At 35.3% G+C, this 60948-nt stretch overlaps 3 protein-coding genes and 1 long non-coding RNA gene across 8 annotated transcripts; 1 reads left to right on the top strand and 3 right to left on the bottom strand.

Moving 5' to 3' along the window:
• Nucleotides 1-784: 784 nt before the first annotated feature.
• On the bottom strand, nucleotides 785-15723 carry LOC126713544 (laccase-15-like). The gene is made up of 7 exons (XM_050413301.1): nucleotides 15352-15723; nucleotides 15060-15211; nucleotides 12629-12873; nucleotides 4152-4277; nucleotides 3405-4005; nucleotides 2945-3303; nucleotides 785-1265 (listed from the first exon to the last, which is right to left on the bottom strand). Exons 1-7 carry the CDS (start codon nucleotides 15475-15477, stop codon nucleotides 1078-1080), a joined length of 1797 nt encoding a protein of 598 aa, XP_050269258.1. The 5' UTR covers nucleotides 15478-15723; the 3' UTR covers nucleotides 785-1077.
• Nucleotides 15724-24261: 8538 nt separating this feature from the next.
• Nucleotides 24262-39251, top strand: LOC126713543 (uncharacterized). Of its 3 annotated transcripts, XR_007651371.1 has the most exons (4): nucleotides 24262-24997; nucleotides 27438-27499; nucleotides 37260-38136; nucleotides 38434-39251. It is a non-coding gene; the product is annotated as an uncharacterized LOC126713543 (long non-coding RNA). The 3 variants fall into 3 exon arrangements; XR_007651370.1 differs by having other exon boundaries at nucleotides 24265-27499; nucleotides 37333-38136; nucleotides 38434-39250; XR_007651369.1 differs by having other exon boundaries at nucleotides 24265-27499; nucleotides 38434-39250.
• On the bottom strand, nucleotides 31505-44293 carry LOC126713541 (laccase-21-like). Of its 3 annotated transcripts, none has more exons than XM_050413298.1 (7): nucleotides 43916-44293; nucleotides 40983-41134; nucleotides 35605-35849; nucleotides 34135-34260; nucleotides 32801-33410; nucleotides 32278-32636; nucleotides 31505-31967 (listed from the first exon to the last, which is right to left on the bottom strand). In XM_050413298.1, the coding sequence occupies exons 1-7, from the start codon at nucleotides 44021-44023 to the stop codon at nucleotides 31780-31782; spliced, it is 1788 nt and encodes a 595-aa protein (XP_050269255.1). In that variant the 5' UTR covers nucleotides 44024-44293; the 3' UTR covers nucleotides 31505-31779. The 3 variants fall into 3 exon arrangements, with proteins under 3 accessions (XP_050269255.1, XP_050269256.1, XP_050269257.1); XM_050413299.1 differs by lacking the exon at nucleotides 43916-44293 and adding an exon at nucleotides 43265-43388; XM_050413300.1 differs by lacking the exon at nucleotides 43916-44293 and having other exon boundaries at nucleotides 34135-34267; nucleotides 40983-41131.
• Nucleotides 44294-45808: 1515 nt separating this feature from the next.
• Nucleotides 45809-46243, bottom strand: LOC126698431 (uncharacterized). The gene has a single exon (XM_050395650.1). It carries the CDS (start codon nucleotides 46241-46243, stop codon nucleotides 45809-45811), a length of 435 nt encoding a protein of 144 aa, XP_050251607.1.
• Nucleotides 46244-60948: the final 14705 nt, after the last annotated feature.

Genomic DNA, 60948 nt, shown 5'->3' with positions numbered 1-60948 from the left:
CAGCCTGCAATAGAACCAATTTCACGTTTGAACTGTTGGTTTTTTCAATTTTTACCGAACCAGTTCCATATCCGGTTTCTGGTTGAATCGGTTCAATTGGCCAATATGGTTAGGTTTTTAAAACCACGACCAAGAGACCACCATGCACCCTTGGCGTGATGGTCACTCCACGAGTATAAGTGCTTATGGGGTGTGGGAGGTAAGGGCCGGATTCAAATCTCTAAAAGAGAGCTTCACACATATATACACTTAGATTAAATTATTGTAGTATAATTTCTATCTTATATAAAAATAAAAAATAAAAAAATAAAAAAATAAAAAACCATGGCCAAAAGTCATATTTAACTGAAAGATTTTTGGAGTTTCCAATGGAGATGTCCAGAGTTCAAAACCTCCCTCCACCATTGTCTTAAATATTGAATTATAAAAAAAAAAATAAAAAATAAAAAAAATGTCTACTATAAAGTGATTTCAAACTAATTTATAAGACAGTAATTTGTAAAATTAATAATTAGATTTTATGTTCTCTAACTATCTACATAGATACAAAACATTTAACAAAATACCTCAGAAAATAATCCAAGTCACCAACGTAAATCAAGACTTCTGCCAAATTCAAGTAATGTAAAGTTAAACACCACGTTTATGGAAAAATAATGAAGCGGGATCTTTTGGATAATTGTATACTAGGAGTAATGTCTGATCAAGCCTTCAAATTTTGAACTTCAGTGAGAAGCCATAAAAAATGAAACTTATATCTGCTAATTATGATTTCATACATATGTAGTCAAAAAAGCATTTGATGAATATATAAAAATATTACACTTAGGAGCACTTGACTTAATTCTTTTCATCAAAGAATTATTGTTACCAATTAATTCAGAATAAATAATTTCGAACACAAGGCACAAAATTGGAACTCTAATTTAAGTTTCTTTCAGTTTCACCTATTATTTTATATATATATATATATATATATAGATAATGTGAGTTTTCACAACTCAACGATTCTTCATTAAATTCCTAATAAACCTAATAATTATCATTATTCATCACCCTATTTTAATCCATAAACCTTCAATTAACATCTCCCAGAGAATCGTCAAAGTCCTCAACCCAAGTGATGTAGGGTAGCGTACAAGAAGGCATATTAGTTGGAGGAGGGCGAATACTTGTCTCGGGTGTGCCACCGTTCTTCACTATCATTACAGTATTCATGCCCCAACTAAGATGTCGATCAAAATGGCAGTGCCAAAACCATACACCTAGTACATGTCATCCCTTGTTAGTATAAGTGTCATTATTTCTGATTTATATACATTACAACAAGTAATGAGATTCAAGACTATATATATAAAAAGTTAGTGTAAAAAAAAATCGTCATAAAATAATTTTAAAAAAAAAAATCAATAAGTACGTATTAATAAATAAAATGAAAAAAAAAAAAAAAAAAAAAAAAAAAAAGAAATCATAGTCCATACACAATTATATAAAAAAATCATATTTAGAATTTTAAGTGAAATATCCTTTTTTTTTTTTTAAGTAAAAGTGAAATATCTTAGATTTACAGTCTATAGATATTAAAACAGAATCATGCATAATATATGCATAATTAGAAAAAATAATAGCCTATCAACTATAGCTCTATATATCAAACTCATTATTCAAAATTCTCATAAGTTAAAAAGCAAACTTTATCATATATAAAACAAGGAAATCTATAATTATAAGTAGATGCTAGAATAAATTCTCATCTATAAATAAAACTATGCTTTCATTTACTAAAAAAAAAAAAAATATTATATATCTAGCATCTAATTCCAAACCTCAAACTACCGCTAACTCTCCACCACCCAAAAAAAAATAGTTAAAAAAATTCAAATTTGAGAACCAAAAAAAAAAAAAAAATGATGAATTGATGATGGCGACTAGAGAAAGATCTAAGTTTCAAAAAATGCTGAAACTAAAAATTTTGACACAAAATAGAACTTTCAATTTGACCATCGAAAATACCTTTTATTAGGTTCTACGCACAAAAACAAAACAAAATAAATGTTGATTTGAAGGGGTTACTTTGTTCAATGCCATCTTAGTTAAATCAACACCCATACTTTTTTTTTTTTTTGGAGTCATATAATAAATACAAAAAAACTTATGGTTGTATGTGGGGTGTATATATCTCATGTATCCGTCAATTTGTAAGGACGAGTGAAAGAAAAGAAATACAAGAAGTAAATAGTTGTCTTCCTCTCTTACTCCACTCTCGCTTCCTTGGAGCGCTTTGTGAGTGTGAATTGCTTCTTTCAAGTGGTGTGTGAGTATTTGAAAGTGTGACTGTGTGAAGGCCCATTAATTTCCAACAACTCATAGCAAATTATCCCTCCAAAAGTGAAATATGATACATGAGAGTACAACATGTTACAGTGTTATCACAACATGAACTTACATATACAAATATTCTTTTACAGGCATCTTGTGAAATGTGGAAGATCCTAAATTGCTACCCCAAAAATATAAGACAATAATTGTCTAACTTCGTTAATTTTTTGTGTATTTTTGCTATTTAATTATAAGTAAGGAATTTTTTTTTTTTTTTTGGTAAACTAAGGAAATTCGACCATTGGATCTAAACCCCATAGAATGAGACATATTGTGAACTTAAGCAAGGGAATTCAATCCAGTTCTAAATTTCACAAGAGAAATATTTCTCTCTTGATTTTAATATTGTGCGTTTAATTACTATGTTTCCTATATATACAGAGTAAATTTGTGGAATTGGGGTAAACTTTTTCGCAAAACAGGGACTAAGTGATAGCCTAACCCAAGATCAAAAGTAAGAGCCAGGTCAAGGAGTGGTACAAAACTAATTAAGAGCCAAAGATCACGTAAATCTTTATTCTTTTTCTAAATTAGTTTAATTTTAAAGCAAAGCTAAAGAGCTTACCAGGATTACTTGCTTTGAATCTGATGGTAGCCCATCCATTTTTTGGCACTCCTACGGTATTCACTTCAAGTGGATCAACCAGGTTATAGGTTTTGGGGTCAGTCTCATTATTGAAATTTCCATAACCTGATCCAACTACATAAAAGCTGTACCCATGCATGTGCAGTGGATGATTCTCTGATGCATTCAATACCTCAGTTCCTTGAAATGTTATCTCCACCTCTTCATTATAGTTTAGTACCTTAGCCTTGGTCCCCTGAATTGGTATCGTAGTATTCATTGGCAAATCCGCCTGAGTGAAGTTAAACATAGATGGCGGCCAGTTTGGAAAATCTGTGGTATAAATGCCACTCAAATTCCTGTTCCATATTTTGAAATAAGGTTATGATAAACTACAAGTACTTGCAAACTAAAAAAAAAAAAAAACATAATTTTGAAAGGATAAAAAAAGTGGGAGTACCTATAATAGGCAAGCAAAATATCAGTACTTGGGTTCTCAAAACTTATGTTGTTTAAGCTTGATACAAGCCTATTTCCATCGATCCCATCACACGATGCATTTGGACAGAGAAGCTGGTTCATAGAAACTGTGATGTACATTTTCACAGTTACATTTAGCGGGACATCTACCGGGTGTTCTTTGCTTGCTAAGCTCCGTAGGCGGTCCAAAAATCTATTTGCACTAAGAGAGTCCTCGTAGGAAGGAAGGAGATAAGGGATGAATGGAGAATCTGGGGCAGTATAGTTGCCACTATACATAAGAATGGCCGTAGCATTTGTCTGATCATAATCTGTTACATCTGGCCTAGCAGTGTCATATTGTCTAGTTTCAATGTAGTAGTGGCTCAAAGATTGGTTTGCTGTCAATAAGACATTCATTGTTTGTCCCGGGCTTATCATTACGTAATCTGCGATTATGGGTTTCACATAGTTCCCATCCATTCCAACTACGGTGAGGCTATGATTAGCAATTGCAAAGTAGAGCTCAGCATTCATGGCAGCATTGACTATCCGTACAAGATATGTCTTGCCATAATCTACCACCCAACGGTAAGTTGATTCTGTATCATACAAATAATAACAATCGAAGAAATTTATGGGTCTTTAGTCTTTTCCTTATGATTATATTATAAAGAAAAAACAAATGTGATGCTTTGAAAATTAATTTCTATGATTTGCTACAATACTTCATTTTTTTTTTACTTACCTCGAGAGCATGGTAACAAATCTCCCGGTTGCCCATTAATCACATAACAATTTGAACGGGGTGTGTCTGCACCAGTTCTGAGGTCCTCAGCTACCAACTTATTAACATCTTCAGTATACCACGATCCTGCATTTACAGTGTATGTGAAATAAAGTGATATTAACCAAAACAAGACAAAACAAAAGCTTCTTTCTTAATTTGGAGACTAGTGATAGGATGTATTGTGTTTCATAATAGAGATCTAGAGGATTATATTTTATCAATTAACCATTAGACACTCGAAGGTTATGAATACTTTCAGAAACAACCATAAAAAATAAAAATAAAATTAGAATTAGAATGAAGAAAAGTAAATTTTGTTTCCCTCAAAAAAAAAAAAAATTGTTTTGTTTTTGTTTTTGTTTCTCTCAAACTTTAATTCCCTAAAATTGTCAGATAATTTTTCCTGGAAAAGCTATATAATAAGCAAAAGTTTTCTAAACTAAAGGTCTTCATCTTTATGGCAATACTCCTCTTGCAGTTTGTGTGACACTAGCAAGGTCTTCTTTATCATAATGACCATGTCATCCTCTCCTCACATCTGTTCTTCAATGCATTGATCAAAAACAAGTTGTTCTTCCATTCTTGATCTTCAAATTCCTCAACTAACAAAGCTTTTCCTTTCGACAACATTGGTTACTTGCATGTTTCAGCCTTGAGACCAATCTCTTCACATTTAAAACACTTGAATACTACACCAGGTTGATTCTTGGCAGCTGCCTTGGTTGAACTGTTGTGGTTTGCTGCACTGGAGCCTTCTTCTACTTTCTTGAAGGGCTGGTTCCAAGTCATGGAAAAAGCAAGGGCCGCACCACTTGTTCTTGCATTTGCAACAGTGAATTGTGCCTTTCTTGACATTTGATTTTCAATAAGGCTCTAATGAATGTCTCACCTGCTGACCAACAAGTATGCAAGCAAAGAACATCTTGAATGTGGTTCTTGAGATCACAAATGATCTAGCTGTTAGTGTGGCTTGAATTTTGCCACAAGCCCATAAGGCCCAACCAAGCCCAATCCGGCCATAAAAGTGACCTAATACAAGTTGAAAAAGGAATCCCACTCAGCCGACTTTCATAAAGTAACATATATATATATATATATATATATATGCTTTATCATATGCGGCAATATTGTAGAGAATTGATTAAAGAAAAATTCCAATTAACCTAGTGAGCAAGCCGCATGAGAGAAAATAGAGAAAAGAGAGGCAGTCAGCTTCTATTCTTATTTTTTCTGTGAGAGAGTGCTAGGGTGTAATTGAGATTTGGGTTTCTTGAGAGTGTTCTTGTGCACTATTGTATTCTCCCTGATAATAGTGAAATCCCTGCAACTCCGTGGACGTAGGCAAATTGCCGAACCACGTAAATATTGTCTTGTGCGTGTAATTATTTTTCTTTGGCGTGTGTTTTCTCTATTTATTTTGTTTCTCACAGGTTGGGATTTTTGGTTAAATTCCCTACAACTGGTATCAGAGCCTAGGGTTAGGTTTGAGTGGGAGCAATGACAGAGGAAGCAGGAAAGGCGTCTGGAATAGAAAAGTTTGATGGCACAGACTTCGCGTATTGGAGGATGCAGATTGAGGATTACCTTTATGGGAGGAAATTGCATCAACCGCTTCTAGGGGAAAAACCTGAGGCTATGAAGGCTGAGGAATGGGCTCTTCTTGACAGACAGGTACTAGGAGTTATCAGGTTAACTCTGTCTAGGTCTGTTGCACACAATGTTGTAAAGGAGAAGACCACAGCAGATCTGATGAAAGCTTTGTCTGGTATGTATGAAAAGCCGTCAGCAAACAATAAGGTGCACTTGATGAAGAAACTGTTCAATCTGAAGATGGCAGAGAATGCATCAGTAGCACAACATCTGAATGAATTTAATACTATCACAAATCAATTGTTGTCTGTAGAAATTGATTTTGATGATGAGATTCGTGCTCTGATCGTCTTGGCTTCTTTGCCAAACAGTTGGGAGGCAATGAGGATGGCAGTAAGCAATTCTACAGGAAAGGAAAAACTCAAGTACAATGATATACGAGATTTAATTCTGGCTGAGGAGATTCGCAGAAGAGATGCAGGTGAATCCTCAGGATCTGGTTCTGCCCTAAACCTTGAGACAAGAGGCAGAGGTAATAACAGAAATTCAAATCGGGGCAGATCAAAATCCAGAAATTCTAATCGGAATAGAAGTAAATCTAGATCAGGCCAACAAGTACAATGCTGGAATTGTGGGAAAACAGGTCACTTTAGAAATCAATGCAAAAGTCCTAAGAAGAAGAATGAAGATAATTCTGCTAATGCTGTAACAGAAGAGGTACAGGATGCATTACTTCTTGCAGTAGACAGTCCACTTGATGATTGGGTTTTGGATTCAGGAGCTTCGTTTCATACCACTCCACACCGAGAAATCATACAGAATTATGTTGCAGGTGATTTTGGTAAGGTGTATTTGGCTGATGGTTCAGCCTTGGATGTTGTGGGTATGGGAGATGTTCGAATATTATTGCCCAATGGGTCTGTTTGGTTACTGGAGAAGGTGCGACATATTCCTGACCTAAGGAGGAATCTGATTTCTGTTGGACAACTTGATGATGAAGGGCATGCAATACTATTTGTTGGTGGTACTTGGAAAGTTACAAAGGGAGCTAGGGTATTGGCTCGTGGAAAGAAAACTGGTACTCTGTACATGACCTCAAGTCCAAGAGACACAATTGCAGTTGCTGATGCAAGTACTGATACAAGCCTATGGCACCGCAGACTTGGTCACATGAGTGAGAAAGGGATGAAGATGCTGCTGTCAAAAGGAAAACTATCAGAATTGAAGTCCATTGATTTTGACATATGTGAAAGCTGCATCTTAAGAAAGCAGAAAAAGGTGAGCTTCTTAAAAACTGGCAGGACACCGAAGGCTGAAAAATTGGAGTTAGTACACACTGATTTGTGGGGGCCTTCTCCAGTTGCATCCCTTGGAGGTTCAAGGTACTACATCACTTTCATTGATGACTCAAGTAGAAAGGTATGGGTTTATTTTCTGAAAAATAAATCTGATGTATTTGAAACCTTTAAGAAGTGGAAGGCCATGGTTGAGACAGAAACAGGTTTAAAAGTAAAATGTTTGAGGTCAGATAATGGAAGAGAGTACATAGATGGAGGGTTCAGTGAGTATTGTGCTGCACAAGGAATTAGGATGGAGAAGACCATTCCTGGGACACCACAGCAGAATGGTGTGGCTGAGCGCATGAACAGAACTCTCAATGAGCGTGCTAGGAGTATGAGGTTGCATGCTGGACTACCAAAAACTTTTTGGGCTGATGCTGTTAGCACTGCAGCTTACCTGATAAACTGAGGACCTTCAGTTCCCATGGAGTTCAGACTTCCTGAGGAGGTTTGGAGCGGTAAAGAGGTAAAGTTTTCACACTTAAAAGTTTTTGGTTGTGTTTCTTATGTTCATATTGATTCTGATGCTCGTAGTAAACTTGATGCAAAGTCTAAAATATGTTTTTTTATTGGCTATGGTGATGAGAAATTTGGCTATAGGTTTTGGGATGAACAAAACAGGAAAATCATCAGAAGTAGAAATGTGATATTTAATGAACAGGTTATGTACAAGGACAAGTCAACTGTAGTGTCAGATGTTACAGAGATAGATCAAAAGAAATCTGAGTTTGTCAACTTAGATGAATTGGCTGAAGGTGCTGTCCAGAAAAGGGGTGAAGAAGATAAAGAGAATGTAAATTCACAGGTAGATCTGAGTACACCTGTAGCTGAAGTCCGCAGATCTTCCAGGAACATTAGACCTCCACAGCGTTATTCACCCACTTTAAATTATCTCCTGTTGACTGATGGTGGTGAGCCAGAGTGTTATGATGAAGCCTTGCAAGATGAAAACTCAAGCAAGTGGGAGTTAGCCATGAAGGATGAGATGGATTCCTTGTTGGGGAATCAAACATGGGAACTGACTGAATTGCCAGTAGGAAAGAAGGCTTTGCACAACAAGTGGGTATACAGAATAAAAAATGAGCATGATGGTAGCAAACGTTACAAGGCCAGATTAGTTGTTAAAGGATTCCAGCAGAAGGAAGGCATTGACTACACAGAGATATTTTCTCTAGTTGTGAAGATGTCAACAATCAGACTAGTATTGGGAATGGTGGCTGCAGAAAATTTACATCTTGAGCAGTTAGATGTGAAGACAGCATTCCTTCATGGTGACTTGGAGGAAGACCTTTACATGATTCAGCCAGAAGGGTTCATTGCTCAAGGACAAGAGAATTTAGTTTGCAAACTAAGAAAGAGCTTGTATGGCCTAAAACAAGCTCCTAGACAGTGGTACAAGAAATTTGACAGTTTTATGCACAGAATTGGGTTCAAGAGATGTGAAGTTGATCACTGTTGCTATGTTAAGTTTTTTGACAATTCTTACATCATATTACTGTTGTATGTGGATGATATACTTATTGCAGGGTCTAGCATTGAAGAGATTAATAATCTGAAGAAGCAATTGTCCAAACAGTTTGCAATGAAGGATTTGGGAGCTACAAAGCAAATCCTTGGTATGAGAATCATTAGAGACAAGGCTAATGGTACATTGAAGCTTTCACAGTCAGAGTATGTGAAGAAAGTTCTCAGCAGGTTCAACATGAATGAAGCTAAACTAGTGAGCACACCCTTGGGTAGTCATTTCAAACTAAGCAAAGAACAATCACCGAAGACAGAAGAAGAAAGGGACCACATGAGCAAGGTGCCCTATGCCTCAGCTATTGGCAGCTTGATGTATGCTATGGTGTGTACAAGGCCAGACATTGCACATGCAGTGGGAGTTGTGAGCAGATTCATGAGTAGGCCTGGAAAGCAGCATTGGGAGGCAGTCAAGTGGGTTCTAAGATATCTGAAGGGTTCATCAGATACATGTCTTTGTTTCACAGGTGCAAGTTTGAAACTGCAGGGTTATGTAGATGCTGATTTTGCTGGTGATATTGATAGTAGAAAGAGTACTACTGGGTTTGTTTTTACTCTGGGTGGTACAGCTATATCATGGGCTTCAAATCTACAGAAGATTGTTACTTTGTCTAGTACAGAAGCTGAGTATGTTGCAGCAACTGAAGCTGGAAAGGAGATGATTTGGCTACATGGTTTCTTAGATGAATTGGGTAAGAAGCAGGAGATGGGCATTCTACACAGTGACAGTCAGAGTGTAATCTTTCTTGCCAAAAATTCAGCTTTTCATTCAAAGTCGAATCACATACAGACAAAATACCACTTTATCCGTTACCTTGTTGAAGATAAGTTGGTAATGCTTGAGAAGATTTGTGGATCTAAGAACCCGGCAGACATGTTGACTAAGGGTGTCACTATTGAGAAGTTGAAGCTGTGCGCAGCTTCAATTGGTCTTCTAGCTTGAGGACAGGAGGATGAGTTGCAGGGATGAGGGATTGTGTTATGGAGGATTGTGGTTGATGTTTGCAGCTTGTGAGCCCTTAAGGGCTAAGGTGGAGCTGATGGAGGAGTTTGCTAGTGTAGCTCGATCAATTCAAGCCAAGGTGGAGATTTGTTAGTGTGGCTTGAATTTTGCCACAAGCCCATAAGGCCCAACCAAGCCCAATCCGGCCATAAAAGTGACCTAATACAAGTTGAAAAAGGAATCCCACTCAGCCGACTTTCATAAAGTAACATATATATATATATATATATATATATGCTTTATCATATGCGGCAATATTGTAGAGAATTGATTAAAGAAAAATTCCAATTAACCTAGTGAGCAAGCCGCATGAGAGAAAATAGAGAAAAGAGAGGCAGTCAGCTTCTATTCTTATTTTTTCTGTGAGAGAGTGCTAGGGTGTAATTGAGATTTGGGTTTCTTGAGAGTGTTCTTGTGCACTATTGTATTCTCCCTGATAATAGTGAGATCCCTGCAACTCCGTGGACGTAGGCAAATTGCCGAACCACGTAAATATTGTCTTGTGCGTGTGATTATTTTTCTTTGGCGTGTGTTTTCTCTATTTATTTTGTTTCTCACAGGTTGGGATTTTTGGTTAAATTCCCTACACTAGCCACAATCTGCTTATCAGACTCAACCAGATCCACCCTAGGCGTTAATTGGTAGAATGCATCTGCATAATCCTCAATAGAACCTATTTGCCGTAGCCCTTAGGTTATGCAGATTGCTATATAGAGGGTTGACTGTAATAAAAGGGCTAGAACTGCTCCCTAAACTTCATTTTAAGGAGCTCTACCTCTCAATTTGACTGCTACCAACTTAACTTTCTTGTTATCAGGAACTTCATGGTAATTAAACCCCCTTTCCACATTGCAAATCCAATCCATGAACTAACATGGAAATTTGTAGCTCAACCTCAAAGTTCATCTCCCACTTAGATTCCTCCTTGGCAGCCACATATTGTTCTTAGACATGAATGTGTCTCCTCAATGGTCTCCCAAATGGATTTTCCTCATGGTTTTCACCATGTTCAGTTCCATCTTCTCCCTCGAGCTGAAGTTGAAACCTATTTGTGGCTTCAGTCAAGACATTAATTTGCCTCCTTAGAGCTTCAATTTTTGGATCTCTCATGGGATGCTAATCTGAGATTGTTTCTTGATCATCTTGAATCTCAGGTTCAGGCACAAAATTAGCTTTCTTGAAGCCTCCTCTTCTGGTTTTGTCACCTAGGACCATTATTGCACTCTCACAATAGTTTCAAATATCCAAAGGTAGCTATTTTGGTTAGTTTTTAGAGGGAAAGGCTCAAGTGTAACAAAACAGTTTCTGTAGAACGTGGTTGCTGATGAATAAGATGAAGGATAGGGAAAGAACTTTAGACTCTCATACCAAAATGATGCAAACAAGAAAATAGGCAAGTAGGAATTGAAATGAAACCAAAGACTAAGTTGTTTAGAAGCACAAGAATGCAAATTCAACTCTTCAAAAACATTTTCTTGGAAAATAGCAGTTGAGCTAAAATCTACGCTCATCCAAACTAAAAGTAAAGTAAATCCAAAAATTCTAAACCGTATAAAATACTACAACTTTTGCTATAACTGTCCACGTAGCAGATTATGAATAGTGGAGAAAAAGTGGTGAATCCATTTGAAAGTAATAGGCAGTCAGCAGTTGCCATATAAGATAGTTGAAGCAAAACTTGCCGTATAAAATACTACAACTTTTGCTATAATTGTCCACGTAGCAAATTGTGAGTGGTGTAGAAAAAGTGGTGAATCCATTTGAAAGTAATAGGCAATCAGCAGTTGCCATATAAGATTTTTTTTTTTTTTTTTTTTTAATAGTTGTCATGTAAGATAGTTGTAGCAAAACTTGTGTCTTTATATGTCCTACTAGAATTACTCTAGGTACATTAATGGGCTATGAGGAAAATTCTATGGACAAGAGAGTACCTTAAGAACCAACGGGCTATAAATGTATACCTTAAGGACCAATCCTTAGGGCACAAGAGAGGGGTCAAGGAAAATTCCGATGGACAAGTCTTATTAGGGACATATAACCAAGGGAAAATAATATGGGTATGGAGTTTTTTGACTACACACTATTTATGATGCATTTGGATTTGGGTTGTTCCATTGCATTCATTTGTTTTGTGAATTTTGAGTTTTATTCATTATTAGATTTTAGATTAATTCAAATAATGATATACTTTTGTGTTTTTTTTTCTTGATACTTAAGGTATATTTGGTAAACTGTAATAAGTACTGTAATATAATGGTTATTCCTATAGTTTAGCTATTCAGTAGTTTGGTTATATTTTTATTATAGGGAATAGTCATTCCTTATGAATAGACAATCTTTAAAATAGGGAATAACTATTCATTTCTAAAAGGGATGTAATAGCTACTCCTTAGTAGGTATAATAATTTCTACAATTAATATATTTCTAAATAAACAAACTTTCCATATGCACATTACAATTATGAAAATAAAAAATCATAAAAAATAACTAATCTCTCTTTCAAATTTTAAAAATATTATTTTTTAAGAAATATAATTATATGAGTAAGATATTTCCTAAAATATATCTTAAATTTGATTTAAAATGTTTTCATTCCCTTGTCTTTATAGTTCTATTATTGTGTTGTCACCAAACAAACAAATAGTAATAAGCATTACATTACAACATTTTGTATTCCTTGTAATATCTATTTCTATTCTTATGTAATTACCGTTACAGTCTACCAAACGTACCCTTAATGTATTTAACATTAAACAAAAATGAGACTTGCCCTAATAAAATATATTTTGCCCCTAGCCCTTAACAAAATATAACAAAATCGAAATCTCTGTAGGAATTTTAAAATGTGAATGGTGCCATTGGTCAAATGGTCAATTCAACGTTAGTTGCCTTCTAGTATTAACTCTTCACAAAAGGCTCCCTAAGATCTTAATTTGATTTTCAAACGTTCTAAATAGGGAATAACTTAAAATTGATGTACCTAGTATGATAATTTCTTCATCATCAGGCATCGGATATGGAGTAGTTGTTCCTTCACTAGGATAAATAACTATGGCACCATGGACACCTGATCGTGTCCAGTCACTGTGAGCATGCCACCAGAGGGTTCCTTCTTCATTAGAAAAATTGACTTCATATGTAAAGTTTGAACCTGGTTCTATAGGACATTGTGTGATGTACTCCGGGCCATCAGACCATGGATTTCTTGGTTGTTTTACTCCATGCCTGCATATAGCAATAATTTATTATTATTTAATCTTGATGTCGTTGAGCCTCTTCCTTTTTTAATTAGGTTAAAGAAAAAAGGAATTAAGAAAAATAAATGTAAGGTGAATTTGATACCTTGTGGGTGCTTTAAAATTCAAATCATGGCCCTTCAAATTGTGCATGTGATGTGTTTGTGGATGTGATATTTATTATTAAAGGATATTAATAAAAGGACAAAGCTTGACTCCAAATATGTTTGAAATTTTAGGTTCCCACTACCAATAGGAAGACCACATTTGTCATTATTATGTGCACTGCACATGACTCACTTAACCTAACCAAGTAAGTCATGTGCATTACACATAATAGGCTACATGTCATATTTCTATTAGTTGTTGGAGCCAACCTAAATTCCCTATAAAATTTTAAAATGACTAAAACAACCTCAACACAACCAAATTGGCTAAAATACTTTCATAATACTCTAACCATGTCCAAATGACCAAAATACCTCCAAAACCTCCAAAAATACCCATAAAACCTCCAAAATGAAATCCACATGAAACCACCAAACTAATGAAAATACCCATGAAACCATAAAATTGGCCAAAATACCCCTAATCTTAACCTTCAAAATGGCCAAACCACCTAACCAAATACGTATCAAGGCTTCCAAATACAAAAAATTTTTTTTTTTTTTTTGAAGCGCGTTTCATCGCTGAAATATACTTTCAGTGGGTCTCATGCACTGTTCAAGGGACCTATAAATCTCTTTTTTCAGCAATTTTTTCATTAAAAATAGGTCTCACAACACTGTTCACACATTTAAAAATTATTTTACTACAGTATTTTTAGTTTTCAGCAAAATAAGCGCAATTCAAACGAACCCTAAATCAAAAAAAAAAAAAAAAAAAAAAAACCGGGTACTCTCTCTCTCTCTCTCTCTCTCTCTCTCATCAACGACCAGGTCCATGTCAATCTCCACACCTCTTGAGTCTTCCAAGCCCAACAAAGATCTCCGCCGTTGAAGCAAGCCAATCTCTTTTCAGTTGATGGGTTCCACAACCATTTCTTCTTGAAATTCAATAGTGGGTTGAGTTCTATGGCAATTTGAAGCGATTCAAACTCCACCATGTAAAATATCATTTTTTGAGAATAAGGCTAAGATTGGTTTTGGTGGCTAGGGAGTGGCTAAGATGGACCTTGAAAAGAAACTTTTAAAATAATAATAATAATAACTCCCTTTTTTGTTCTTCATCCAAGTCTTAATTGTTATTGCTGATCTAGGATTTTTTTTTTTTTTTTAATTTTGGAAACTATAAATGGGATAAAGACTGGATTTTTTTTTTTAGTTACCCATTTAAATTTAAGAAATTGATGGACGATTCATTATTAGTTTGTTAGCTCGAAATGTAATTTTAATGTCCTTCGTCCTAACAGAAGAAACTGCCTGCATTTCTGATATTATTCTTAAGAGTCTTTGTAAAGTTTTCTTATTCTTTTGATTAATGAAATTCAGTTACCGCTTCTCAAAAAAAGAAAAATGAAAAAAAAAAAAAGGGAATTTGTGTGTTAGATTTTGATCATCACGTGCTGAGTAATATTGTTCGTTTGTTTGTTTTTTTAGTTTTAATGTAATATGACATGGCAGTATAGGTGGTAGTTGATGTGGCAAAAAAATAATATTTTATTTGAGCTGTTAATCATATCAATATTTTCTATACAAAATTTAACAGCAGATACCAAATTGACACAACACTGAAAATGTTAGGAACCAAATTGATACAATCAAAATGTTAAGAATCAAATTGACTTATGATATAAAGGATAGGGACCAATTTTGTAGTTTACCCATAAATAAATTAGGTGACCTATTTTTTGTTTATTTGAGAGAGGGCTAACTTAAAGTTAACCCCAACAAGTAAAATTAAATACATTCAAATTAGTCTGTTAATTATGATTTCATCATGTGATTATGACGTGGAAATTTCTCCCACATTTTAAATAATGAAAATTTTATAATCTACTAGTCCGAAGACAGGCTTTGATTAGTTTATGACTCATTGATTCAAAAGAGAAGAAAAAAAAAAAAACAGACTAGCGAATTTCTTGTTGGCTATTGCTAGAAATAAAGCAAAATGCTGTTCTTAACAAAATTAAATTATACTTGAAAATTAGGAGAGAGAGAGAGAAAGAAAGCGAACCAATGAATTGTGACACCATAATATCCTTGATTGTGAACATTGACAAATACAGTATCCCCTTTGTGAACACGAATCACAGGTCCTGGAAAGCTTTCATTTACAACCAACATGCTTTTTGTGCTACATAGTCTTGTAAAATTTTTCTCACGCAGCTTCAAGAGGAAAAAAAATATAGGAAGAAGAAAAACCAGAATAAGAACAACAGTTTATATATACCAGAAATTCAATGGAAAAAATGTGGTAAGCATAATGAAACAATGTTTAACACTAAAACAGTGGGTTTGGGACTTACAACAAAGTCGTAATAATGTACATCAGCTTCAGCCCAACGAAAGAGAAACCAATTCAGGCTAGCAAGCAATAAGAACTTTGAGAACAGAGATATCCTGTTCAACCCAATTCCTGTGTTGTTTTCCATTCTTGCCTTTCTGGTATTGGAAAATCTTGGGCCTTGGTCCTCCTTTTTGAAACAAATTACACTGACCTCACAATTGGCAGATTTTTATCGGCATCCATTCCAATGTTTAGATGGTATGACTTCTTGTTACAAAGGTTAGTTGGGGGACTTTCAGATCTAGAGCACAAGGAAAAGTGGTTTTGTTAGAATCTAATTGTCCAAACTCCCAATTCCATTTCTAGGTACAGTGAATGTGATTTAAAATTGTGAATATGCCCTGTGCAAAACTCTACATTGAATTTCGAGGCTGAGGGTCAGCAAGATGTTTGAGTTTGACAGTTCCCAGGCCCATTTTGTACCAGAAAAGAGCAGTGTCAACTGTCAAGTGAGTACTGCACACTGACACTCGTGCACATATATAAAAAATTAACTAAAATCATAATTTTATGTATGAAGTCACAATAGATTTTTAAGTCACGATTTTATTTCATTTCTTTTTATACGGGTGCAAGATTTTGCGTATCAGCGTGTGTGACAAAATTTTTCCTTTAAATAAAAGAAAATCATTATTTCAAACCTGTTCACACTTGTGTAAAATGTAACATCGATGTCTACTACATTTTACACATAATAATGCATATGGAGTGTCAAATTTTTTTACGTGAAATAATCATGGTACTTAAAATAAAATATGTGTGTGCGAATGTATGTGAGAGAAATCATAGTCAAATTTGATCTCTTAGGCAAAACTTAGATAAATCATCTTAGATACAATACATTAGATTTTTCAATTAAATTTAAATATATAATTATACTGATCAATGAAATATAAATAATTTTTACTTTTCCAAAAACAACTAAATTCAATTCAGATATATGAAAAATCATATACAATCAAATATAGCCAACAAATTTTTGGTTAGTTGGAGTAATTTTTTCCACTAGGGCTGAATGTTCGCTAGCAGCCTGAGACAGTTAGCTGTTTGCTAGCATGATCCGTGGTGGAACTGATTCATATCGTAAGGCGGGACCCGCTCAGTTTACAAAATTCCAATTTTTTATTTTGCTAGAGCTCTCTCTACATTGTTCTGTCATGCTTGCCTATCTCATGATGGAAGGATTTTAAACACGGACAATCATCTTCCTCCACATTCCAATGAATTTTTTATTTAACTTATCCTAATTGCGATTGCAAATTATACATGCATTCTAACCTAATACTACTTAATTAATTTGATTAGCACTCACATCTTGAATGTAAGAAAATTGTAACCATTAACTACTTTTACATATTTTTTTCATAATATATATATATATATATAATATTTAAATTTCTAAAATTGTAGTTGTGACAAGTAGCTATACTCTTCTTAAGAAATTGGTATACTTATTGTTTAAAATTTGAGTAAATTACATAATTCATCAACTGTTTAAGGTTATTTTCAATTAAATCCTATATTTTAAAATTTTTCAATTGAAGCCAATAATTTTTTAAATCCTTTCAATTTGCGCTCTTACTAAGTCACTATTATTACTAAAAAATCACTATTTAGTATTTACTAAATTGGTGATTTCTCAATTAATGTTGGAACTTTCAAGCATTGCTTGTCACAAGTAGATATAGCAAAAGGATTGGGTCACTTGGGTTCGAGTTCGAACCAATTGAGTTCAAGTAAAAAATGGATTGTTCTAAAGGGGTTTACAAAACTTATAACCCTAACTCAATCTTTCAAGGTTGGGCAAACCCAGTATAACCTATAGTTTTTTCAAATGAAAAAAAAAAATCTTTTGTTAGGGTCATATTTTATGTAGTTGGCATATCTTATGACAAAATGTACTTGTATTTGGGTAGTTCTGAGTGGATTCAAGAATATCATGAATTATTTTTATAGGATTTTACAAGTGGTAGCATTGAAGACATGAAGACTCCACAAAGAAACAAGTGGTAAAAGCTAAATTTGCAGGTCCTGATACCTAGCTCGACACCTTCAATCTATCGAGATTTAATGAAAACCTCGATACCTGTCTCAATCTATCGAGCTGACGAATTTTAGAATATAGCTTGCAATGTTTTTATTTTAATTGGCTATTTGTTTATGAGTTTGTGTAAATCTAATAGGAATAGGAGAGCCCATATAAAAGGCTCATTAAGCTCCTATTTAAATAAGGTGGCAGAGAAAGAAACTTAATCTTAGAATCGTTCATAAGGTTTTCTTATTGAAACACTAGCCTACATCTTTTGAACTTGTGATTTCAGAATACAGAAGCAAGAGATCTTGTTGTGACTCTTGTGCGCCTTTGGATTCTGTACCAAGCAAAGTCTCTGGCACCAACAATTGAAAATCTTATTGGTGTTTTTATGTGAAGTTACTGCAAATCAACTACAATAATCAAAAGGGTTATTGTGAAATTAGTCACATATTGGGATTTATGCAAAACAATTAGTCACAAATTGGAGATTTGTGCATTGAAGAAGTCTTCTACAAAATCAAGTTCAATTGGGGATTGGAGCAAATATTCAACTGTAGGTTGGTATTTTGGGATAGACTTGGTAATGATAAGATTTCTCATACTTGTAATTATTTTATTCTTGAATAGTGGATTATTGGGAGTGATGACCTGAAAATCATTTGGTGAGGTTTTTGCTTTGATGGTTTTTCTCATTAGTTAACAAATCACTATGTCGAATTTAATTTCCATTGCACTTCAGATTATTTGATGATTTGTTTGTGCCTCCACGCTATTTGCATGTAATTTGACTAAATTAATCAACTTGAGTAATTGAATTAATTAACTGGAGTTAATCTATATAACCCAATATCTTTGTCTTTCTTCCAATATAAATAAGAGAACAAATAAACCAAAACACTCAAAAATAAATATTAAATAATACATAAAATCTTAAATTTATGTAGTCCACGTTAACAATACATAAATACTTAAAGGTTATATAGTCCAAAGTTGTTCATTAAGCTTATCATCACCACAAAAGAATTGCAAAACAAAAACTAGATGCGAAACATATCATGTTACCAACCTTTAAAGGTACATCTATTGCATGTAAAGTATAAATAAAGTTAGTTTACCTACAAAGATAACGTAAAGGTTAAAAAAAAAAGTATATAGTTTATATAATTTGCATCTCATACTACTCAATGTTAGTTGTAGATTGAGCCGTGAAAATATTCATGCTTTAGAATTGCATCTCAAGTATCAAGTAATTTTGTCAATAATTTTATCTATAGTAAAAAATTTTAATATAAATTTAGTATACAATGAAAATAAGTCCAAAAAAAACAAATTGAAAACTGATTGATATCTTAACCTGATGATAAAGAGCAATCATCGTAAAACCAATACCATAAGTTAAAATTTATCATATCTATAAAGTTGAATGGTTTTTGGCCAATACCAATACTTTTTTTTGGAAGCAAAAACCAAAGTCAACTCCAACATATGTAACATAAGGGAACCTTAATAGATTAAAAAAGCCATAGCAAATACTACTTCTTAAAACCAAACCACGAAGAGAAAGAGACAGAGCAGAGCTTTGTTTTAGGGTTTTTTTTTTTTGGGAAAATCATTTGTAGTAGATTTTTGAAGATGGTGAGCAAGACAGAGGAGACCCAAGTGGACAGTGGAGGAGGAGGGGCTTGGGAGTACCTCTACATTTTCTTATAATTGATACGTTTGTGGTGTTATGGTATAAATTTGTCAGATTACTACTGTTTTCAATGCCATTGATGTCTGAGTTTTAGTGCTCTCTTCTTTCGTTTTGTTGAAAGTGGAAAGCACATGGAGATAAAAGTTTTATATATTTATTTATTAATATATATATATATATATATATTCCCAGTTAGCATTAGCACAATTGAAAGTTTGTATTGTTGATATAGAGAAATACAAGTGCTACGATAAAGTAGTTTTAAAAAAAAAAAAAATTAAAGCTTATGTTGACGTGGGGTCTGATAACAGTCTATATGTCAAGAAAGTTATATTTTATTTTAACTATTAGTCATGTCAATATTTTCCATCAATTACTTAATGGCCGGGATTATTTTAACACAATACCAAAATGTTAGAGAATAATTTGAATATTACTAAAAAAAAAATTTATATTTATGACCATTTTATAATCGGATTAAATATTACCTTCAAATATATGGAACCAACTTCTAGTACAAATTAAAGATTTCACATTGTCTCACAAAAGACAAGAACAATATTGATTATTGAGTTAGATTTCTACTTTCAAAACTAAAAGTGAGAACACGAATTGACTAAGGGTCTGTTTGGATACCATTTATTACTGAAAACTAAAAATGAAAAATGAAACCACTGTAGTAAAATATTTTTTAAATGTATGAATAGTGCCGTGAGATTCATTTTTAATGAAAGTTTTGTTGAAAAAAGAGGTTTGTGGGTTTCGTGAACAGTGCACGAGACCCATTGACAGACGCTAGACGTAGCTAAAAGCACGTCACTCATTAATTCGACCGCAAATTGTTTTAAGAATAAAATCTTAAACTTCTTTGTTTCAACCCAAAAAAAAAAAAAAAAAAAAAACATAATATTTGCTTTAACAATAAAATCCTAACCTTATAATTAAATTGAGGAAAAAAAAATCTTAAAAGGTTAAGGCTTACGAATCACTCATTAGTTTATTCTATTGGTCTGTTTGGGAACAGTTTATTTAATTGAAATTGAAATTTTTTTTGCTGAAAGTATATAAAATAAAAAATAAAAATAAAAAAGTTAAAAGCTAGATAAATTGTATAATGGGACCCCTGAATAGTACCAAAATATGCAATAAGACTCATAAATAGTACCAAAAAAAAAAGTTAAAAACTTAAATAAGCTAATAAGCTCATGCCAAATGGGCTCGTAACATCTTAGTTGTGAGAAAAGTAATAGTTTTCTATGGAAAACGCATTAATCCGTAAATAGTCATTTTGAGTTGTTTTCAAGACACATAAATGTAATTTATTTGAAAATCAAGTTAATTTATTTTAATTAATAGGCATGTCAATATTTTATTGTAAGTTATTAATTGTTGATTTAAAGTCCATGTCGTGGTTCCTTAAGTATAGTCCAAGTTTTAATCCATTGCATAGGTAAAATAAGGGAATCTATTGATATGACATATGTCCCAATTGCTAGAATATTCCAACCCAAGACATCATATAGTGATATCGCTCATGTGGTGTCACTAATTCTTATCGAAATCACATTGGGGCTTGTTTGCCACCCTAACTAAAGGGTTAAGATCCTATTATTTAAACCCCATTTTTCTCCTATTCCAACGGCAATGATCGGTAGCTCTTTTGGAGGCACAAAAACCCTTAAGAATCCTCTCCATCTCCACTGCCTTGTAGAGAGAAAATCATCCTTGCCTTCCCTCATTCCACTCATGTTTCATTTGTTTTGAAGTAAAATATTTTACATATAAAAAATTTTACATGTAAAACATTTTTAGGTGTTTAATATGACATGTAAAATTTTTTAAGCAAACCATAAAACTAGTGACTCCACCATCAGAGCCGTTGGTACCAGAGGTCTGGTGACCTGACCATAGAAATTGACAGTCAAAACGATGGCTCCGGTGACTGACCTGCCAACGACTACCATTGCAACAGTGTCTCTGATGACCAAACTGCTAGCACTGATGACCGAAACAACATCTCTAGCCATTAGAAAGGTGGCTTTGGTTATCAAACCTCTGACAACTGTTGTTGAAACAGTGTCTCCAGTGATCAGACCACTAACACCCTTCGTTGAAGTGACGGCTCCAAGTTCAACCACTGGACCGTTGGAACTGCAGCTCCAACTACCGAGACTACTGCTACAGCTACAAGATTGCTGGTACAGATTACCCAACCCACCAACCTGTTGACCTAATCACCAAATGTGATAAGGGAAGCCATTGTATGTTTTTATAAAATAGTTTACCAAAATTTTAGAGGTAAAATGTTTTATAATTTTTTATAAAAAACTTTCTGGTTAATGAAAAATATTTTATGAATTTAATCACATTTTACCAGTAACCGGTAAACAAACAACTGAAAATGAAAAAACATTGTGCGTCAAATAAAGGAGCGTCCTTTGACATAAAAACACCACACTAAAAAAAAAAAAAAAAAAAAAAAAAACACACACACACACACACACCACACTCACTGCCTCTACAGCTACCCGAGAGTCTAGGGATGGCCATATCCATTGGGTAATGGATATCCAACCCTACCCGATCCAATTATTTTGGGTAATACCCAGTTCTTAATGGATAGAAGGTAATTGGGTAGGGTTTGGATATTATCCAAATATTTTAGGTAGGGTTTGGATATTACCCATTTACCCATTATTACCTAAAACCTAAAAAATGACTGAAATACCCCTGAAACCTAAAAATTACCAAAATATCCCCAAAACATAAAAAAATGACCGAAATACTCCTGAAACCTAAAAAATGACCAAAATACCCTTGAAAACTAAAAATTACCAAAATACCCCATAAATCTAAAAAATGACCGAAAGACCACTGAAACCTAAAAAATGACTGAAATACCCTCAAAACATAAAAAATTACTGAAATACCCCCTGAAACCTAAAAATGACTGAAATACCCCAAAACCTAAAAATTTCAAAAATATCCCTGAAACATAAAAAATGATCGAAACACCCCCCGAAACTTATAAAATGACCAAAATACCCCTCAAACCTAAAAAATGACCAAAAGACCATCGAAACCTAAAAAATGACCAAAATACCTCTGAAATCTATAAAATAACCAAAATACCCTCAAAATCTAAAAAATGACCAAAATATCCTCGAAACATAAAAAATTATCGAAATACCCCCTGAAACCTAAAAATGACCAAAATACCCCCATAAACTTAAAATTACCAAAATACCCTCTAAACCTAAAAAATGATTGAAATACCCTTGAAATCTTAAAATTACCAAAATACCCCATAATGACAAGAATACCCCTAAAATCTATAAAATAACTGAAATACCCCCCTAAATATAAAAAATGATCGAAATACTTCTGAAACCTATAAAATTACCAAAACACCCCGAAACCTTTAAAATGACAAAAATGCCCCTAAAACCTATAAAATGATAAAAATACACCCAACCCTAAAAAATGATTGAAATAACCTTGAAACCTAAAAAAAGACCAAAAGATCCAAAAACCTAGAAAATGACCCAAATACCCCCAAAGCTTAAAAAATAACTGAAATACCTCCGAAACCTATAAAATTACTGAATAGCCCCAAAATATAAATATTACCGAAATACCCTTAAAACCTAAAAAATGACAAAGATGCCCCCTGTAATCTAAAGAATGACTGAAATATCATTAGAATAAAAAAAATGACCAAAATAACCCTAAAACTTAAAAAATTTCCAAAATTCCCTCAAAACATACAAAATGACTAAAATATTCTTAGAACCTTTAATCTTGACAAAAATACCCTCGAAACATCCAAAATACCCCAAACCTCTATTTTGGTAATTTAAGAGGTTACAAATGTATTTTGGTTATCTTACAGGTTTAGGGGTATTTTGGTCACTTTAAAGGTTTCAAGGGTGTTTTGGTCATTTTAGATATTTTCTAGGGGTATTTGGTTGTTTTAGAGGTTTAGGGCTATTTTGGTTGATTTATAGGTTTCAGGGTATTTTTGGTAATTTTAAAGGTTTGGGGTTATTTTTGGTCGTTTTAGAGGTTTTGGGCGTATTTGGTCATTTTGCAGGTTTAGGGCGTATTTTGGTAATTTTATAGGTTTGAGGGTATTTCGGATATTTTTTAGGTTTAGAGTGTATTTTTACCATCATATAAGTTTTAGGGGCATTTTTGTCATTTTATAGACTTCGGGGTATTTTGGTCATTTTATAGGTTTTAGGAGATATTTTGGTCATTTTTAAGGTTTACGGACGGGGTATTTCAGTCAATTTTTAGGTTTCAAAGGTATTTTGGTAATTTTTAAGTTTTGAGGGTGTTTCAATAAGTTTTTGAGTTTCAAGGATATTTCTGTCATTTTTTAGGTTTAGGGGTTATTTCGGTCAGTTTTTAGGTTTCAGAAGTATTTTGGTAATTTTTAAGTTTTAGGGGTATTTCAGTCATTTTTTAAGTTTTGGGGGTATTTTTGTCATTTTTTTGGTTTAGGGGGGTATTTTGGTAATTTTATGTTTCGGGAGGTATTTTAGTCAAATTTTAAGTTTCGGAGGTATTTCGGTCATTTTTTAGGGGGTATTTTGGTAATTTTTGAGTTTCGAGGGGTATTTTAGACATTTTTTAGATTTCGTGGGTATTTAGTCATTTTTTAGGTTTCGAGGGTATTTTGGTCATTTTCTAGGTTTATGGGGTATTTTGATCATTTTAAGTGGTTTTTGAGCATATTTGGTGATTTTGGGGGTATTTTGGTTATTTGAGAGATTTCATGGGTATTTTGCTAATTTTAGAGATTTTGATTATTTTAGTGGTTTTTGAGCATAATTGGTGATTTTAGATATATCAGGGGCATTTTGGCCATTTTAGAGGTTTCATGGGTATTTTGCTCATTTTAGAGATTTTGAGGATATTTTGGTCTTTTTAGTGGTTTTTGAACATATTTGGTGATTTTATAAAAATCGGGTTTGGGTAAGGTATGAATATTCATGGGTAAATAAATTGGATAACAATTGGGAATGAAAATTAATAAAGGGACATGGTTTTCTTCCAAACAAGTTTGTAGCAACTGCTGCAAACAGGGATGTGTGTCAATTACACAAGAAGACACCAAAGCAATCACTTAAGCAAGCACATAAACCCATTTTAATTTAAGTGGATTGCTGTTAACCCTACCCATCATGGATTTTGTATATCCTGTACCCTCACAAAGAGGTGGGCCACACAGTGTGTGGGTCCCGTCTCCTTGTGAGGTACCAGGCATGGCCATCCCTACCCGAGACTAAAGCACGGTCCTTTCCTTTCAGCCATCAACTACCTTCTTCCTCCTGAAACACCACAACAGCAATCATTCTGCATTTCTACCCCCAAAACAGAACCAAAATCACCTAGAAAAATCCTTCATCTTTTCCATTTACACCAGCACAGACAGCCCAAAACCTCACCACCTGTAAACTTTCAAAAACGAAGCCCAAGAACCCCAAAAGGAAAACCAGAAATCCCAGCAGCTATACAGCCATTAAAACCCAAAAACAGAGCCCCAGAACCCAGAAAAATTCCTCCTTTTACCCATTAAGCGAAGAAAACTAGCAAAGGTCACTCCTTTTTCCACTTAACTAAAATCCCAACAAGCAACTATCACCAAGGAACAGCAACTACACTGAGTCCAGAAACATCGCTCACAACGAATCAGAGACATAGAAAAGGAAAAACATGAAGTAGCATCAACAAGGAAGGTGAAGGAGAAAATCAAACTCCACCAGATGAATTTAAGAAATGGGGCAACCCAAATGAAGATGGAGAAACAAAGAGCAAACAGATTCAAAGCAGAACATACGCAAAGAAAAATAAAGTATAACATCAAAAAAGGTAATAACTGTTCTTTATCATTGATAAAGTGTTTGCTAAGTTCTGCCTACATTCCTATGCTACATACATTGTGCTATTCGTTATATGTTCACCAACACACAGCTTGACTCTGGCATAAAGAGTCTGTACACATAATTTTTGTTCATCCAAGCATGTACTACTAAACACAAATTCCACACACAAACACTACACAACAAACACATACAGATTCACACCCACACCTAAACCCGTTTTGAAATAACCCCAAAACCCAAATCAAAACACACATCAACACACATATCAAAACCCCAAAATCCTAATCAGAAAATCCCTCTCAAACCAAATCTAAATCCCAACCCACATAGAATCCGAAACAAAGAGATCAGAAAATAAAAGAGAAATAGATAAGACAAAGCGAGAGAGAGAGAGAGAGAGAGAGAGAGACGCGGCCACCAGTTGTGGTGGCGCCTTTGAGCTGTGCTGTCGTGAATGGTGGTGGTGCTCATCTGGTTCAGTCCTAGGCTGACCTCGCGAGATGAGAGAGTGGGTTTTGGAAGGGAGAAACCCGAGGGTGAGTGCCATTTCGCTGTGGCTCGTGGTGGCTGTTGGTGGCGCCATGGAGGTGTGGCTGTGGAGATTTAGCTGGTGAACGGTGGCAGGGCTTAAGGGTTTCGGCCATATGGGTTTAGGTCTGTGCGAAGAGAAAGAGAGAGTGCGAGAAAGCTCGAGTTCTGGCCATGGAGGTCTGAATGTGAGAGAACTGCACTCGGTCTGTTTTGAGCACAGATTTGATCCACAATTAAGCCTAAACAAGCCCACACCTTCACAACCCACATTCATTTGAAACAAGCCCAACCCGTGTATGTAGATTAAGCCCAATCCGAAGATCTATCTACATGGTGCCATTAAAATAATGCTAACACAGGTGTAGATTATTTGCAGGTAATAATATCTCGGTGTAAACTAATCTACAAGCTTTTATTATTAAGCACAAAATAAAATAGTTGTTTGTTTTGTTTTTCCACTCAATAATGAAGCAAGATAATATTGAAACTGCAATTGAAAATAACAAATTAAATTTGAGAAAAATTAGTGAAGAAAAACACTATGGATTCAAAAATCCACCTAATATTTTATCATATAAACTTGGATTATTTTTAACTCAATTAGGGTAGAAAGCCAACTCTCCAAATCGGAAGAGAAGATAAAACAATAAAGCACTCAAGTAAGGTGAAGCATAGATTGAATATGAGTGATTGAGCAAATAATTCAATTGGCATGCTACAAGTGAGATTAAGCATTCAATATATTCTCAAATCATAATAAATTAAGGAGTTCAAGTATTCGATATACATAAAAATCATATTAAATCTTAAGTACTACACATGCAATGATTCAAAATGGTAAAATTAATCTTAAAAATCAATCATCAATCTATAAAAAGGACATAGATAATCCCCAATAATACATGATAAAAATATTAGGCTTCACTTCTAAACCTTCAATGGGACATCTATGCAAAAGGTTATGACAAAAATATCAAGACAGTGCAACATATTTCTATAGCATGATTATTTTGACCTTTGGAATCTTGTGGTTACATGATTAGTTGATTAGTTTTAATTTCCTACAAAAAAAAAAAATTAATAAGTATATTTAAAATAAAATAGATGTGATATATTGCCTACCAAAACTAAGATAATAGTGTAATTTCAAATAATTATCACTACCAGTCCACACTCACATTCCTAGCCCAACCCTAAGCCCATGATAAAATTCTCCAAGCCCCAACTCCTCCTTCACACTTTTTTATTTTTATTTTTATGAGATCCTTCTTCGTACTTTATTTCAAGCCAAGACCACGCTTAAATAAAATAAAACAAAGTCCCTCCAGCCCAAAAATTCATTCCTAACTCAGACTCATCCATTTTTAAACACTCAAGCCCAAAGGCCCCAAACTAAACATCTAGCCCCCACACTTTCAAAAAATTACACATAGAAGAGTGGGAGGCTGGGAGCAGCCTCACAAGACAGAGAAGATAGCTTCCCAAAAAATTACACATAGCTTCCTGAAATTACATTAGACCTGTAAATTTCCCAAAATTACACTTCAACCCCAAACTTTCACAAAATGAAGATTTTGATCCAAAACTTTGCTGAATTACATTTTCATCCCCAAAGCCTTTTCTAGATTACATATTCATACCCAAAACTTTTTCAAATTGCATTTTCAACCGCAAATCTTGTCCAAGTTGCATTTTGACGCCAACACTTTAAAATTACAAAAATTGCAAAAAGGCCCTTTAGGTCATAATAATGCCACTGCAGTCCCAAATTTTGCCAAAAAAAAAAAAAAATTTCCTTAAAAAAATAATGAAATTTTCAAATAACATTGTTTTCACATCTTCTAGAAATTAAATCATTTGTGTCCCTCATTATTTCTTCATGTCTTTTGCATGAGATAAACTACTTTGGGAGAAGGAATTGCAAGATTACACTTGGTATACTATGCTATGCAATGAGGTAAGCCTCATTAAATTTACCGTGCAGTTTACCTTTCTAGTCAATGCCATGCAATCACATGCTTAGCTATACTCTATTGATCTTGTTTTCTAAAATAAATTACTCACATGTCACCTTCTGGTAGATTTACATGGCATGCCTTCAATGTCATACTATGATAGTTCTATTCATATCAGGCATTCACATCTCATCCTAAGATAGATTCACAAGTAATACATTCACATGTCATTTTATTATAAACCTATATATCATACATTCAAATCTTCATTGTCACGTGCTTGTTTAGATTAGACATGCTCACACAAGCAATAAAAATTTTCCAAAACCAAATGCCAAATTCTTAATTTATTATTTAAATAGTGAAATTTAGGGTTAAATTCAAGATGATGTAATATCCTTTAGGATAGGCATTGCGGGGTGCTTAATACCTTTCTCACTCGTAACCGAGCTTTTGGATCCATGTCTTTTGGTTTGAGACATTCCATTATTTTATATTTTTGCTTAGGAGCCCTTATGGTTTTCTTAGTTAATTTAGGAAATAAAATCAATTAGGCTTAGGTGAGTAATCATACCTTAGAATTCCCATGATTGGTAGCAACTCCTAAAAGTGAACATAGGTAAAGAAGTTCACACCTCACCCCTAGTGTTGTACACATATCACGCACTTATTATTACATAACATGTGTCGCGAAGTAAAAACCTCAAAAGGTGGGGTAATGTTGAGTGCGATGTAAAAATCCGAGTAAAACAATTATGCTTCCTAATTATAATCTAAAAATTAAATTATGGGAAAAATCTATTGAGATCTCAAAATCTAGATTTGAGTCTAGATTTGGGGGCTAAGTTGCTAGTTATAAATGTGTTGGGTGTTCTAGCTACTTCATTTTGCCATTTTGAAACCTGAAACCGAGAAAGCACGAAAACTGAGAAAACCTTGATTCCACTCTAAACATCGATCTAGACTCGGTACCAACTCAAAACATATCCACTTAATCTAATTTGATCAAATCTAGTGGTCATGGAACTAAATTTGAAGTTTGACTAAGGTTTGATTGAGTTTCACAAACTTTGATTGCTCCGTTCTCTTAATCAAACTGTTCATTGAGCTTAAACTTCACTAATACCAATATTTCACCCCACTCTTCCAATACAACAATAGGATTTCAAACTTGACACCATCCTAAAATTGCAAAGTCATGGACCCACACCCTTGTACCCATCCTCAGTAAAACTTTAGCCACTATGCTCTCTCAATTGGACCGTCAAATTTCCATAATTTTTTTCCCCACAAGAACATCTCCCAACCACCTTCAAATCATGCGGTTGGTTTCCTAATTAGACACAACGATCAAAAAATCACAAATCTGAGCCAAAATTAGGATTTGATTTTCAGAATTCACACCCTATTAAAGAGTTTGAAGGGTTTGATTTTTACCCACAAGAACATCTCCCAAACATGGCTATATATTTAAAAAATTTAACTATTGGATAACATCTTTTTATGTTCTTAACATGCATGTTAAATGTTGTTCAAATTAGATGTTAATTACTATTTGATCCATAAATGTATTTTTATGCATAATTTAAAAGTACAAAAACTTGAAATTTAAACATTTGATTAATGATATAGCTATCAATCTTTGATCTTTTTGAAAATTTTCAGGCATGGAAGATATAATAAGAAAATGCAATTTGACGATAGATTTTTCAAAATTCACATCTAATAAAAAGATATTAGGGAAGTTTGAAGGGTTTATCTCCAAACTAATTTGGAGAGAAACTTTGTTATTTATTTTATTATCTAGGTATATATTAGTGTTATTATATTTACAAATTTTATTATTATTATTATTATTAAATAGATATTTGGGTTTGAGATTGATATATTAGTTGAAATATAGACTATTAATTTTAAAATTCTTAAGAAATTATATGGGTTTGACCAAAAATATATAAAGAAATATATGTATATAACTAATAAAATAAAATAGTAGTAACCTTGAAACAGTACATCAAAATAAGCTGTTTGTTCCAATGGATAGACTGGAATAGACACCGAAACCGTATTGACAACATTGGTATAAAAAAATTATGATGGATGGAAGAAAACTAAACACTAGAGAATTCTACTCCATGCAGGGCCTCCTGTCGGTGTCCCATCCTAAATTGTAGTGTTGATGAGTCCAATACGACCCACTTTCTGAGTTTTTTATTTGACTTCAATTTTCAGCGTTTTTAAGATAGGCAATTCAGCATTCTTAGCACATTTAGACTCTACTTTTGGTAGTGTTCTTTATGGTTTAAACCTTTTGTTTTTGAGAAACAAACACACATAAAAGAGAGGGAACACAAAAGCATACCACAAATAATGGTTCGAGATTCTAATTAGTAAAATAAAATAAATGCATTGTCCAACTATAGAAAAATACAATTATTTTGAATTTAATAAATTAAAAGTTAACATTATCTATATAGAATTAGAGATGAGTTCAAGTTACACCTGATGTAAGTTAATAAGAATTATACCTTTTTCTGACCATTGATTTTTATTAGATCTTATGGTAAATAACACACTAATTACCATGTTATCAACTTTCTAAAAATAAGTGATGTCAAAGCATTAAAAGTCATTAATGCCTTTATATATATATATATATATATATATATATTTTAAGTCATTAAGCTCCACTTTCTCTCCCCATTGTCTTCTTCTTCTCTTCTCTTCTCTCTCTCATCTGCCTAGGCCTCTTTGCTCACCTACTCCTCCGCTAACCCACTCAACTCACCGGAGCTACACGTTAAATTTAGCTAGTTAAATTCAGAAGTATAATTTAGTTTTAGATATAAGTCTAACACCGATCTGTTAAATTTTTTTACTGGTTAGAGTCCTCTGTCACTTAACAATGAAATAGGGGTGTTCTAGTAGTCTGAATGAAAATTTGATAAAAAATCAGAGAATTGAAGCTCAGTAAGAATTGGGTCAAAGTTAATTGTTATGATGATTTTAGAGTAGCATTGTTTTAAAAATAAGAGCCACACATGGGACATGGCACAACAGACTCATTATTTAGGATATATGAAAGGCCATGGTGATCAAAGAAAATAGTGTGAAAGATATAAAAGGACAAATTTATCTATCAAAATACTCCTCCACGAAAAATGCATTTTCTATGGTTTTAATTGTAGCAGTCAGTAAATAAAGTGCGAGAGTATGAGTAATTTTGGAAAGTTAAAATGAGGAAAATCATAGCCATGCCTAAATCAAAGAAGTCTTTGATCTCTTTAAACGAATCTTAGAGAAAATGAATAAAAGTTTCTTTTAAGGCCACTGCGATTGGGTCTGCCTCCTCAAGCTCCTTCTCATTCATGCCACAATATCGCAACTAGCTCCGTATTCACCATCGAAGAGGGTGGCATCGAATTTGCAGTTTTTTTTTTTTTCCATCTTCCTCTCAACGTTTAGATGATTGTAAATGTAATAAATAGGGAGAGAGAGAGAGAAAAAAAAAAACTACTATTAATTATGCAAGATGAGGTGGATATAATAGATTTCTGATCTAATAGAAATCAATGGTCATAAAAATGTGTAAGTTTTGTGGAGTTACACTAAGTGTAACTTGAACCTATCTCATAGAATTATTAGTATTTGCATTTCTAACATAATTAAAATTAACAACAAATTGGATTAAATATATATTTATATTTATACAAAATAGAAATTCTACTCTAGTCTAATTTAAGTATATATGTGTGTAAAGTTCTCTTCTGGAGACTTAAACCCTAACCCTTGCAGCTCCTCCACACCCACAAGTGCTTATACTTGTAGAGTAACCATTGCGCCAATGGTGTGCAGTGGTAATTAAATATTTTAATTAATCTTTTACAGAACAATTAAAATCAATCTACAATAATCTTATGCATTCATGTATAAGTTAACACTATGGATCAACGAATCCAATTTAAGTATTAATAAAATGAAGATCTCAACATTTTTTGGAACGCATGAAAAGACAAGTTTTCATAAAATTGTACTTTTGACACTCAAGATCTGAAATTTATGATCAAGGTCATTATTGGAGTTTTCACACATAAAATGACCATTTGGCCCTTAATGCTAAAAAATAAAAATGATAAAAATAAAGGGTTGCAAAATGGGTGTCTACACTCTTAGAATATTGAATAATTTCTCTTTATGAACTATAGTTAATTAATGCAATAAAACATTTAACATTATTATTACATAAGTAGATAAAGCTGAATGCATTAAGAGAAAAATCGGATTAATTTTCTTCTTCATTTGATACGTCATTGTTTTGGAGCCACGATCGTAATGGAACTTTGCATGGAGGCAAGTAAGGAGGGGGTTCACGGATGCTTGTCTCAGCAGTGTCTCCATTCTTTATAATAAAAACAGCTGACATACCCCAGGTCATATGTCTATCTAAATGACAATGCCAAAACCATACACCTGCCAAATATGTGATTGATGTTAACATCCATGATACATAATATAGATTATAGACCAACCAAAACAACATGCTTATAGATCAATGGGCTAGCTCACAAAAACATAGCACCTTTTTCCACAAGTTTGATCCCACCTTCCTTAATTTTATTATTATTATTAATTTTTTTTTAATAAAAAAAATTATCCATATTTATTTTTATTATTTGCAATTACAAGATCTTGTGCCAATGAATGTGCTGTCTCTAAGGCATGCAATTTGTTTTATAATAATAGTAACTAAACATATAAAATAGTGATATATATAACTTGCCTGGATTGTTTGCAATAAATCTGATGGCAAGCCATCCATTCTTAGGGACAGCGATGGTATTCACTTCGACTGGATCAACCAAATTAAAATCTTTTGGGTCAGTTTCATTTTTATAATTTCCAAAACCTGTTCCAACCACGTAAAAGCTATACCCATGCAAATGGATTGGATGAGTCCCAGCGCCTTCCCTCAAATTGGTACCTTGAAAAACAACCTCAACTACGTCATTATAATTCAACACCTTCACCTTGGTCCCAAGGTCTGTTATTGCAATATCATCTGGAAGATCGTCAGCTGTGAAGTTAAAATAATAGAGGGGTTCGTCTGGGAAATCTGTAGTGTAAACCCCACTAATATTTCTGCATATATGAAAGGTTTTAATTTAATCAAATATCAAAATGTATTGTCATAATATATGGTAGCAGGATACTCATGTTACATTTTGATGAAATATTTATATTTATTTTATTCTTCACAAAACCAAAGCAATGAATATTAAAAATAAATTATGGGGGAGACAAACCTGTAGTAAGCAAGCAGTATATTAGTAGCAATTGGACTACTCCAACTTATGTTATTCGCGCTTGTAGTCAGTATATCAGTACCATTACCTTTTGATGTACATGTGCTATTTCGGCAAGCAATGTCACTTATAGAAAGTGTAATATACATTTTGGTGGTTACGTTTAGGGGAACATTTACTGGATGTTCTTTGCTTGCTAAGCTCCTAAAATTCTTTGAGAATTCTATGGCAGCCTTTAAGTCTTTGTAAATGGGAAGTGTACTTGGAAAGGAAGGAGATGATGGGACAGTATAGTTTCCCTTGTATTCGATGATTGCAGTGGTATTGACATGGTCAAAATCTGTAACCTTTACATTTTGGCTCCAAAATTGTCGAGCAGCCATATAATATTGGCCAAGACTTTGATTTGCTGTGAGTAGGATATCCATGGTTTGTCCTGGGCTTATCATTATGTAACTAGTAGTTATAGGTTTGATATAATGTGCATCCATTCCAACAATTGTGAGATTGTGTTGAGCAACTGCAAAGAACATATCTGCAGCGACAATTGCGTTGACTAGACGAAGAAGATAGGTCTTGCCTTGATCAACCTTTAGATGGTATGTTGTTTCTACAAGATTAAGATTATGACTCAATTTATGATTCCAATATGCGATATATTTATAGATATATCGATAGTGCTAAATATACTACAAATTTAAAATGATCAAGAAACTAATATAACAATGAATATGATCAGCGGATTTCTTAATCCTAATAAATGAATGTGTAATCACTCTTTTGTGATTGGTGAGACATTAACTTGTAATGATTATGTAGTAGAGTGATGTTAGGGATGGTACAAAGACTAATGATAGGAAAACTATAAATTTTAGAAAATGCTACAAATACTACAAACTTTACTATATAACATTACAAATTAATGTGATAATGAATGTAGAAATAAAATAAATGAATTGTAAAAGTAATGTAGTAAAAATTGTAGTATTCCTAGTATCACTCATATGTTAAGAAATGAGAGTTCAAATTACTTTTTGCATTTGGTGGCAAATCAATTTGTAAGGCTATGTTGTAAAATTTATGGAAAATGCTAAAAGTATTGCAAATTTTACTACATAAAGCTTACACACGAATGTAACAATGAATATGATTGGTGGGTTTCAACTGCCTAAGAAATGAATGTTTGAATTAATTTTTTCTAATTGGTGACACATCAATCTATTAACTTTATGTAGTAAAATTTGTAATATTCTGAGCATTACTCTGTTAAAAACTTTAGAAGATCTTGATTTAGGGTATTACTAAAATGTAAAATGTAAAATCTGCTATCAAACCTTTGGAGCATGGACACAAGTCTCCTGGTTCACCGTTTATGGTGAAAGCAACAGAGTGTGGCAAGTCACTTCCATAATATAGGCTATCATCCACTAAGGCCTTTAAGTTTCCACTATACCATGAACCTGCATCCTTAGCCAAACAAAACTGAATTAGAAATACAATAGCGTAATATTATTCACTGACATATACTAGCTGTTAACCTGTGCAAATGCACGGGATGAGGCCGAAAATGATTTTTCACTATCAAATTAATTATAATTTAGTAAATATGCAGTTAATACTCAATAAAAGTTGTCTATGTTTAATTATCACTTCATTACTATAGATGCCGTACATCAAACATGAAACTTAACATTTAGAAATAATTAAGTACTTTTTTTCCAACAAATTTTGGAATTTGTATTATTAACAAACTTTCTTTCGTTACATACAAAACTATTGGGCCGTCTCTCAAAAAAAAAAAAAAAACTATTGGGCCGCACATAAAGTGCATTTTTTTTTGTTCCCCATATTTTTTTGTGCTTAAGTTTTCTTTTTTCCCATCTATAGGACCCCACCATATTATCGTGAGGATTATGAAACATGATATGTGTTTCAAATAAATAGTCTCTACTCCTTTTCTATAGAAGGCCCTCACATTTGGTTGGGCGTAACTATTAAAATGTTTCATAAAACCGTTCACAAGGCTTGAAACCTCTTTCAACCTTTTCGAACAGTCACCAGAAATTTTTTGCAGAAAATTCAGTTTTCAAGTTTCGATCAGTTGAGAGGTCCTTTCGATTGATCGAATGCTCTTTTCGATCAATCGAACATGAATTGAATAGTGATCGAACTAGGCATAAGCTCCAGGATTTTTTCTTTACCATTTCGATCGATCGAAAATGCTTAATTCAGAATTTTCAATTAGAAAATTCCAGAACCTGAATTTTCACTTTATGAAACAATATTCTCTAAACTCAAACAATATTATTACAACCTATCCTTATATATACCTATATATACAACAGCTACTAGCTTCCCTAGCCCACTTGATAGCATGCACAAGCTGGGATAATAATGCAAATGGTTCAAGAGAAACTGACTCATACACTCCAAATCACACTTTGTCAATTTTGCCAATGGGTGACATAAGCTTAGGCCATGCAAAAAGAAATAAAAAAAAAAAGAAAAAAAGAAAATATATGGATTGAGCCTACAAGGAAGTTGGGCTCGCCCGAAACAGGCTTGTAGAAAATTTGTCATGAAAATGACCATCAACAATAGGTAGCATTAGTCATATTTATTTTTTCAATACTCAGTAACTCCCATGCATTGAGTTGATGTTGTGGGTGATACTAAATGATGTTGAATGTTTATTCAATGCAGAATAGATGTGGAATCCTTTTTTTTTTTTTTTTTTTTTTTTTTTTTAATTTTTAATTTTTTACATCTAGTGGGATTGAGATATTTAAAAAATATTAGCATACCAAGAACAATGATATCTTCATCATCTGGTTTGGGAAATGGATAAGTTGTTCCAATAGCAGGCAAGATGACAATGGCACCATGAACATAGGCTCGTGTCCAATCGCTATGTGCATGCCACCAGAGAGTTCCCTCCTCAGTAGAAAATATGACTTCATAGGTGAAGTTTGATCCTGGTTCAATAGGACACTGCGTGATGTATTCTGGGCCATCTGACCAAGGATTTCTTGGTTGCTTTACACCATGCCTATAAGAACCATAAAATTATCCAAGGATGTGAATCTTGTTGAGGAATACTTATGTAACAAATGGAGTGATGAAAATGTGTTCGCTAGATTTATTTCATCTTTATTTTTTGAATATGAATTCATAGAACTCGTGTCAATTAAGTTTTTTGAGATATATATTAGATTTATTGATGTTTGGTTTAGAGTCATCTTGTAACTTTTCTTAACATTTTGAGAGCTATGATATATTCATTGGTGTTTGGTTTGGAGTTAGCATTACTAAGCATCTTATGGGATTAATTAATGAGGATGTAAATAATTTTAAAATATATATATTTATATATATATATATATATTTTTTTTTGAGAAAGTTTCAACTTAGGGAGTCCGTTTCTGATGATAGTTCTTTATCATCAGACCAAGATACTAGTCGATTTTTAGTGTAGGTGGTGGATTGAACCCTAAATCTCTTTATCAACCATTAGATATTTTACTAGTTGAGTTAACCGAATCCAGATTATCCCAAAACCTCACATTTTGTGGAATATAGAATGCTACCAAAATATGTGTATCAATATTCCCAAGTTTAGAAAAAATTTATTTCTTACGAATGATTATCCTAATTTAGTTAAGGAACCTACCCTTAAATTAGATACCAAAATGAGTAAGAAACTATTCAAATTGTTTAGTAGTATGTTGAAAAGTATTAAACTTACCTCCCTTGCATAACTCAATCAAACCACATACCTAATCAATCTACACTTAGACCAACAAAGCACTAGAATGTAAATGATTTTATGTTATGTCAGTACAAAGTGTTAATGCATTGGACTTGTAATTAATAATAGTTCATGCTATGCCTTTGTTTTGTTTTGTTTTTCTGTTTGTTTTTTAATTTTTTTTTATATATTTTTATATATTTTTATATTTTATATTTTATATATTTTTTTAATTTTTTATGGTATACAAAACTAATCAATACACATTTATAAATATAATCAATACATGGTTTTTATTTTTCAGCTCTCATTTTTAATTTCTTTTAGATAAAGTTATTAGTGTTTTTTAATAAAATTAAAATGTGTAAAATATTTTAATATTATAAAAAAATGAGCATCATTACATTCCTAGGTCTACATTTTTGTTTTTTTTGTTTTTAATTGAATAATACAATAGGTTGTCACTCAGTCAAAACGCTCGACTTAAATTTACGTATTTTCTAGCATTATATTTATAGAAATATGAACACCAAAGAGTGCATTAAATTTCTCAAACTAAATACCACGTTAAAATATGCATCTCGGGTCACTCAGTGCCTCAATCCCAAAAGGTTGTAACCATTGTAAAAAATGGAAGATAATGTCATTACATGTGCGTTTGACAAACACTATATATATATATCATGACATGGTTTTCTCATGGATCATCAGTTCTCTTTCCAAAGACATAGCTGGTAGTGAGATCCATTCAGATTGAGCTCATGATGTTTGGATGGATTTGAAGGTACGGTATATTCAAAGAAATGGTCCAAGATTTCTTGAATTGAAGAAAGTTTTAGCTTGTCACACTCAAGGTTCACTTATTGTTGGAGAGTATTTCACCAAGCTGAAGTGTTTGTGGGAAGAATTGGTCAGTTATAGAATTTTGTCAGCTTGTTCATGTGGTGCTATGTTGAAGGTGCATGATATATTTCAGGAAGAGTATGTTCTTGAATTCCTCATGGGTTTGAATGAGAGATATTCCAATCTTGAGCGAAATTCTTTTGCTTGAACCTATGTCATCAATTATCAAGGTTTTCTTACTAGTTTAGCAAGAGAAAAGGCAGAAATCTGTAGGCTTAAGAACAATTATGTGGTTGAATCTGCTGTGTTAGCTACCAGAACTGAAAGCTCTTTTGTTCATTGTTCTAATTCCAATAATAAAGATCGACCAATCTGTTCTCATTGTGGTTTGAAGGGTCACACTATTGACTAGTGCTATAGGGTTCATGGATTTCCTCCTTGATATAGGAATGGAGGAAGGGAAGGTCAAATGCATCAAGCTGCAGTTTTTATGGTTCCTAGGCCAACACTTGCATCTGAAGCTCCTAAGCTCACCCTTTCACAGGCACAATCATAGTATCAAGAGCTAAATAACATGTAGCTATTTTAAGTTCTCAATTTACCGAAATGGGTACTGCAAGCACAAACCCTCAAGAATCACAATCAATGGTTAAATTTCCAGGACCACAAGCTGCTTATGTGATGACACAGACTTCAGGTTCATACTCACAGCCTTCAACTTTTGCAGCCTTTGAGGACATGGCAGGTAAATTTCTTAAATCCTTTCTTGAACATTCAGTCTTCTCAGCTAATTTCACTGCTTCTTCCTTAATATCTTTCTAAGACTGGATTCTAGATATAGGAGCCACATAGCACATGGTTCAATCCAAATGGTCACAAGGCAGTTGTTACACATGTAGGAACAATGAAGTTAACATCCACTCTCACCTTGCATAATGTTCTTTTTGTACTAACTTTCTCTTTCAACTTGATTTTGTAAGACAGTTAACCAAAAAATCATTCTTGCTGTTTAATTTTCTTGGATACCCTTTTCTTTATTCAGGGCCTACAACAATGACAGACGATTGGATTAGGTAGAGCAAAGGGGAATCCATACCTTTTGGACACTACTCTTACTACATAACCTTAATTTTCTTTTCCATCCATTGTTTCCAATGTTTCTTGTATGAATAATTTTTCAGCAGCTATGCTTGCAAGTTTTAGTTCCCTACTTTTGTAAAAAATAAAAGCCAAAGTGTACATCTATGGCATGCCAGGTTGGGGTGTCCCTCCATGTCTAGGCAATTGCTCTTTTCTCATTGTAATCCTCAAATTGTTGTTAATAATAATGAGCAATTTACTTAGACAATCTGTACTTTGGCAAAGCATAAAAGGATACCCTTTCGAAGTGCTAACCACATGTCTCAGCATCCTTTTGATCATGTTCATTGTGACACATGGGCCCTTTTTCAATTCCTACATTAGAAGGCTTTAGATATTTCCTAACCTTGGTGGATGACTACATGGCTTTATCTATGAGTTTAAAGTTTGAATCTTCTATACATATTCCAACTTTCTTTTCTATGATTGACACTCAATTTCATGCCAAGATAAATTGACTCAAATCAGACAATGCTCCTGATCTCAAATTACTGGAGTTTTTCAAAAATAAGGGTCATAAATTTTCATTGTTGCTACACCTCAACAAAACTCAGTTGTTGAAAGAAAACATCAACATATTTTAGAAATGGTTAGAGCATTAAAATTTCAATCTATTATACCTATTCATTTCTGGGGTGAATATGTGTTAATTGTTGTGTACTTAATAAGGGTCATAAACATCTTAGAGAAACTCCTTGAGTAGTTAATATAACATATAGAGACATACTTAATCCAAAACGACTGAGCCCAATGGTATGAGCTTAACTATGTTATATTCACCACTCGTTCTTCTCATCATTATTCAATGTGAGACTTCACTCACACCCAGCAACATTCTCACTTGTAGCCAAATTTGTTAATGTGAAGACTCTCTTAGCTGTAGCTACAATTCAAGATTGGCATATTATTAGACTTGATATTAACAATGCATTTCTTCATGGGGATTTCATGAAGAATCGTATATGCATTTGCCTCTGGATTATGTACTTGATGTTGCTAGCAAGTGGTAGGTTAAAGTTTGCAGATTAAACAAATCTTTGTATGGATTGAAGCAGGTTTAGCAGAGAATGGTTTGATAAATTGACCAATGCTATTCTTGAACAAGTTTTGAGCAACCCAAAATCAGATTACTCACTATTTACAGGAGTGATAGAAGGCACAGTTCTCATTGTTCTTGTATATGTAGATGACATATTGGTTAGTATCAACGAGCTTGAAGATGCTAATAGTTTTAAGACATATTTGCATGATCAATTAAAGCTTCTAGGATTTGGGACCTTTGAAATTCTTTCTAGGCCTTGAGATAGCTGAGTGTACTAGATGCATGCACCTATGTCAGAGGAAGTATACTTGGAATTGTTGGAAGAAGCTGGGATCTTGGCCTCTAAACTAGCTAAATTTCCTATGGATCAGAATTGCAGACTGTCAAAATACAGTGGTGAATTATTACAAGATGTTTCAAAGTATAGAAGGTTGGTTGGGAAGCCTCTATTCTTGGCCCTCACTAGACCAGACATCACCATCAATTGAGTCAGTTTATGGATAAACCCAGAATGCCTCATTTTCAAGATGCACTGAAAGTACTGCAATATCTCAAAGGTACACTGGGTAAAGGTTTATTCTTTGGGGCTAATTCTCAGCTGCATTTGAAGGCATACACAAATTCAGATTGGGCTTCTTGTCCAAATATTAGAAAATATGACCTAGGTTATTGTGTGTTCTTGGGAGACTTATTAATCTCTTGGAGAACTAATAATTAGTCAACAATTTCCAGGTCTTCAGTCAAAGCTGAGTATAGAGCAATGACTGTTACCACTTGTGAAATTATGTGGCTGCTGACATTACTCAAAGACTTAACTATAAGTCATCCTAGAGTTGTCTCACTTTACTATGATAGTCAAGCAGCTTTGCATATAGCTGCGAACCCTGTGTTTTATGAGAGAACAAAACAAATAGAAATAGATTGGCATCTTGTGAGAGAAAAGATACAAGCCAAGCTAATCAAAACATTTCATGTTCCTACCAAACATCAGCTAGCTTACTTATTCACCATGCCTCAGTTCATATCAGTTTACTTCCTTACTTAACAAGATAGGCACTTGCTAAAGTCATCATTTGTCTAAGCTACAAGTAGTTTTTCTTTTATAGGGTAAACGACGTGTTGTATGCATATAGGCTTAAGCTTATAAGGTGGAATTTAGTTTGTTATCCACATGTATAGGTTGTTAGCTGTTAGTTTTCTTTCCCACATCTCTGATTCTGTATATAAATAACAGAGCTATGTATTTTGTACTAAGCTAATCATAATTACAATTAGTTACACTTTTCTCTTTCTTTCTACTTTTTCTTCCCTCCAAACACACTGATTCTTGATATAAAGCAACCAACAAAACTCATTCAAAAGCAATTTGAATACACATGCATATTTATGAAGAAAGTGAATAAGCTTACCAGTGAATGGTCACCCCATAATGACCGTGATTGTGAACATTGACATACACTGTGTTCCCTTTGTGAACCCGTATTACTGGCCCTGGAATACTGCCATTTACAACAAACATTCTCGATGTGTTACACAGCTTTGTGAAATTTTTCTCTGTAAGCTGCATAATAAGAAGCATATATATTGATAAATTAATCTAAGGACAAAAAAACCATGCTACTATTCTCCAATCCAGGTGACAAACTCATCTATTCAAAAATTCAAATCTACGATACTAGAAAGGAAAATGTTAAAAGTATGATAAATTTTTGGGAAAATTTCAATTTAAACCCTATAGTTTTGAGATAGTCCAAATTAAGATATATATAGTTTCAAAAGTACAAAATTAAACTCTAAACTTTTGCAAGGTAATAAATTAAACCCCGTAGTCAAAATTAGGTAACTACGTTAGAAGCAACAAAACACCTGATTTTTTCATGTGTACTCATATATTGCAATCCCGGATGAAAAACATGGCATCCCATATGAATATCGACATTGATGATGCCGAAACGATCACCAATAGATCACGCTGCACTCGCACGCTCAAAGTAGACCTGTACAACAAAATAATAATAGAAGACCTTACAGAGAGCACCGATGTGGTGCCGGTCAAATACCCTCTGAAGGTTAAGTTAGAATTATTCTCACACTTTAGAGTGCTAGAGAGGGTAAGAGTTGTGAGAATAATTCTAACTTAACCTTCGGAGGGTATTTGGCCGGCACTATACCGGTGCTCTCTGTAAGGTCTTCTATTATTATTTTGTTGTGCAGGTCTACTTTGAGCGTGCGAGTGCTGCGTGATCTATTGGTGATCGTTTCGGCATCATCAGACATGCTTCAAAAACTCAGTTCCTATTAACTTCTAATCTAAAACTTGGAATTCTAAACTACGTTGTCAGTGTGGAGTCGGGAAGCCGAAATATGAGTGTTCATGGACAATGGAAGCTATCTGAAAAACGCTCAATGTCAGCCTTGCAAGTTATGTTATAATCAACAAGAACCTCTCTTCAGACCTTCTACATCCCCTTCATCCCAATCAGTTTTGTGCAATTTAACAACCTGTCAATCTCTTCAATTTGCTACTGAGATTTAGGAGTATGTTGGAGCAACCAACTAACTTGAAACTTGTAACATGTCAATATATTCAATTTGCTTTCCGGCCTCTGTGTGTGTGTGTGTTAATGGTGTTTCCAAATTTTGACTTCAGAGTTTAATTTGTTAGCTTTCAAATATTCAAGGTTTAATTTGATACGTTTTTAACTATAAGATTTAACTCAAACTATTCCTAAACTATAGAGTTTAAATTGAAATTTTCCCTATATTTTATAATAAATTACAAACTGATATGACAGTGCATATAATTGGTGGATTTCAACAACACATAAGTAAAAGCCATTTATTTTTCTTAGTAGTGTTGAATCAATTTGTAAAGTTTATATAATATCCCTAGAATCAGTGGCGGAGGCAGGATATTTTCCTAGTGGGGGGCCAAGTTAGTTATGCCTACATTGTGTTAATGGGTTAAGCCTACGTTAGTTCAGCCTACATTAGCTCAAAATGCAAAATACTCAAGTTAATTTGGCCCAAATTGTGACCAAAAATAAAATACTTAATTTCATAAACTAACTTTAAGTAATTAAACTTGTGCCTACATTTTTTTTCACTGTACTAAATTATTTGTGCTTAGGTTCGAACTAACCTTTTTACATTTTAGAGCTTTTCTAAGGAGTTACATCTAATGTTTCAGCATTTAGGATAAAAGGTTGATTAGTAGGTTCTGAGTTTTGAAGATTTATATAATAATTTTTGTCAAAAAAAAAAAAAAAAGTGTGAACAATTAAGTGCAAATTACTATTTAAATGCAATTAGATCAAATCAAACAATTAAACAATTATTTGTCCTCCTACTATTATCAGATAATAAATAGATAATCTAGTATTCTAATATAAACCACACTATTATTATTATTATTATTATTAATGTACTGTGTAAAGAGCGTTAAATCAACAGAACAAAACTAATATATCTTCTTATTAAAAAAATAAAAATAAAGGAGGAGAAAAGTATTATATCTGTAATGCTGTACAGCTCTACAGCTCTTCATTACTAAGTCTTGAAGTTTACTAGTCGGCTTCTCAAAAAAAAAAAAAAAAAAAAAAAACAAAAAGTTTACTAGTCGGTCAAAGAGAATTGCTTCACAGCAGTGTTGAGCAAACAGATGAGAGAGGCAAAAGAGAAATAGGTGTACTAGTGGTGCCGACGAGGAATGGCGTTACAGACTCCCAGCAAGAACACTGGCGGCATGGTTAATTGGCCATGGCAAGCGGCGCAATTGGGACAGTACACAGTAATCAAATTTGTTTGATTTCCTTTTTTTTATTTTTTTTTATTATTATTTTTTTTTGAGTTTATATACGTTGCAAATTTTGAATTTATTAAAGGTGAATGAGAGGTTTTGGAGGAACATGGGCTTATTATTGGGCCAGATGGTGGATTTTGTTTGTTTGTTTATTTTTGCCAAATTTAATTTTTTGAGTTTTTTCCTTTTTGCCAAATTAATTTTTTGGGTTAAATTTTTACTGGATTAGCTTAATAATTTGGGTAGCCTATTCTAAATTTTGAGAGAGCAAAATTTCAGGGCTCATAAATACATTTTTATGTAATTTTTAGATTTATTATCAAATGTAAAAAAAGATTAATGGAAAAATTCAAAAGTTAGAGGGACATGGCCCCCCTTGGCCCCAGCTTCGCCTCTGCCTAGAATCAAACACATTTACTACTATATATAGACATTATTGCACCGGTGATTTTCAAGTTTTTTTTTGGCTGAATAAAGAGACCGGTGATTTTGAAGTAAAAAAAAAAAATGTCAAGACTATAATATAGTAAGAGCACTTACAACAAACTCATAGAAATGGACCTTGCCTTCGACCATGCAAAGACACTGCGCAACGAGAAACACAAAGCCAATAAGGTGTATCAACGATTCTTTGTTCTTGAAACTCATATCTCACTCTCTTCAATGTGATATTCACGCTGTGCTTTGAGAGCTAGCTATCCACGTATGAAGCCTGACTTTATTTCAAATGTAGCAGTCCTTAGGAAAGGAACTTATATATATGAAGGGTGGTGTTTTAGCTACCAACACAACGCTAGCTACCAACACAACGCTAAAGACGTATGCGTAGACGTCTTTGGATATGTACTTTTCCCTTAAAATCTTGAACCGTCTTCGTATATTTATACACAGACTTCGGTCTATAAAGCTTCTAAAGCTTCTAAGTGGAATTTTTTTTCTAAATAACAATAAATATTAAAAAATTTAGTTAATTGTCACATTTCAAAACAATATTGAAAACTAGCATTTCGAGTGTCTAAAACTCGAGTTCCAAGATAAAAATCGAGTTTTTAAGTCTCGATTTGTATGTGGATTAGTTTAAAGTGGAAAAAAATTAAGCTGAAAACCGAGTTTTAAAGACTTGATTTCCAAAAATTGAATAAAAACGCCGCTATAGGTCTATAAAACGTCACTATAGGGCTTAAAAACGCCACTATAGGACTCCATATGTACTTAAGAAAAAAATTTTCCAGTAAAACGCCGCTATAGGGATTTAAAACGTCACTGAAAGGCTTAAAAACGTTACTATAGGTGAAATTTTTTTCACATGAAACTCGAGTCTTAAAGACTCGAGATCTATGGGGCCTTTTTGTAATATGGATCTCGAGTTTCTAAAACTCGAGTTGCTACTTTCCTTTATTGTTTCAAACGTTGCCTAACTAACTATATACAATTCTTTTGCATTGCTGTTTTGCACATTACCTCCTTCTAAGTGGCTGGTAAGGTGCAACTGGACTTTGAACCCAAACTTTGCCCCATTTTTACTTGGATTTTTGTATTGCTGGTTTGTTGAAGTGGCACTGGAAGGTAGATAGATGTGAGTTGAGAAGTCTTGTTAGTTGTTAGAAGAAACTGGTAGTTTAGACTTTAGATTCTTAGAATACTCACGGTTGGGAAAGGAAGACAACCACATTTTATATATCATGATATTATATTTGTACATTTATAATGTCTCGCGCAGAGAGAGTTATTATTTATTAGGGTGACAGTGACACACCGCGTGGAAAGAAGTCAAAGAACCGACAACCGCACTCGAACACTGAACAAGTCAGCCTTGTTATACGGGAGGGTAAGCTCTTTTTTAATTGTTATCTTAAATAAAAGACTTTAAATCAAGGAAAGTTTAGAAAGAAATCATTTAAACTATTTTTATATGTTTTTATTGTATTTAAATTTTGAAAATTTAATTGGTAGATTATATGTTTTTATTCTATTTTTTATATTTACAAAATTTTAGGAGAATCAAAAATTAGTTTTTATGTCATCAATCAAATATTTAAATTTCAAAATTTTGTGACATAAAAAAAATAAGGTTATTAATTGAATAGTAAATAATATTGGATTTTAACAAAATTTGACATGTATATTAAAAACACAAAAAACATCCAAATTAACAGTTAAAATTTATAAATTCATACCCAAAAAAAAAAAATAAAAAAAATTTATCCACAGACTAATTTGGAGAGAATGTTTGTTCTTGTTTAAAATTTTTAGTTTTAATAAAAAAAATTTATTTTGTCAACTTTCTTAAATAATTAATTATTACTATATTACATTAAACTGCTATTTGCCTCCTGAAACAAAGGATAAACCAACTCTTACTTTTATTTTCTTTTTTTCTTTTTGATGAGAAATATGATAACTTTATTAAAATGAAGATAAATATATAGCATCCTAAATCACAAGGGACTCAATAGTGGGTGGATTTTCCTCAATCCAACATACAAAATTGTTAATTCCTTTGGCATGTCTTGCTAGAGTATGAGCTGGTTTGTTGCTGCGTCTTAGTACGTGGAGAAAACAAGTGGATCTGAAGGAGTGCAGCTTGTGGTGAATACCATCAATAAGGTTTGCGATGGCTATTGGGGGAGTGATCTTTCTATTGAGGGCGTCGAAAACTATCCATGAGTCATTTTCAATGACAACATCTCTAACTCCAATATCCCATGCAAAGGTGACAGCTTCATCCATTGCTTTCCCTTTTGCTTCCAATGGACCTAGCGGTAAGGGAAGGTGTTTGCTAATGGCAGCAACCACCGATCCTTCGTGGTCCCGAATTAAGACACCTACTCCCACAGAGTTGAGCTGGTCGAAGACAGCAACGTCCATGTTGACCTTGTACCACGGTGATGAAACCCTAGTGCCCACTTGGTGTTGGCCTCCCTTTCCCCACTTTGGTGGAAATTTTTCATGCCACTCCTTCCCTCTCCTCTCCCTTGCCCCCTAATCCTCTAGCACTTGACCATGGACAATCTCACTGGAAGATGGGCTCACTTATCATTACACTCCATTGAACATAAACTCGTCACCCCTAAGATAGAGAGCAATAACAAAGTTCTAGTGGCAAAACTCTTCACCAAATGCAAAGTCAATATGGAAGCCTTATCATGCACACTCCGGAGTATGTGGCACTCTGTCCAGATTTTGGAAGTCCACGACCTTGGTCTAAACACAGTGGTAATACTCTTTGACAATGAGATCGATCCACTGAGAATCCTTGCACAGGGACCTTAGTCCTTTGACAAATATTTGATCGGGCTATATAAACCTAAAGAGGAAGAGTCAGTGGATGATGCCACTTTCACCAACGCTTCTTTTTGGATACAAATCCACGGCCTTCCTCTTCGGCGTATGAACCGAGCAAACGCAAAAGCCATCGGGACCACGCTTGGTACACTTGAACAAGTTGATCTTTCCTCTACTAGCGAGTGTCGAGGCCGATATATCCAAGTACGAGTCAACATTGACATCTCTAAGCCTCTCTGTTGAGGACGTTTCGTGAATGTAGGGGACTAGGACCCACAATGGTTCTCACTCCAGTATGAAAGACTGCCCATCTATTGCTACGAATGCGGTCTGTTAAATCACGATGAGCGAGATTGCCAGCTTTTGACTGACAACTCAAGTACTTCAAGCACAGATAACCAGCAATATGGGCCCTGGCTACGTGCCACCATGACAAACATCCAACAACCTTAACTTGTGACAAACAAAACCCCACCATCCACTATACCTCCTTGTACTCCCCGCCCAATACCCTTGCCACAACACACCCCACCATGTCCATTGCCACAAAATGCCCCACCTTCCCCACCACTGATGCAACCCACTTTCTTGTTCAATACACCCACGCCACCTCCTCACAAGGCAACTTTGACGCCAGAAACGGAAACCCCGCAATACCTAGTAACTCATAATGACGCCCCGAATTCAATGGATATCCTTTCAAACCCGGATCTTTTCAACGCTCACATTACGGTGATTGACTAAGAATTGAATACCCCACATACATAGAATTCAAGCGACACATACGTTATGCAAGGTGATAAAGTCATATACCCCCATCAATTACACCAAATAAAGCCATACCTGAACACATGCATAATTCCCAAAACCATTCTTTTAACCACTCCAATATGTCAGACCCCATGATAACTACAGAAAATTTACTGTCCTCCACTTCAACACCAATAAATGAACCAACTCTTACCTTTTTTTTTAAAATTATATATATATATATATATATATAAATATATATTTTATATTTATTTATAGAGAACTTGAAAACTTTCATTAAACAGAAAAAAAAAGAAAACATTATATCGTGATGGAGATTTTGTTCAAAGAAATAAGAATTCTCTTCCTTTCAAACCATAAAGTCAACAATACTAATAGTATGTTTTGCTAAGGAACCAACTCTTGTCACGCTACATTAGCTTGTCGCACATAAAAAATAAAATTGAAAAAAAAAAAGAAAAAGAAAAAAAACATGTCACACGAAACCAATTATTTTTTATTTTAAGCGTTGCTGTAGGAATGTGGAATTGGTTCATTCATAAAAAAAAAAATGACAACTGGCAAGCATTCCTGCCACAACTGACAAGCATTCTCGGGTCCGTGGTCCCATGCTATCACCTGATCATAATAAAACAACTTGTTAACTAGTCTAGTCTTCTTCTCAACTGCTGCTTCTATAGTACTTAAAAATAGATAAAGCTAAAAATGCATTTTTCTTCCTTATATTTTAGGTCAAATTTTATTTTAGTCTCAAAATTGTTTTTATTATTAATATAGTTCCTAAAAAATGAAAATTGATTCTTGTCATCAACCCACTAACGGAAACCTACTATGTGGCAGACGTAGTACCCAAGTTGCTGACATGGTGATGATGTGGCACTGATGTGGTCATTAAAATATTATTAAAAAAATTATTTGGCATTTTTTAAATGCTACATCAGCATTTTAATTAATAAAAAATAAAAAAAAATTTAATTCCTCAAATTTAATTTTAACTTTAAAAAATCAAAAACAAAAAAATAAACAAAAATTTTACTTTTTTAGTTTTAAACGATTTTTTTATTAATCTAATTAAATTAATTAGAAAATTCAAAAAAAATATTTTTTATTGTTATTATCATTAGACCATTTTAAACCATTATCAGAGAGAGAGAGAGAGAGAGAGAGAGAGAGAGAGAGAGAGAGAGAGAGAGAGAGAGAGAGAGAGAGAGAGAGAGAGAGAGAGAGAGAGAGAGAGAGAGAGAGAGAGAGAGAAGGGGGCTGGTGGTGGTTTAGAGAGAATGGAGCTCGATCTCGCATCCATCTCGACAGTTTGGTGCAGATCCAGGAAGAGGGCTAGTGGTGGTTTAGAGAGAATGAAGCTTGATCTCGGCCTCCGTCCCAGTCTCGGCCTCCGTTTTAGCCAAAATGGAACTCGATCTTGGCCTTTGCTCGGTATGTTGATGATTACTAAATCCCTCTTCCTCTCTCTTTTTTAATCAATGATGCTGGTAGTGGGTTTGATTACTTTGTTGGCGTGGGTTTGTTGATTGATCAGTGGGTTTGGTGACTGGTTCGGTGGGTTTGGTGACTGATCGGTGGGGTGGATCGTTGGTTTGGTCAATGAGGTGGATCTTTGGTTTGGTCGGCGGGGTGGTGGTGGTTTGATTGTGTTGGTCAGTGGTGGGGGGATTTAGGTTTGATTTTGGGTTTGATTGTGTTGGTCTGGGTTTGATCTAGGTTTGATTGTGTTTTTCTGGGTTTGTTGTGATTAGTTTCTTGATCTAGGTTGGTTTATTTACTAGGTTTATGGGTTTGATTTGCTAAGAATTTAGTGTTGATTGTGTTAGAATTTGGAGAAGAACATGAAGAATTCGAAGAACCAGTTGTAAAATGAAGAACAAGTTGAAGAACATTAAGAAATGTTTTTTAATTATAAATTTTTAATTAAATTAGATTTAAGGTTTTTTTAATTTAATTTATTTTTTTAAAATTTTCTGACATGACTTTAAAAAAAATAATAAAATGCTGACGTGGCATATAAAAATGCCAAATAATTTTTTTTAATAATATTTTAATGGCCATGTTAGTGCCACATCATCACCATGTCAGCAACTTGGGTAATTCGTCTGCCACGTAGTAGGTTTTCGTTAGTGGGTTGACCGTAGAGACCAAAATAGAATCGATTTTCATTTTTTAGGGACTACATTAGTAGCAAAATCAATTTTGGGATCAAAATGAGAATTGACCCAAAATGTAGGGACGAAAAGTGCATTTTCGCATAAAAATTTCTACTTCTATAGTTCTATGTACTTATTTTAGGGTCTTTGCCTCCAATAAAACATTTTGTTTTTCAAACCCAAGGTTGCTATCAACTCAAATTAGCTTCTCAACCCAAATATAGGGAAAAATAAATTTATATTTAGACATAATTACCTAACTTCAATATTATTAATAGTCATATTTTTGTTAAATTATTGATTGTTCAAAAAATTTGGAATTTAAATGAGAGGTAGAGTGGAGGAGACAATGATTGAATTCATGATCTCTTGCTCTGATACCATATTAAATTACCAATTGTCCTAAAAACTTAAACTACTATGATATGGTAAATATAATCATTTAACCAGACAATTCTAACAATTTTAATATTTTTTTCAACACTTAAAAAGATCTTGTAAGAATATTATTTGATAGAATATATAAAAATTTCATTCTAATCATTTTATTATGTTTTAAAAAAATTTTACTTTAATTTTTTTTTTTTGGTGCTGGGATAAATTTATGCGAAAACATTGTTTTAGTCCCTATATTTTGGGGTCACAGTCAATTGGATAAAATAATATTTAATTGTTATTAAAAATACCATGTCATAAATTTTAAAAATAAAAATAGGCCACATCAGACAAATAAAATAAAACATTTGAAATTATGAATTAAAAAAAATTCCAGCTTTTCTTTCTTGACAACCAAACACAACCTAAAAACACAAAAGTCAAACCAAACAATCACCCATCACATATAAAAGATCCTACTAGATCAGATCACAATAACTTCAAATCAAAATAAAGCACACCGTGAACCCAACCACCATAATACCACCATCACAAATCAACCTAAATTCCCAAATAAGATCGTACTATAAGTCAACCTTAGGAGGTGCTTTAGGGATGAACTCGTAGTCGCAATCTCCAAATGTTAGGACATATGTGATTTGATGTTAGTAACATATGTCAATTTAGAATTGGCTAATCCTTTGACAAAACACACTTTACTTGTAATTGGGTAGATCTAGGATATGTTTAATGCTCCAAGGAACAAGGTTTTAAGTTCTAGTGTTAAAACCATGCAAATCTGTCCAAGAAACAAGTGAAGAAGTGCTAGATTTTAAAACTCAACAACTAGTATCTATTGAGGTTTAAAACGCTACTGAAACTCGATACTCGACAACTAGCTCGATAGATACGCTATCTATCGAGGTTTATGAAATTCAGTTTTTCAGAGCTGATTTTCTTCCAATCTGTGGGTATATATTTGGGCTTTTTTTTTCTCACAACCCTAAACATATATAAGGATTATTTTAGGGCCGTCAAAGGTTGTGCAAGTGTGAAGTAAAGTTTTGTTCATGCAAATTGTGACTAGAGACAGAGTTGCCCTAGTTCATCTTTCTCTTGAAGAAGCTGCTGTGTTTGTACACCTTAGGGTTTTGTGACTAAGGAGCTTTGTGATCTTCATCGTGTGATGAACTGAAGAACTTTGCAGCCAATATCTTTCTCGAGTTGGTGATTAAGTCGCGTACTGGGATCCATGCATCTATTGGTTAGTCACGTACTGGGAGCCGTGCATTGAAAAGGAGAGATTGTTACTACAGAATAAGTCCAATTGGGTATTAGGATAAGGGTTCAACTATATGTTGGTATAAGGTACTAGGATTCCTTTATTTGTAACTGCTTGTTTTGATAATAGTGGATTCTAGGGAGTAGTGACCTTAAAATCACCTGATGGGGTTTTTGCCGTGTAGGTTTTCCCCATTCGTAAACAAATCACCATGTCAATTTAATTTCCACTGCATTTAGTTAATTGGTGATTTGTTTGTGCTACCACGCGTTTTGCATGTTAATTGAATTAATTAATGTAGTGGGCCTTTTTGGTTATATCGTGCTAGGCTGCCTCCTGCGGTACTGGGCCCAAATATTTTGAGTAAGGGAGTTGAGACCGGTCCAACTGCAATTCAATTTGGTCCGGCTTGGGCGCAAACTATGTCTCGTTCGCCAAGAGCGCACTTACGGCAGGCAGACCTGTTTTAGATAAGTCGTGGCAGGTAGATATGATAATAATAAGACAAAAGAAAGTACATTGATTTCTTAATTAAAGTGAATAGATAATCCGTAATTAAGAAAAGATAATCACAATTTAACAACAATTACTTTTATAAAGAAAGTAAGAGGAATAAGTGGGTAGTATATGGGTTAATTAAAAGAAGAAAGAAATCAGGTTAAATATGATCTGCAGGACCAAAACCAGAGAGGGAAGAACGCCTCTTCTCAAAGTGAATAAACTCCCAGAGAAATCCTGCCGTGGAAATTAATCACTTTGAGGGAAACAGACCTGAATGGTTGGTGCACAAGAGAACTCTTTGTTTCTAGCAGAGAGCAGGACTTTGAGAGGGAATCAACCTATTGGTGCATGCCTACCGCTCTAACTCTCTATCTTTTTCTTTCATTCTCTTCTAATATTTCCCTTTCTTATCTTTTTTCTTTCCTCCTCTTTTTCTATTTCCTGGTTTTCAAATTCCTAATATCGTGGTGCTTGTGTCGTCCACTGTACATAGCAAGGACTTCTTTTTATAGTGCCTGTCATGACTGGGTTTTACTATTTTAGCCCTTAACCACCTTTGTCTGGTTTGGGTGTACTTGTCGACCACCACTGGTCCGTCTGTGTGCCACTCCCTGTCACTAGACAAAAGAAAATTGTTTTGTTTGTTTTTTTGCCGTGACACCCTTCCCTACTACGGTGTGGGTGCCTTCTCTCTCCCTATCCCTCATGGCATGCATCAAGTGGTTCCAACTTAGTTTTGCTTCTTTTGGGTGGTATGTCATCCCAGTAGGACACTTCCCCCAAAAAAGCTCGAGCAGGAACCTTAGAATAGGTTTTTCCCCTCCCCCACCGCCAAACCATGCCCTCTTACCTCTGACCCATGATCTCACTGTGTCCTGTATTGGCTGGGTACAGGTTGGTGATGTCTGGGCCTTGTGTGTGCCTCTCTTCCATGTATGTCCAAGATCTGCCTATTGCTCATGCGTTTGCTGTGGTTGGCCTGCACAGTCTGCCGTCCGTTTTTGACTATTTTCTGGTTTCCCTTTCTTTTATACCTTACCCCATTTAGGGGCTGGGCCTTGCTTGATGGTGGGCTTTGCCTTTCTTTAGCCCACCCTTTTTTCTACTACCATCTCTTGTCATACCACTCTATTATTCCTGCTGCGAAGTTGTTTGCCTCAATCCTGCTGGGCCTTTTTGGACCTACCGTTTATTCTTCTCCCAATGGCCCAATATGACCATTAGTTTTTTTATTACATCACTGGCGGGCTCCTGTGTCCCATTTGTTTTCTCTTGGGCGTCCCTGGCTCATTTGCTTTCTTTGGGCTTCCTTGACCATTTTCTTAACTTTGCATTCCCATGAGCTTTTATTGAGTTCTTTGGGCTTCCCTGGCCCAATTACGTTATCCCTCATCCTTAGGGCTCATGGGCTTGCCATCTTTCATTACTTTGGACCTACCATGGCTCATTCTCACTTTTCCACATCATATACTGCCCATGGTTTGCCTTTTTGTCTCTTTCCGGGCTCCTTTAAGCCCATTTACCTCCTCAAGACCCATTTGTTTATCTCATGGGCCTGTGATCCATTATTTCTGCCGCTTGGGTTTAATGAGTTTTCTATCCATTTACTAGCTCTTTTCTGTCCGCGTTGCTGGGCTTCTCCTTTCCACTTGGGCTTCCAAAATGGCCATCAACATTTAGCCCCCTGAACATATGAAGCGTTCTTGCGATTCATATGTGAATAAAAGACTTCCCTGCCCTTTTTGTCTTTCCATTTTCTTTTCCTTTGCGGGCTTTTTGAACAGTGGTCCCTACCTTACACATACATATATATTTTTGCCGTGAATAGTGTTGTCTCTTCGAATTTCCCAGTTTAGTAGTTATTTTGAAACACAGTTGCTGTTTCATTAACTTCATCCCCTTTCTAATGGCTGACCCATTGCCTCCTTTCGTGCTGGCATTAATGACCTGGGTATTTAAGAGGGAATCCCTTCGTAACCCAAACAAAAACTCCTTCTTTTCCAAAACTCTCTTTCCGTTTTCCCTTTCTTCACCACTTCCTCTTCCACAAAAATCCTCATCTGTTTTCTTCGATCAAATTCCTGTACCATGACGTCGGTGAAAAGCCAAAGCTCCTCCTACAGTAAAGGAAAAGAGGTTATTTTTGATCCTCCTGCCGCACGTGATGTAGGCGAGGAGGTCGTGTACTCCGAGTGGGACCATTCTGATGAGGAAGAAACGCAGCGTGCCCCGGACAGTGAGTGTGCTCCACTTATTGATCCCTGGTACGACATTCATCCCCATTTCCCAAAGATTCCTGGCGATTATGCGCCACTGCCGCGGGGTCGTGTGTGGCTCGCTCTTTACCGGCGAAATACAGACGTTTCTTGGGCCCCGTTGGCCTCCTTGATCCTTGATCTTGTCATTCGCCAAGGCACTTCACTCCCTGTGCCTATTCATTTCGAGTTTGGATCGGGTACTGCCTTGGGTTGGAGGTAGTGGGTGGACAATGAGTTATCCGACATTGGCTTCATGGGGTTGTTACAACGGGCCGGTGTTTTGAAGGCCATCGTTTCATCCCATTGCTTATCCAATTTTCAGGATCTCTTTAACTTCCGTCACTTGGTCCGCTGGTGGTGTACCACCACCCATACCTTCTTCTTCTCCTGCGGTGAGGTCACCGTGACCTTAGAAGATGTAGCCAACTAGTTACTCTTGCCCATTCTTGGTGACATTGATCCTGCAACCTTAGAGCTTTCTTCGAAGGAAAAGGCCATTGAGGCTGAGTTGAAGAAGGGGATGAGCCGGAATGCCAAGTTTTCTTATTGGGTTTGTTCTTCTTCTAAATTCTCTTTGGCTGCTCGTCGTGTGGCCTTTGTTGTGTTTTGGCTTTGCAAGTTTGTTTTTGGGTTTCATTCCTATTACGCTGTGAAGCCTTTATATTTCCGTTTAGCTATCAAGATTTTTGTTGGGGTTAGTCTGCCGTTGGTTCCTATGTTCTTGGGGCATTTGTATGTTTAACTAGACATCCTGCGGAGCGATGAGAGCCAGGCAGGCTCCTGCCACATAGTCACCTCCTCCGTTCATAGTACTATTTTGCAACACCTGCTGTACAAGTGTTGTGCTAAGCATTTGTCGAAGTGTAGGCCCTTTGCTACGCTAAAGAAAAGTATCAGTCGTGTTCGCAAGCCATTACTGATTTTTGCGGCAGATTTGAGTCAGACTTCCCACTAGCTTTTCATTGGGTCGACTTGAAGCCAATTGACCATTCTACTATTGAATCCTTTGATCAAGGCGTCAGATTTTCTTGGAGAGCTTACAGAAAATTGCGTACAGGTTACACATGTGTAGATTCTGCTATGGGTTTGTTCGTTGACACCGCCGGGACTACCACCCCCTTGACCAGTTTTGATGAGACCGAGATTACTTACTTGGTAGCCACCAATGCTGGGTGGTTGCTTTATTTGGTCGACGAAGGAATTAGGTTTGTTCATTATCCTGCCAATCAGGTGAGAAGTCAGTTCGGACTAGACCAGGACATTCCTGATGACCTTTCTTTTCTTATAGAGTCCCCTACTTTCGTCCGACCTTTTCTGCGGCCCATTGCCTTTAAATTTTGGAGTCAGCGTTTTACAGCAGTTACTGTTCTGGGCTCACTGAGGGAGGGCCTTTGTACCCCTGCCATGCATGGATATTGGTAGGCCGTGATGACTTTGTTTGAAGAAGAGTTGATGGGTAGTCGCGGTTTCTCCCTCGTTCCTCCTGATGGACTTAGTGCAATTATCTTGGCTAATCCTCGGTTGCTTTTGGCCTCCAAGTTTGTGTTAGCGTATGCCAGGAAGCAAAATCGGTCTGCTATCTTTGAATAGGATGAGGAGAAAAGAGGGTGGCATTGGCATGTCGGTGATTATCCTCTGGGTCGGGAGAAGAAAGTTAAAATGTCGAATATTTCTGCGTCGAGTAAGAAGGGCCCTACCAAGCTTAAGTCTGCAAGCAAGTCCAAACTTGCTACTCCACGACCATCTACAAATGCTCCCCCTTCCAGCGGAATATAAGGCAGGAAGAGAAAGACAACCCCTCACACTACGTTCGCTGTTGAGCGGAAAGTAAGTTACCTCTAGTTTTTCTTCGTCTTTTATATACTTTTGACTTTCCTGTAGCTAATCTTGACATGTGTGTTGACTTCTCTCTTTAACCTTTTGTTCTCTTTTTCCTTTGCAGTCTAAGCATAAGGAGGATACATCAGTCACCTGTCCCATTGCTTGATGAACCTGAGTTTGAGGTACATCTCTTTTCTTTTCTTCTTCTTCCTTTTTTTTTTTTTTTTTTTTTTTTTTTTTTTTTTTTTTTTTTTTTTTTTGCACGTGTTTCATCTGCCATATGCTTTTGTTTGACTCATCCCCCTAAAAGTTCCTTTGATCTTCATATCTTTTTCCTTTCGTCTTCTAGGATGAGCCCGAGCCTCTTTCTATATATCACTCCACAACCAAGGAGCTTTTTGCCTCCATGGGTGCATTCATGGGAGGCTTTTTTGATGGGACTGACGTAGTATTTGCAACACCTGCCCCTTCTGCTGCTGCACACGGAGTTCCTATTGAGGCTTTTACCCCTTCCACTGAGTCGGTATCCATAGATGATGGTACTCATACTGGGAAGGTTAGTGAGACCACTCCCATTCCTGCCAAGACACTTACTCCCCAAGAGGTGGCCACTTCTCCTGCTACTATTTAGACCAAGGTTGCTTCTCCTGTCACATCCCTTGTCATCTCCACCAGTGACCCCTTTGCAGTTCTATCTCAGGCTGTGAAGGATGGTTCTTCTTTGGTAGTTACCCCTTCTTCTAATCCCAACTCTGCCACATGTGGACCTAATGTGGATTTGTCTTCTGAGGGGTTTGAGGACATCCTTGTGGACCTGGAAGATGAACCTGTCTTGAAGAAGAGGATTTTTGATTCTGATGACGAGGAGAGTGCTCCCCCCGAGACCGAATTCATGGGTATGTGCCTTTTTCCCTTCCTTTTTTTTTTTTTTTTTTTTTCCTCTTTTGTTTTTGCAAAGTTCATTCTTCCCCTTTTTTTTGGTCATCTCTTCCTTACACATATGTATTTGTGTCTCCCTTTTGCTACAATCCCCCTTTATTTGTTTGCCTATTTCTATATTTTGCAGAGATTTTTGAGGGGCCAGGGGTCGCAGCAGATGTAGGTATGCCTTTAGTCGCTACTCTTGCCACACCCATAATACCCGTTTCTGCTATTCCCACAACACCCATTTTCGCTGTACATTCTGTACCTGTTTCTGCCGCTTCCACAGCCTCCATTCTCACGGGTCCTGGTGAGTTTCTTATCTCCTCCCTTATTTCTTTCTTGTGAGTTTATTTCTCCTAGCTAATGGTTTCTCATGTTACGTCTCATGCTCCTTGTTAGGTCTGCTCCCTACTGTCCCTTCTCAGTTTGAGGTGGGCAGCAATTCTGCCACGGTTCCAGACCCTATAGGTGAGGCCGTAGCCTTCTTTGCGCATTTTGATCAGCCTGAGATTAATGACCTCGATCCTGCAGACTTTTGGGGTTCTGGCCCTCCTTATGTGGATTTCCATGGCTTTAGGGTTCCCCAGGATTGTGTTTCTCACCTAGAGGCAGTTTTCAGTAGCCGGGGGGACTTCATGCAGGGATTCTGCCTTGGTCGTTCTGCCAGGGAGCATTTCTTGAAGCTGCTGGTAAGTGTAATGAATGACATTAAGCATAGCTTCGTTGATACTATCTCTTCCGAGAGGATCCTGTAGTGGAGAGTTGCCATTTAGGAGCTGATCAGTGTAGGCTTTACTGTGGAGTTCATCCTAGACCATCTCCGTGAGATTGCCCAAACCTTTTTCATGAAAAAGGTTCAGCCCGCTGTAGATGCCATTGATGCACGGATTGAGACTTTGAAGAAGTAGGTGGCAGACTTGGAGGGTCGTTGTGAGCGTCTTCTTGCTAGCGTTAGTGGGTCTAGCTGCTTTGGAGACCAGCCTCTTATCTCTGGGCTTCGTTGATGTAGTTCCCTTCTTTTTCTTTTTTTTTTGTCCTTTTCCTTTTTTTACTACCCTACCTAGTACACTTCATCTACATATTTTCTCTTTATAGCACTTATTTGGCTAATTTGACATAGTTGCCACAGTTTGGGTATGTAACTTTTAAGATGCTACACTTGGTTGCTATTTATGCTATTACTTATGACATGGAATGTTTTTTTTTTAATATTTTATGTCTTTTCATTGTGTATTCATAAAAGCATGTTACAAACTTGTCTTGTGACATGGTCACTTGAAGGAAAAAAAGAACAAAAGGTAAAACTTGAACTCATTGAATGAAAGGGACAACTACATAACCTTAACTTAGGCATGATAGCGCTTCAGCCATTTCTCATTGATGGGATCCATTAGGTCCTTGCCATCGATCTGGGCTAGACGATAATATCCACTTGGGTGTGTTTCTCTTATCACGAGGGGTCCCTCCCATTTTGGTGCAAACTTAGATGGTCCTACCATATCTCGCTTGACATAGTCTGCTACTATTAGCACAAGTTGTCCTTCCGCAAACACCTTCTCTTTAGTCATCTTGCCAAAGGCTTCTGTTATCCTTTGTCTATATCTGCGGCTGCGCTCTTGGGCTTCCTCCCTTTTTTCATTGAGTCTTTCCAGATCTTCATACCTTTCTGCCGTAAAGGCTTCTTCCTCTTTTTCCTTCCCCTGTATCTGCATAACTCTCAAAGATGGAGTCATCACTTCTACTGGGCTCACTACCTCTGTCCCGTATACCAAGGAAAAGGGTAAAAATCCTGTGGCAGACTTTGGTGATTTTCTGTAAGCCCAAAGGGTGTCTGGCAAGTGTGTTGCCCATCCTTCTGTATATTCTTTGCTCATTTTTTTAGATGATCTTTATGAGAACCTTGTTTGTTGCCTTTGCTTGCCCATTTCCTTAAGGGTAATAGGGCGATGAACGATGGTGCTTGATAGCGATCAAGGAATCAGTTAGTTGAACAGCACGAATCACGATGATGTTGAGGGTCTGAAAGATAAGAAATAGAAGGTCAGAGGAGATCGGGGTTGGCCGGTCAAAACTCCTCCGATGATGAAGTTAGTAACTCTCCTCTTAATGGAAAAATATTGTCTGTAAAGAAGAAATACTTTGCCTTTTTTTGTCAGAGACTCATCTCTTTTTATAGGTTTAAGGAGCGGTTATCCGTTGGATAACCTCCCCCAATTTTACGGAGTCCGGAGCGTACAATTTGATAACTGTTATAGCGGTTATCTTTGTCAAAACTGCCTTGCCCTCGTCCTAAGTGCTTTCTGGACGAGAGATAGTACACCAGTTAGTACACGTCGTCCAGAGGTCTCTCTGGACGATAGTAATGTGGCTTGCGTAACCTTCTCATGGACGACATTCATGGACGAGTAAGGAGTTGGCTTTTTTTAGACACCATCAGTTGCCCCCTTGTCCATATGTGTCGTCTTAAGGATAATTTGGGGTATTTTCAAAAATGTGTATTGTATGCCACGTGTCAAAATCTGACTGATGAACTGATGCGCTTGGTTCAATTTTCGAGATTTATGCCACGTGGCGCACTTTGGTTGGCTGCGTTGTTTCGCATCCCAAAGTTTTCAGCTTATAAATAGTTGAATTCCTCCAGTGCCCTTCACATTTCTGAGATTTCCCTCCCTAAGCATCCTCGTCTTAGATCCTCGTCTAGAAGCATCATCTCGTCCTTAGTTCCCTCGTCTAGATTTCAGGTATTTCTTTACTCGTTCTCAGATTTTAAGTTTTCTACAATGTCTGAGACCATTCTTTCCTCGTCTAGCAATAGTTTAGGCAAAGCCATAGACGAGTATCATGACCCAAGTAGTTTTAGTGGCTCTAGTGATAACAGTAATAGTACTAGTAGTGAAGGGAACACCACGGACGAGTATGTGTCTGGCGTCCCTAGGGTACCCTTAGAAGTTCTCCAAGGACTCAAGACGAGGAGTGAGTCTGGATCCCAGGCAGGCACTAGTGCCCCCTCGTCCACAGTTCAGGACGAGGTTGAGGTAGTGTATAGCTGTGCCATAGGAGTAGAGTCCAAGACGGACGATAGGAAGTTAGTTTTGCTTAAGAAATGGTACCAAATCCCAGACGACCTTAATCCTAGGTTAGCAGTTCGTGGGGAGTGGTGTTGTCAACCTCGTTTTGGGATAGGTATTTACGAAGCCTATCTTTTAGGTGGACTTAGGTTACCTTTAAATGCTTTTGTCAGAGAGTTACTCACTAGGTTAGGTATAGGTGTTTGTCAGCTTAACCCCAATGCGTGGAGGCTAGTAGTCTCCATGCAAGTTTTGTGGAGGGAGGTCTTTGAGGGGAACCGTCCTCTGACTGTGGACGAGTTCCTCTACTGTTACAAGCCTTCTGAGATCAATCAGTCCCTTGGCTTTTATCAATTCATAGCCAGAGGGAAAGATTATAGATTGATTAAGTCCATAGTTTCCTCGGATAGGAACTGGAAGACGGAGTTCTTCTTCGTCTTAGGTTTCTGGGCTGGACGCCCACTCGAGGTTTCTCAAGACCCGTTTCCTCCCTACATAGGAGAGTTAGGGAACCTTTGTCCTGAAGGTATGCTTGTCATTTTACTGTTTTGTATTTATCTTTGTAGACGGCTAAATAATAAATTTTTTTTTTTTTTTTAGGTGCTGGACGACCTTATCTGGACAGGTTTCATATAGAAAGAATTCAAAAGGTTCGTCTATACACGGATAGGGCTTTCCATTCTTTGGTAACCCTCCAACGTCTTGCCACTTGGGGTTTAGGTCCCAACCCGTCCAGTGAAGCCCTTGCACACGAGCTCACCACTCGTAGACGTAAGTCAGTATAATTGTTTCCCTTTTTTCCTCCTCTTTTTTTTTTACTTATTATTTTTAACACCCCTTCTTTTTTCAGGAATAGCTACAATGAAGGAAAACAAGGGTAAAGAAGTTGTGAACGAGGCTGCTGCCACTGGGCAGGACGTACCTCAGTCTCACCTGTCCGTAGGTGAGAAAAGGAAAAACTTATCACTGGGAGTTGACCTGGGCAATCTTCTCAGCAGGCGCAGGGAGAAAAAGGTCAAACATAAGTCGTCCAAGCCCAAAGACGTTCAACCTGCGCCTACTCCTGTTCATGAGTCTGAAGACATCCAGATCCTTGATTCTGAGCCCAAAGATTCACCCATGCAAGTCC

This window comes from Quercus robur, chromosome 2 (genome assembly GCF_932294415.1).
Source record: "Quercus robur chromosome 2, dhQueRobu3.1, whole genome shotgun sequence".
NCBI lineage: Eukaryota > Viridiplantae > Streptophyta > Magnoliopsida > Fagales > Fagaceae > Quercus > Quercus robur.
Note: the sequence above shows the minus strand (reverse complement) of the source record. Positions and strands in the feature narration are given on the sequence as shown.

What these genes read in the sequence shown, in the direction of transcription:
- LOC126698431 (XM_050395650.1), bottom strand. Translation starts at nt 46,243, where the DNA reads ATGGACGTTGCTGTCTTCGACCAGCTCAACTCTGTGGGAGTAGGTGTC.
- LOC126713541 (XM_050413298.1), bottom strand. Translation starts at nt 44,023, where the DNA reads ATGAGTTTCAAGAACAAAGAATCGTTGATACACCTTATTGGCTTTGTG. An exon ending in TATGGGGTGACCATTCACTG is followed by an intron (nt 35,850 to 40,982) that starts GTAAGCTTATTC and finishes TGGTTCTTATAG; the next exon opens with GCATGGTGTAAAGCAACCAA. An exon ending in TGAAGATATCATTGTTCTTG is followed by an intron (nt 34,261 to 35,604) that starts GTATGCTAATAT and finishes CTAAGGATGCAG; the next exon opens with GTTCATGGTATAGTGGAAAC.
- LOC126713544 (XM_050413301.1), bottom strand. Translation starts at nt 15,477, where the DNA reads ATGGAAAACAACACAGGAATTGGGTTGAACAGGATATCTCTGTTCTCA. An exon ending in TATGGTGTCACAATTCATTG is followed by an intron (nt 12,874 to 15,059) that starts GTTCGCTTTCTT and finishes TGCTATATGCAG; the next exon opens with GCATGGAGTAAAACAACCAA. An exon ending in TGAAGAAATTATCATACTAG is followed by an intron (nt 4,278 to 12,628) that starts GTACATCAATTT and finishes CTGTAAATGCAG; the next exon opens with GATCGTGGTATACTGAAGAT.